General features: G+C 41.3%; 1 protein-coding gene across 1 annotated transcript; it reads left to right on the top strand.

The window, feature by feature from the left end:
- The first annotated feature begins 36,797 nt into the window (after positions 1-36,797).
- LOC148008621 (uncharacterized) lies at positions 36,798-60,140 on the top strand. The gene is made up of 2 exons (XM_087674153.1): positions 36,798-37,748; positions 59,712-60,140. The coding sequence occupies exons 1-2, from the start codon at positions 37,092-37,094 to the stop codon at positions 59,781-59,783; spliced, it is 729 nt and encodes a 242-aa protein (XP_087530279.1). The 5' UTR covers positions 36,798-37,091; the 3' UTR covers positions 59,784-60,140.
- The last annotated feature ends 11,949 nt before the right edge of the window (positions 60,141-72,089 follow it).

Raw genomic sequence — 72,089 nt, 5'->3', positions numbered from 1 at the left:
CTTTGCTACCAATCTAGCCTTGTATGCCGGCTTGGGGTGTCCAGGGGTACTTTTCAGCTTGTACACCCACTTGCATGGCAAAGCCTTCTTGCCCTTAGGCAAGGCAACCAAATCCCAAGTCTCATTCTTATGCAGGGAGTCTATCTCAGACTGCATAGCCCTCTCCCAGGAGTGACTGTCACCCCTGCACATAGCCTCATCATAAGTGAAAGGCTCTCCTGCATCTGTAACCAAAACATAATGCATAGAGGGCTGAAATCTGTCAGGTGGACGTCTATCTCTAGCAGACCGTCTCACCGCAGGCTCTGCTGCATGTCTAACTACCTGTCCAACATCCTGGCCCTGTGGAGGAACTGCTGCAGGCTGTACTACTGGCTGTGCTGGAGCTTTAGGCTCCTCCTGAAAGATCACTCTGCAGATCTCAACCACCTTCTCAGGCTGCCTGTGCATCTTGTCTTCATGGAAGACGACATCATGGCTGCGTACTATTTTCCGCGCCTGCGGATCCCATAAGCGATAGCCCATCTCTCCTGACTCACCATAGCCAAGGAATATGCATTTAATGCTCTTTGGATCCAATTTACTCCTCTTGTCCTTGGGCACATGGCAGAATGCCTCACATCCAAAGACACGGAGATGCACATAAGAGGGTGGCTTACCAGCCCAAACTTCCTCTGCAACCTGGAAATCCAATCCACTGGAAGGCGATCGGTTTATGACATGCACTGACGTACTAACTGCCTCAGCCCAAAAACTCGGGGGTAGGCCTGCATGGCTAAGCATAGAGCGCACACGCTCCTGAATAGTCCTGTTCATGCGCTCAGCCAAACCATTCTGGGGTGGGTTGTAAGGGGCGGTCAACTGACGCTTAATACCCCTGTCATCACAAAACTGCTCAAAAGCATGCGAGACATATTCTCCCCCATTATCTGTCCTAAGGCATTTCAGCCTATACCCAGTCTGGTTCTCAACAAGAGCAAGCCATCTCTGAAAAACTGCCAAGACATCGGACTTCTGCTTTATGGGATAAGCCCACACTTTCCTAGAAAAATCATCAATGAAGGTAACGAAGTACTTCGCGCCACCCATAGACATGCAAGGCATAGGCCCACAAACATCGGAATGCACCAATGCCAAGGGCTCACTCATGCGTGGCCTACCCGATTTCTTATGCGTAGACCTATTCTGCTTACCATAAAGACAATGATCACACGAGTCAAAACATGCATAATCCAAAGGCGGAAGATACTGCAAACCAGATAACATTTTCATTCCTTTCAAAGACATATGCCCCAAACGGGCATGCCAAAGTGATACATGTGGGATAGAGCCCACTGCCAAAACATGGTCTACAGAAGACCCAGATACAACAAGAGGATAGAGGCTGCCAGCCTTGGCGCCTCTAGCAAGCACAAGTCTGCCTTTGGTAATCTTCCAGGTAGAATCCCCAAAACAGACATGAAATCCTGCATCATCCAACTGTCCTGCAGACATAAGACTACACGTAAGCGCAGGTACATGACGTACATCCCTGAGCAAAAAGGAACTGCCAGTGGAAAACTGCAACTGAATATCTCCACAGCCCACAATATCAAGAGACCTGTCATCTCCAAGTTTGACTGATCCAGATACAGTACGGTAAGAGTGAAACCACTCATGGTAAGGCGTCACATGGAAGGACGCACCTGAATCCAATAACCAGCACTGTGCATACATACTAGGTGTCTCAGTCAAGTGTGAAGCATCAGAAGAACTAGTTGCAAGTATAAACTCATCACCACCATCGGACTCTTCAGTCTGTGTGACATTAATTTCCTCAATCTTGACGTTGGACTTCGCAGGTACTATGCTGCGATCAGAGGACTTCTCCTGCACTTTATCTTTCCCCTTATCCTTGCGCTTCTCATTGCGCAACTCATGACACTGTGGTCTAATATGGCCCTTTTTCCCACAATGATGACAAGTGACATTTGCATTGCGTCCACGCGACTTACTACGCGACTTGCCACCACGAGATTTAGACCGACCCTTTTGCGAGTCACGGCCTCGGCCATTACCACGGTCATACCTGTCATTCCTGCCTCTAACTGTCAAAGCATGACTACCACGAGAGGCATCCAAGTTTTTGCGATTCACCTCTTCCTGAAGAAGAGCACTCTCAACATCTGCCAATTTTAGAGTAGCACTAGAGGCACAAAGAGCAGTGCGGAATACATCCCATGACTCATTCAGAGTTCCAAGCAAGAAAAGAGGAGTTACTTCCTCTCCAAAGGTGATATCCTGCGAAGTCAGGTTCTTCAGTATAGCATGGAACTGGCTCAAGTGAGCAGACATAGTCGCATTATCCTTCATGCGCAGATCCATAAGCTGCTTCAACCAGTACATCTGACTCGCCGGACTTTTCTTATCATAAAGATTCTTGATCTTATTCCATAGATCCCATGCACTCTGTGCTTCCTCAAATACATTATAATGTACCTGTTCAGTGAGAGACAATACAATCATGGACTTGCATAGCTCATCAAGTTCAAGCCAGTCGTCAATGTCCATAGTTTCAGGCTGCTCCCCACTCAACCGAAGTGGCTTAATCTGAGATTTCTGCACCAAAACCTGCCATATTTGACTCTTCCAGTAAGAGTAGTTGGTACCATCCAACTTTGTAATGTTAAAGATGGCACTATCATGCGAAGATGACGCCATTATGCAGGCTGGAAATGCCCAAACAGTCCAAAACTGCTTGCTGTTTTACTGCAGAAACTGCCCAAAAATGACCAAAAACGGGGTCCAAAGGGTGAGCAAAGTGTGCCAAAAGTTGCTGCCCACTTAGTACTAGGTGCGGTACACCAAATCAGGATATTTCAGCATGAAAAGTACACCTCAGTCCACCAATAACTGCTTGCTGTAATAAATTGCAGGTATGCAGTCTAGAGAGCAAACTGTTCCAAAATAGGATCCAATGTCAAGCAAACAATGCTAGGTCCAAAGCCGGCATGAAACGGACATAAGCAAGGCCAATGACAGTGAAAAGAACATGAGCTCAACACCAAGCATGTCAAAATAACATCTGCCAGTGAAAGGCACACCCCCAGACACTCTAGGCAAAGTGTTCCTGTAACTGCCAAAACCTGACACAAATAGGTATCTGCTCAAAGAGAAAGATCCAAATATGAGACTCAGCTCATAAGCATCCTGTGAACCAAGAGTACATCAATGCATATCCATAAAGATCGGAGTATGATCCCAAAGTCTCAATGTGTATGTAGCTGCTCAAGACATAAACTGCTTCAAATACATGTAAGTGCTCCAATAGCATGCAACTGTCAAAGGTCAAGAAAGCATGTAAAATGCTCCCACTGGCACAAAAGGCGTACAAAGCGAGCTCAGAAGCTCAAACAACCCAAGAGAAAGCACCAGTGATAAGTGACCCTGTCAATGCATCAAGCGCATCCGAGAGAGCATGACATACATGAAGCACCGGTCGTATTAACCATGAAGCAATACATAAGCCCAAATAAGCTCTCGGTCAACTCAATGACATCCAAATAGCAACCAAGATCAGTGATCAAGTAAGCCAGGAATGCTCAAATACATCCAAATCCAAGCTCCAAATGTCGGTATGGCATACACGAACCAAATAGCATATGTCACGAACCAAAGCATGTAATGCAAAAGCCTAACTGTCAAGCAGAGACATGAGGCATAGGCGGTCCACGAGCATGCCGAGTCGGTCCAAATGCCAGTGAAGACGGAGCTAATGCGAAGCTCAAAAGCATCCCATAATCTCATACATATGCTCCAAGTCGTCCCCAAATGTCAGAGATATCATGCCAAAGCTCAAAGCATACATCCGGTATCGGTAGGTAAGTGCCAAAGCATGTAAAGTACCTTCAGCCCACTATTATTCCAGCATGTATTTACTGTTCTAAACAGTAGATTTCAGCCCCAAATTCAAGCCAAAATCATGGTCAAACCAAATGCATACATCCCCAATACATCCGGGTAGGAAGTAGACCGCATACGGGCATCAAACAAGGTAACCGGAGTAGAGTATAAGCATTAAATGCCAATGCCAAGTGTGGCTGCCCTGTTTCCAGCACTGTATAACAGTAAATAACAATCCCAAATCAGCCAATATTTCAAGCCAAAATCATGACATAATCATGTGCATACATTCCCAAGGCACTAGGCATCATGTAGACCGCATACGGGCATCAAATAGCACAACCGGAATGGAGTATAAGCAACAAATGCTAATGCCAATGGTGCTGCCCTGTTTTCAGCCTGTTATGACAGTTTATGACAGTCCCAAATCTGAAGAAATCAGCCCCGAAAGATCAAGACCAATACCCAAAGCTTGAATGACATCAAACATGAAGTCTATAGCCCTCTTGATCAAGGTAGAGAGCAAGAAGCAATGGCCAAGTGTGGAGCTGAAGTAGATGAGTGCTCACAGCCTGGAAAAAATGATGCAATCTGCCCTGTTGGTGCTGAACTTGCTGTTGCTCCACATGGGCTGAAAAGGGGGTAATGGGGGGCTCAATGATGGCCCAAGGTAGGCACATACCAAGCCATGAAGGCCCAATGCAAAGGGGAGGGAAGATATGAGCTATGGAGCTCAAGAAGAGTGGCTACCCTTTGTTCCTGCCCTGTTTCAATCTGAGAATACACTCAAATGCCTGCAAATGCTGAAGCAATACCTCAAGGGCAAGGCCCTGATGAAGCTCAAGAAGGCCAGGATGGAGCTCGGGAAGCCGGGGAGAGTCGGGAGCTCAAGAGGTCGGCTATGGCTGCCGGGATGGAGACCCAATGCGTGAAGCGAGTCGATGCGAAGGTCGGGAAGCACCGAGTCGAGCTCGAGCAAGAGAATGCCAAGCTCTGATACCAGTTGAAAGGTGAGAAGGATCGAAGCTTGCACACAAGCTATGGCGGGAGAGCAAGAGCAAGAAAGAGAGAGACAAGAAATGGGAACTCCAACAGTCACAATGTGTGACCGGGCCTTCCTTTATTCAAACTGTCACTAAAAGAATAAAGAATAAAGTGACGTGACGGGCGCCCGCCACCTGCAGTGTGCAGTGGCGGGTACTGTCAGTGTAGTAATACACGGGGCGGCACGGCGGAGGCGCCTTTACCCCCAACACCTGTCAACAGGCGAATCCCAACATATTTCTGATCTGATGCTAGAGCCTGCACTAGTCAAAACAGTTAGCTGAATTTTTCCCTTGTTTGCAGTCTCCATAGCATAAGTCCATAGTGCTGACTGAGTCTCTGATCCCTTCTCAATCTGGACTCCATATGCAGAAGCATCACCTCTAGATGTCACATAAGAAGTACGCGCAGCCATGTCATCCACTAACTTCTTCATTCCACCTTTACCAAAGTTGGTAGCAAGTGGAGCTCCTGTCTTAGTCAACTAAATCTTACCATCTTGGCCCCAATATACCAAATTCTTCCTCCTTGCATCTTGAAAGGATTCACAATCCCTGCAATGCTAATGGTCCGTACTATCACACCAAATACATCTCCGATCTCTCCTAGGTGCACTAGGAGCACTAGAAGAAGTAGTAGGTGCAGTCGAAGCAAACTGCTCTTTCAACTTTCCCACCAACTCCGCTTTGACTGACTCCAGTGTCAAATCTGTTATGCCTTTGATTATGTCATCAAGAGAGGTAGGCACCGATGGAGCGGATGGTTTTGGAGCAGAAGGTGTAGGCATTGGTCGTGGAACAGGAGGAATAGGTGGAGTGGAAACAGTAGGCACTGGCATAGGCCAAGAAACTGACTGAGGAGAAGAAGCAATAACAGGAATAGAAGCAGGCATAGGAGTAGATGATGGTGTAGGTGTCATGGAACCATTTTGTAGGCGAGTCTTCCATATCCTCCTCTTGGTCAAAGTCGAGACTGCATCCTGAGCATCCTGCCAATCCGTTTTAAGACCCATAGGCTTCGTGCGATCCTCAAGAAGCTCACCCAATTCTTCTTGAAGAGCAGGATCTGCAGCTTGCAAGAAAAGCTCTTTTTTTCAACATCCAATGCTCTTTGTTCAATGGCATCAAGCTAACTATACCTCTCCTCAAATTCTCGAATCAACTCTGAAGCAGCTAGACCTTTGTTTGGCATGTAGACCCAGTCTCGGAATGACCACTGAGTAGCCATACCAAAGTCCTCAAGGAAATATTCTTCTTTCAAGGCCTTTTTAAAATCTTGCCAATGTGTATTTTGAATAAAAAGATCAGTCACTTTTGCCCTCAAAGCGGGTGTGACAAGACGAAGGAAGTATTTACTCATAAGTCCAGCTGGAACTCCAAAAAACCCCATCTTGATCTCATATGTCTTCAAATATGTTGAAACATTACGGCCATCAAATAGCTTCTTCTCATTCTCAACTGCTTCAATAGCCTTAGTCGCGTTGTTTGCATTCTCCTGCTCCGAATAGAGTTGCCTTTGCTGAGACAACTACTGTTGATGCAATTGTTGCTGTTGCTGCATATACAATTGTGTCTGCTAATTTTGGAGCTCCATATACATGGACATATTCTGCAAAATCTGCTTTAGATCCTCTGTTGAAGTACTTGACGTAGCAGTCATTGATGGAGCTGAAGTAGACGCAACTGGAATTGTAGAAGAGGCTGAAATAGAGGCTGAAGTATCTCCCATCCTGAAATTTCTGCGACGCTTTCACGTCGGGTTCACCAAAGATGTCGAAGGGTTTCGAAAGCAATGTCGCAACTTCAGAAGTCCTTGATAAATTTCAGGATAAAAGATCAATCAAGCATGACATTTACAACCCTATTCAACTTCAACAGCTTCAGCTTCATAAAGGAAACAAATTTGATTTATAAATTGGTTGCTCAAAAACTGAAGTCCTTCACATCCCTTTGATATGCCCTCAACTTTTTCTACAGTCTCCTTTGGTAGAACTCTTTTCAATTTCTTAACTAGAACAAAGTCTGATTAGCTACAGCACATCCTTCAAAGATTTGGTAAACATTTTGATGAGCAAGCAGCATGATAGAACATTTCTGTTTGCTAGTGGAGAGTATTAGGACTTCATGTGGTGCTGTGAACATCCTCAGACCTTGCAGACATGTTTAGATAAATGTAATGTCCATGTTGAAACATTGTTTGTTACAAAACATTCAGATCCTCTTAAGAATTGTCTTTTAATGTGACTGAAATCAGTGGCCTCTGTTTATACAAGAACTGAAGTCTCAAAATGTTGTTTTTTATATTAATTCTTCAATAGCACTCTTGATGAGTTTAAAGAAAAGATACAAAGAGCACTTGATAGAAAGTCTGGACTGTTTCTGAGCAATAATCATCAATCAAAATCTCTCATTTTCTCTTATCGTGATGTCATTCACAAGAGAAAAATTTTGTGTCTTCGGATTCCAGAAAGAGGTGTAGAAATTTGTGTTGGTTCTCTGTCTTCTGCGACTCCAATCCTCTGTCAAAAATTGTATGGGGAAGAAAGAGCACATCTCCAATGCATGTAATGACATGCTTATCTGGGACTTCTTGTGCATAGTCCAGTACGGCACCCACAGACCAGCCTATAGAGCCATATCAAACACAGGCAATCCTTCTTTTCTACTTCAGCAACAGCAATGACATCAATTAATTCCTCTTCTGTAGGTTGGGAGCCAAAATTTTCTGTCCTTTCTGCGGTTAGGGGCACCTCTTCTTTATCACTCCAGATGTAATGGCATTACCATTACTTAGATTATGTGATACTCCGTTGGACTTGAGTCCTTGATTAGAAAACCCAGATGTCGGCTGCTGCCATATCCCCGTTGTATGGCCAACAATCAACCTCATCTAATAAAAAAAACACGAGTTCTGAAGGCGAGGAATATAGCAGCAAAGCAGCTATATCTGAAAAAAAACGGGGATGAAAACCTAGAGGATTATTTGCAAGTTCAGATTGCTGATATCCCTCTTTAGGAACGCCAGAGATTACTTAGCGATGGCCGCTCTGTTCTGAGCCAAAGGAAAGAGCCATTCCCAAGCACGCAAATAAGAACAGGCCTGTGGAGATGAGAAGCAAAAAGTCTGTTCCCAGATAGAGGGAAGGAATTCAAGCACCCAAACCGGTTTACAAGGGTCCAAGGTTTGAACACCTGTGTGGCAGGTAGACGTCGAGCTCCGAATTAGGCCTCCAGTTCAAACAGGTATAACATCAGTCTTTGTTACCACAGCTGCTGCCGGACCATTCTTCGTTTTCCCACAGGATCGATTGTTCCTCTCTTGTCGACTAAGAAAAAACATTCCCCTTCTCTCCGTTCAATTCGCGTCGTTTCCATCCTCCCCCTAATTAGCTCTTGAATTAGCTAATTAGCCTCCTCCATTTCGAGATTCCCTGCGCCCCCTTTTTGATTCTCCTCCTCATTTCACATTAAAAAAATCGATATATATCTCTGTCTCCTTTTTTAACTCTTGTTCCACAGGCTTGCTACCAAATGTGTATACCAAAAATACAAATATGACCAGCACCACATGAACAATAACCGAATGTATATATCTCACAAGAAAAGTAGTTTTCAAGCCTCCAGCAAGAGTGTACACAACCACTCCAAAGGGAATAAGAAAACTAGCGGTGTAAATGTCAACTCTAGTCAAAGCATTTACAACAGCAGAACCCCCCAGAAGCAGCATAGCGGTCACAATTATGTTAGTGGCAAAGCAAAACACCAGAAAAACAATGTGCGCCGAAAAACCCCACCTCACACGCACAATCTCACAAACTGTGTGTGCTAATGGTGCCTTCCGTTTGATTTCAATGTCAAGTACTCCAAAAAAGAGCACCTAAATTGTCACCCCACTCACATACCAGAAAGGGCCACTGACACCATACTCCCATGCAACATTAGAACTTTGCAAAATAGTAGCTGCCCAAGTCCACTGTGATACAATGACACTCACAATCAAGCTTGTCTTGATGCTCCTACCAGCTGTATTGAACCATTCTGAGGTGTGCCGAACATCAAGCAAGCTTCCACATTTGGCATACATATCCACCAATGTACTTCGATTTGCATCTCTTGGAAATAGTTTAGTACTTCCTCACAAAGCCCATAATCGGCATATCCTGAAATAAGTGTAGCCTATGAGATTGCATCTCGAGTTACCAATCTACCAAAAACTCCCTGTTCTTCTACAAGCATGTCACATTTTGCATACATGTCAACCAGAGCATTGTTGATTAATTCCTCTTTCTCCAAACCCTCTTCACTATATTTCCCGCATAGAATGAAAGAGCAAACATAACTACTAAGTATGTACAAAGTACCAAATCACACACACAACTTTCGGGTGGTTTTCAGACCTCGAATGCGCAGCAATACGACAGCGGGGGCGGCGGTGAGAAGCTTTCCTTCTCCCTCTTTCTCTCTTTCTCTCCATCTCCCTCTCAAATGCAAGATGTTCAATCTTCCTTTCTCTCTCTCTTTTGTGTATGCACGCAAAATAACACGCTCAGGTTTTGGCCCGCATTTTTTTCATCTAGGTACCGTCGCTATTTGCGTCGCTATTAGCATTGTAAATGCGACGCTAATAGCGACATAAATAGCGACGCCGCTATTTTGCGTCGAAATATACCTCCATATCCTTGTAGTGATGGCTAAGATTATGAGAGAAGTAAAGGAGCTAGTAGACTTGGAAGAAGCACTTGTGGATCGAGTATGGAGTGTAGCTATACAAGCTAAGTATGATATCATCATGAAGAATGATACTTGGGAGCTAGTGGATTGGCCCCAGAAAAGAGAAAGATTATTGGTACCACACGGGTCTGGAAGGTAAAGGACAAGGCTAATGGTAGCTTAAATAAGTACAAATCCATATTAGTTGCATAGGGATTTTCAGAGATTCAAGGATTTCATTTTCAAGAATCATTTTCTCCAATTGCTAGAATGACCACTATTCGCACAATACTTGTAGTGGCCACTCATAAGAAGTAGCCAGTTTACCAAATGGATTAAATCAATGTTCTTGAATGGTGACCTCAAGGAGAAGGTGTATATGGCTCAACCACTAGGGTTTGAGGCCTCCATTCTGAAAACAAAGTTTATAAGTTGAAGAAGGAATTGTATGGGCTAAAGCAAGCTCCTGGAGCATGGTACTAGGGAATAGATAAATTATTTTTAGGCTTGAATTTCAAAATATGTACATAAGATACTAACTTGTTTGTTTACAAGGATGGTAAAAAGTCTATAGTGATCATCCTATGATTGGATAACCTTCTTATTACATGTGACTATGAAGATATGTTCCATCACACTCGAAAGGCATTGAGCTCTAAGTTTGAAATGATAGACTTGGGCTTGTTGCACTATTGTTTGGGGATTGCAAGAGTCGGGAAAATTATTCCTCTCAAAAGAAGTATGCATGGAAGATCTTAAAAGCATTTGGCATGACCAAGTGTAAAGAGATAACTACATCTATGGAGGTCAATGTGAAGCTATCCATTGAGGATACATTTGCACTAGCAAACATTGGAAAGTATAGGAAGTTGGTTGGCAATCTTGTCTACATATGTAACACTAGGCCAAATATCAGTTTTACTATTGGCGTTTTGAGAAGGTTCTCAAACAAACCATGAGAAAGTCATTGGAAAGCTAGGATATAGATGCTCAAATACTTAAAGGGAACTCTTGACTATGGTATCACATATAGTTTTAGAAGTACTCTTATGGAAAACTATAATTTAGATTGGGTAGGTGATAGTTTCTCTTTAGGTTCATGAATATTTTATTCGATTAGTAAGAATCAACCAACTATGGCATTGTCTTCTATGGAAGCAGAGTACAAGGTAGCTTGCTTTGCTATATGTGAAGTAGTATGCTTAAGGAGGATCTTATGGCACATGGGAGTACCTAATGAAGATCCAATTATGCTAAGATGTGACACTCAAAAGTTGCATTGCCATTGCCAAAAATCAAGTTTTTCATGCACGCACAATACACATCAAGATCCGGTATCACTATGTGTGTGACTTGATTTGAGGATGACTTTGATATAGTTTTAGAAGTATTCTTAGGAGATCCTTCATAAGATCTTTGGTGGAGGAGAATGGAGTAGATATCTTCACCAAAGATCTTATGAAGGATCTCCTTTGAATTCATCTTCAAAGGCTTGGCGTTGGGCAAGGATATAGCTCACTTGTGGTGGGTGGACATTGAGGGGGGTGCTAGATATGCTCAATGCCCCACCCATGTAAGGTGCTACCAATTATTCATGGTACTGTAAGTTCTAAGGTCCCCATTATGAGGAGAAGCCATATGTGAGCACGAACATTGATTGGGTCTTGACTTGTATGTCAGATGAGGTCTAAGTGATTGGATGGCAAACATGCACATACACAATTAATGGAGACTTGAGAACACAGAGAGATAGGGCTAATATCTTCTTCTTCTTTCACACAAAAGAACTAAATCCACAACATGATAAAAGACAAATAAAAAAGTGCCACAATATATGCAGTCACTAAGTGTGAACATGCTAAGAAGGAAAAGGTGGCATAATAAATGTGCCACAACCAAGAATGGACTATGTGGGTGTTGTCCAGTTGTAGAATCACCAGCATATCCTCATGTTGGTCACCTAACATGCTAGTAAAATAATATTGTACCACATCACCGAGGCACGTAGTGGATGCTAGCTCATGGAGAGCTCAACATCTCAATGCTCCCCCTCGAGCTTAGCCTAAGCTTGTGAACTCCAAGTATAGTCTTGAAGCACCGAAGCTTTTCAACTCCTAAGGCCTTGATAAAAATGCCAGCAACTTGATCCTCTGTGCTGACATAAACCAAGTCAATATCACCTACTAGAACCCCCTCTCGAAGGAAATGGTAATGGGCCACTATGTGTCTAGTATGCGCATGATAGACTAGGTTCCTAACCAATTGAATGTTGCTAAGGTTATCACAATAGATGATAACCTACTTATCTACTTGCATCCTCTTGTGCCTTCTGCACACCAAGTGTTTTAATAATTGGAATTCCAAACTCCTCATCCAAGCTCTACTCAGAGTCATCTGAATTAGCATCAACATGAGAGAAACTTGATGATACATCTATCATGCTAGGTGAGTCCCCAAGCTTCTCTCTATAAGCACTCAAGAGCACACACACACACAATCAATGGAGACTTGAGAATACAAAGAGATAAGGTTGAAATCTTCTTCTTCTTCTTTTCTTCTTCTTTCACAAAAGAACTAAATCTACAACATGATAAAAGACTAATATGAAAGTACCACAATGTATGTACATGCAGTCACTAAGTGTGAACATGCTTGGAAAGAAGAGGTGGCACAATAAATGTCCAATAAGCAAGGATGAACTATGTGGGTGTGGTCGAGCTATAGAATCATTTTGGTATATCCTCATGTTGATCACCTAACATGCCAGTGAATAATATTGTGCCAATTCACCAAGGCATGTAGTTGATGCTAGCTCATGTAGAGCTCAACACTCATTTTCTACTCCTTGCTCAAATTCTATCTGCTATGCCTTGTGATTTTCTACACCACCTCTACCAACTTGCAAGGCATAGGTCCACAAACATTAGAATGAACAAAAGCCAAGGGCTCACCCATGTGCGTAATGCCATACTTCTTATGTGAATTATGAGTCTTTTTACTATAAAGATAATGATCACAATAATAAAATATAGTCAAGGAATAGAAGATATTGCAAATGAGTAAGCATTTTCATTCCCTCTAATGACATGTGTCAAAGACGACAATGCCATAACGATACATGTGATATTGCAACCACCACTGCCAAAGTATGGTCGATAGACCCAAATACAAGGGATAAAGAGTGCTAGACTTAGCACCTCATACCAAGTCAATATTCCCATAAGTAAGCTTCCATGAGGAATCACCAAAGGATACAACATAATCTACATCATCCAACTACCCAACCAAAATTAAGCTTTTAGTCAAAGTTAGAACATGGTGTATATCATGCAAAGTAAACATACTACTTGAAGGAAACAATAATTAGACATCTCGGGTTGATATGAAATGAAACTCGTGAATTAATCATTCAATACTAAGCATAGGTGGAGGATGCATCAATCAACTACAAAACATTAAGAGAAGAATAAGCAAGTATGTATTCATCATCATAATAAGTTTGCACAATATTAATCTCTTCAATCTTGATGCTAGACTTGCTAGGGACAATGTTGCAATCATCATTCTTTTCTTGCACTTTGCTCTTTCTCTTTTCCTTATGCTTGTCATCGCACATTTTATGGCACTATGGCCAAATATGAACATGCTTTCCACAATATCATTACTAATCCTACCATTATAATCTCTAATTGTCAAAGCATGAGAGGTTTAGGAAGCATCTACATCCTTTCTATTAACCTCTTCATTCAAGAGCACACCCTATACATCAATAGGCATATTTACATACATTGTAGTACAGATGGTGTTCCATGACTCATGCAATGTAACTAGTAAGAACAAGAAAGAAAGATTGTCCTTGAATTCAATCCCCTACGAAGACAAGCAATTGAAAATAGAACAAAAATCATTTAAGTGTGCAGACATGGAAATTCCCTTCTACATATGAAGATCCATGAGTTGCTTCAACTAATATATCAGAGAGATACGGTTCTGCTTATCATACACATTATGAATCTTATCCCATAACTAGCAAAGAGGTTTGCCCTCTAGAAACAATATTATAGTAATATTATAGTAGACCTACTTAGAGAGTGACAAAATGATTCTACATTTACATAATTCATCTAGCTCAACCCAATCCTCAGCATTAATGCATTCAAGATTGACACCCTCATGTCTCAATGGCTTAATTTGCAATTTCTACACTAGAATTTGCCAAATTTGTGCCTTTTAATAGCTATAGTTAGTGCCATCCAACTTTTTAATGTTAAAGATAGGATTGTCATTCAACCCTCCAACTATAATCTAGTAAAGAAAAGCATAATCCAAGATAAACATGCTATTGTAAATGACATCAAAACAATCCCAAAATCATAGCCAAATCTCAAATCAAAGGCTAAGCAAGAGAAATTACCAAAATGGTGAGCCGTCTATAAATTGTAATCAAGTAACTATCAAATCCAAGTGATTATCCTTAATAAATAGAATGCATAAAACTAAAATGACAAGCTGCTGTAATAAACTACAAAATTATGCCAACAACCAATTATGAGAAACTAAGAAAGAAATACTAGGAACAACTAGCACTAAAAGCTATCGCAACTGCAATGTGTTAGTAACCATACATGTAGTAGGCATAGATATCACACACATAGAAGATCTCAAGGTAAAGAGAAGAGAACTGCCAAATGCATAATCCACTTAGAAAAGCTCAATACATAACCTAGAAGTGTCTAAATATCTAAAGAAGCTCAATATGTTAGAGGTGTAGCATCCAAGATACATGCGGCATACATTTGGAAGCAGAAGACCCAATATCTTGTTCAAGGTCTTACTATGGTATCAAAAGGGAGCATCCAATAGTATGTAATCACACCCAAGGTCAATGTAACTAAGCCCAAATCTCAGCTCAAAAGCATGCCATAACATATTGAGAAGTATACATAACAATCATAATTGTGCATCCATCGAGTATCCCGCAAAGCATCAAAGAGCATTAAGCATATGTTGTCTTAGATAAAACCTTGTTGTCTAGAGTAAACCAAAGTGATATCGTAGTAAAAAAATGAGCTAATGCAAGCTCAAAATCATCCCAATACAATTTTCTAGTAATCGACCATTATAACCTAGTGCTAGAGCGTCATTGAAGCACGGTATTGAAGCACAGTAGAATGAGTGATAGGTTGTCCTAAGTGTGACTAGTAGTGAATATCTTTGCATAACCTGACCTATTTTAGCTTAAATCAATCCCAAAACATTCCAAAAAATCAACATAACATCCCCAATGATTATGGCTATCCATGTGTATATTACAACAAACTAGCCTACATATAGAGACAATGGTTGAAGCTTAGATGCTTATAATTAGTGCTCAAGGTTACAAAACCACTTTCAAGAGTGATGCCAAGTATAAGCAAGGTTGCCAAGAGGTCATAGTGTAGAGGAGTGCTCAGCAAGATAGGGTAGTAACAACACGCAAAATTCACGTTGTTATTGCTATTGGTCTTGCTACTACTGATGGTGTTGAGGGTAGCTCTTGAAGCTCAAGGGTAGCTCAATGGGGCTTGGACAATGCCCCATTGGGCTCAATGGGGAGCTCAAGGGGGCGTAGACAATGCTTGGAATAGGACTTGCTCACCCAAAAGGAAGTGAAAAACCAACGTATACCTTGAGGAAGGAAGCCATGGCTGCCTTGAAAAATCAAATGCATACCTTGAGGAAGGAAGCCATGGCTTCCTTGAAAAATGGCATGATGTAGGTATTAATACAAGCTAAAACAAGCTGAAGAGAAGCTCCTTGAACTCCACTCCTTCGATACTAGTTGAAGGGGTAAGCCTTAAGTGGAAGCAAGAGCTATGGTGGAACGAACAAGAAAGCAAGAGAAAGAGAGACAAGATGTGGAAACTCCAACAATCACAATGTGTGGTCGGCCTTCTCTTATTCAAATGTCATTGAAAACATTAGGAATGAAGTGATAGGGATGGGCATCCACTAGGTGTGTAGATATTGTCAGTGTAGTGAATACAGAGGTGGTCAAGCATAGACACTACCCCCAAAACTTATGTATTATGGAATATTTTGCAACATTGGGGTTAGCTGGAATCTCATGGATTACTATGGGGAGGGTTTGTGTTAATCCCACTCACTATGGTAGGCTAGCAATGATTGGACATGTGGCACAAGTTCATTAATTGCTTTTTACCAATGTGGTTTCTAGGTCATCTACTCTCCAATAATTGTAGTTGTTTGTTGGTTGTTATTGAGCTTTCTGATTCACCATGGTAGGTTTTGGAAACCACGTTGACTCATCACCATAATAGTTCATGTGTGTGACCTATGAAAAACAATATTGTACATAGGCTAATTATGCTTTATCTTATTCATGATTTGCTTCAAAAAACCTCTCAATCCTAGCAAGTCTATATTTCTAGACAAGTCTCCTAATTGGCATGGATTCCATCTTGGACCAATCCCAAATGTCCTCCTAATAGTAGTGAAGGGGATGAAATGGCAGTGGAGAAGGAGAAGAGGAAGATGCGGGAGAGAAGAGCACACACAATGTAGGTGCTGTCCAACTGAATCGACAGTCTTATTGCACTATCATATTATATATGAATAAAGAATGGGCGATCATAGTATACACGGGTAGGCCCAAAGGCCTTTTACCCCAACAACCTCCCACTAAAAGGCCAATGTGGCTAGGGAGTGAAAACAAAGAAAAGAAAAAAAAAAGACAAGGTGAGGAATCATAACATCTCACCCAACGCCCAATCATAAGGCGAGCTGTGCAAGAAGTGTCAGGAACCTTTGTAGAAGAAGAGTCAAGCATCCCCGAGTCCATGACATCCAGGAGATAAGCGATCCCGCAACTCCATACAACGGAGCAATCCAAGAATGCTTCTCATGAAGCGAGCACAACTCATCAGTGCACGGCTCTAAAGCATTAGAGTCGCGCATAGCATCAGCGTGGCGCATATAAGACAACGGAGAGCAGTCAAACTCTCCAGAGTCAATCACTAAAAGAGGGCCAACATCCCGGGGCGTCCAACGGGGTCTCAAGACTACATGTGGCCTCAGCGAAGCGGAAGATTGACATATGGCTGGCTGTCTAGCCTACAAAACTACAAGAAAACGGCTCTCATGAGCCTGCGAGGGGTCTAGCACTGACCGCCAACATCTTGACCCTGACTGCTATGCATAGCTATGTCATCTAGGCCAATAAGTGCCTCATTTTCAGCATAAACAGTTTGCTATAATGGCACTGTAGCTACTGTAAAATCAGCCATAAAGCATACTGAACACTCATCAAGAGTGCTAAGAGGTGTCTGCATCTCATAGAAGACAGCATGATGGCTGCGTATGACATGTTGGGCATCCAAATCCCATAATCTATCGGGCTTAAAATCACCATCTCCATAACCAAGGAGGATACATCTACGTGACATAGGCTCATGTGGCATGCGTATAGATGCTTGGCAGCCAAACATCCTCAAGTAATCATAGGAGGTTGCATGCCACTCCATGCCTCATGGGGTGTAATACCATCCAAGGTCAAGCACGGCATCCTGTTAACCAAATAGACTGCTGCCATAAGGGCCTCACCCCAAAATCCATAAGACAACCCAGCTGTGGTAAGCATAGAAGCAACCTTTTCCTGTAAGGTCAGACACATGCCATGAGTAATCCCATAATACCACGTGCACAAGAAATCAATGCAATATTGCTGACAAGAGGTCCGAAAGCTGGGAGAGAGAGCATGACTCTCATAATCCATCTACAAGTACCTAGGGTTGCTACCAGCAGAATCCATAAACTTGTCAAGCATAACTGCAGCATCCTCAATTTGCACCAAGGGAAAAGCCCAAATACGATGGGTAGCATGATCAACAAAGGTCACAAAGTATGACGCTCCACCAAGTGACTAGGAAGGCATAGGTCCATATACTGCACAATTGACAAGATCTAGAGGAGCATGCCTCATACGATCACCATAAGCCAAGGGGGCTCTGCAAGGACCAAGAGTACAATCAGGGCAAGCATCAAGATCTGTAAGTGACATAGGTGGCAGCAATGAGTCTGAACTAGACAAGATCTCCATCTCTCTATGGTGCATATGGCCCAGGCGATAATGCCATAACAATGCGTGTGGTATCCGAATAACTGCAACCATAGAATCTCCCACATGAGAGACATGCACTGGGTAATGAGAACCAACAACCTCTGGCCAAAACCAAGCAACCATGACAGATCTTCCATGACCTATCCTGAAGAGAAACAGAGTAACCTACATCATGCAACTGACTGATAGAAATCGGGCTCTTACTAAGCATGGGAACATGTAGAATATCCCTCAGCATAAGAGAAGTCCCATTAGGCAAAGCTAGGCGTATGTTCCCTGTACCAACAATAGCGTAAGTCTGCTCAAGGCCCAGATCAATACATCCATCAACCTCCCTGTAAGAAGAGAACCATGCTCTATGAGGGGTAACATGACAAGATGCCATAGAGTCGAAAAGCCAATCAAAGGCATGGGCCTAATCATTGAGCAAGTAAGCTGTAGGGAAATTAGATGACAGGAGGACATGCTTAACTGCATCATCATGGGTAACTGCATGTACCTCACCACTAGAAAGAGTGGTAATACCTGTTGTATCGCTGACTCTCTGCTCATGTCGAGTCCATCTCTATCTCTTCTACTCTTTAAACATCTAAAGCATTTTCTTTGAACATGCCCAAGCTTCCCACAATGGAAGCAAACAATATCTGAAGTAGAAGAACCTGTACATATCAAATGCAAACAAGCAATCACAGCTCAGTAGGCAACTGCCAAAACAAGGGAGCAGTTCACTACTCAATACCTGTAAGTGCATCCAAGTAATAGCCATAATCCATAATCAAAGCATCAAATCCCATATAGCATCCAAGGTCGTAACAGAAAAATCCAAGTCAATGTCCAACTGCTCAAGGGAATACTCAAATGAATGTCGAGACGAGCTCAAATAACAGCCATCCACAGCCAAAGCATAAAGCATTCACCAAGACATCATAACCTGTACTGGGTAGCCTAGGCATAAACCATGTCATAGATGAAATGCCAACTACAAAGAAGTGACAGTCAAACCCAAATAGAGCTCTAATCTCAGCTCAAAAGCATTCTAGAGCATAAACAAGACATGTGGCATAGTCCAAATACATCATGACATCATACCGAGTAGCCGGGAGCACCCGTAACCAATAGGCATAACCCAACTGTAGCATAAATAGCTTCAGCCCTAAAGTTTCCAGCAGCATATAACCTCTGTAAACTGATCAAATCAGTGCTCAATCCAAGATCAAATCCATAGGCATACATTCCCGTATGTATAGGCACCAACCGGGCATAATCGGGCATCAAGTGCTAAGACCTGTAAGCATAAAATTGAAGTAACAGGTGGCTACCCTGTTTTGGACAGATCTGGGATTGTTCAAAATAATCAATGGTGGCTGAGATAAATTAGCTCCAAATGCATCTCATATAAGAGGCATAACATCCACAAGTGATCCGGTATCAATAGACATTAGTAGAAGCATCACATAAGCCATAGGCATACAAATACATGATGTCTCAGACCTGAAATCTGTTGCATAATATTTTGTCATCAGAATTTGGCAAATCCGACATCGCCATCGCGTCCAGAGCGTGCTAAAACCCCAACTTAGACTCTTACCTTGCATGAATCAGGTTCCGAATGCCCGAGATATGACAAAAATAGTGATTTTTGGGCCAAATTTTGAAACATGCGCAAAAAAAAAACGTGAGCTGGCTGGGGGGTTTGTTGTCCCACGTGTCAACAATGGGACCCAAAGGGGGCACAAATGGGGGCCAAAGAAGGCTTATACCAAGCCTCAGTAAGCCTTGATAGACTGGAAGCAAGATCCACGTGAAGGAAGCTCCAAGAGGTGTGAGTTATGGCTGCCCACAACCTGTGAAAACCCTGTTGAGCTGAAAACTGAGTGAGAATGAAGATATCATACCTTGTGTGGAAGATCGGGATGAGCTCTTGAAGACCCACCACTCTGATACCAGTTGAAGGGGATACAATGGCAGTGGAGAAGGAGAAGAGGAAGATGCGGGAGAAAAGAGCACACACAATGTAGGTGTTGTCCAATTGAACTGATAGCCTTATTGCACTATCATATTATATATGAATAAAGAATGGGCGGTCACAATATACACGGGTAGGCCCAGAGGCCTTTTACCCCAACAAGTAGATCTCTTTGCCTACAGTCAACCTAGCTAATTGTGGATCTTCCTAACGTGGACTACAAGGGAGATCATAAACCTCCTTGAATAGCTCACAAGTAGCTTTGAACCATGAGTTGCCTTCAAGAAGATACATCCATAGCTTACGATCATAAGCTAGTCTACTTCTTAGAGCCCACCTTCAATAAGAATTGCCATAAGCTCCCATAGGCTTTTCTTGACCAAAGAATCACCACAATTATAGGTACGTTGGCTTTTCCATAACTATCCTCCCTTGTACAAAACAACACTAATCATTGTAGCTTCTATGCCATTGAACCTAATGGATCCACACTATAGCCACCTTCTAGTCTTTCACTATTGGAATTACCATCTTCAATGATCGTGGGCATAAGCAGAATCAAGATGGCCATCCTTGCTTTCATAACAGTTGCTGGATAATAGTTGTTGGATACTAGTGAGGGCTCTTGTTCATGATGTCCTCTTCCAAATGGACAATAGCACTCCAATTACGATTAGAAAGATCATCCCCCCAATTTGTGTTGGCAGGTCATCCTACTTACTAGACACATGCTTTCTAGTCTTATGTTGTAGCCCCTAAAAGACACAAACAGTCCTTCGGCAATAACACTATAGCTCTAGGAACACACCAGCAAGTCTCCACAAACCAAGCTGATAGAGCCACCTTGCAACTTGCAAGTCTTTCTCACCCTCGCTCCTCACTTCAAGAATGTCTCCCCTTTCTCTAGTTTCACATGCTCACCATGACCAATCCCAAGAACAATAGCACCGCTCCTTTTCAACACCACAACTATGTCCCCCCCGCACATGCATGCATGCACACGCACGCACGCTGTCAGAGGGGTTTTTGTCGAAAGGTCGAATCCACCGGGGATCAGAAGTAGAAAGAAGTAGAGATAGGAGATGGAAGAGAAGATAGAGAATACCCAAGTGGTAAACATGACAAAAACAAATCACAATGAATTGAATCAATATGTATTGAAAGAATCTAGAATCTTTGCACTACTTAGAAGCAAACTCCAGGCATTAGCTCTCCTGGAGCTCCTTCGTAGACCAAAAATGTAGATCAGAAAAACCAGCTCTTTCTCTACTGCCCGAAACCCAAACTCTGATGGCTCTGTTGGCTCCGAAAGGGGGGGTAAAACCCCATGACACAGACACCTGGTCACGGATCTCCCAGATCACTCCTTCTTCTTCTTTCAGTTCAATTTGCAGTTTTCAACTTGTTTACAACGATCGAGACACGCACGATTTCGTCAATTTGTCTTTTTTTGAAAAATCTCCTAATTCTCTGAAAAAGTAACTAGCTTTTTACATGCCATCCTAATCTAGAAGCTTTTTCTAACTTTTTTGGATTTTTACAATAAATAATATAAAAATAGACTAAAATTATCCAAAAATCTAGTATTTTTGGATAATCCATGCAACTCACACTAGTACTAATGGCTCAGATCACATTGACTCTCTAGATCAATAGAGAAATCGGATGATGATGCATTCCATACTTTTTCACACTGTGTCCTCATAACATCACGACATCGACCCCCCTCTAAACCTGCACATCCTCCGGTATGTGCCAAAATCCTAGTTGTCACCGGATTTTGAGTCCTCCTCATCCTCTGCAACCATATCCTTTACTTCTTCATTTTCCATATCTTCCTGGCTAGCCCCTATATCATGGCCACTATTTTCTTCCAATTCTGGCAACTCATAGGCAGTAGATTCCCACCTTTTGAATAATTTGATTATTTTCCCTGCTATCGGAAGTTTTATGGTTGTCCCATCCAGCTCATTTAATGCATAAGTAGCATTATCAAACACATGTCTTACCACATAGGGTCCAAACCATCTTTTGGAAACTTTATGCATGGCACAATGCTGGTTATCTAAACTGCTATCATAAACCAATACCCAATCCCCATCTTGTATGGTTCTTGGTCTCAGTTTATGTCTTTTGTCAAACCGTTTCTTGTTCTATATCCTTGCTGCCCTTAACTTTGCAGTTGCTGCCTCTATGTCTTCTGACTTTCTTTCCAACTGTCTAATGCGTAAGGCCAACAACTCCTCTCTATTCAACTCCTCCTCCCAAGGTAACACACTCCATGTGACTGTCATCTCTTCTATCGGCATGATAGGTTTTTGACCATACATCAATTCTACAGGCATATATCCTGTAATAGCACTATGAGTTGTTCTGTCAGCCCACAAAGCATAAGGGAGCAATCATGGCCACTCTTTTATCTTCTCTCCATATGCTTTTGCCAATGCCTTCACAATAGGTGGATGACCTCTTTCATTTTTTTCATTTCCTTTAAGGTTATAGGCTAAAGTTAAAGCAAGCTTTATCCCCAACCGTGCAAAGAAATCATGAGCTTCATCTGCATCCAATTCACCCCTATCTGCTGTAATTTTTCCCATACAACCATATTGACAAAAGATCTCTTCTATGAGAAAAGTGCATATGGCATTTTTCGTCTTAGTACGTAGAGCTCTCCCTTCCACTTGATTAGTCAAGTCTTTACGAGCAAGCACAAGATACCTCATTTGCCAAAGACCTATAGGCATTGTGACCAAATCCACCACCCACTTAAAATGAAGAGACAATGGATATGTGGGTTGCAATCCATCATGATGTCTCACAGTTGAATACATTTGATATGTCGTACATGTTTCCACAAAGTGAGGAACATCCTTATACATACCCTGCCACCAATATCTTTCTTTGATTTTTGTAAAAGTACCCTAAACACCTCTATGACCATCCCATAAGCTTTCATGAAATTCTTGCATTACTTTTACTTGTGAAGCTCCTGTCACCCAAAACTCACAATGGCATACCCTGTTTCTTTTTAGCATATTTCCATAAGTATCCATCTTTTAAGAAAAATCCATAGGCTTTCCTCTTGATCTTCTTAAACTCCTCATCTGACCATTCATCTGTCTTTGTTAATGTACTGAGATATTGACCAATTCTCAGCCACTCTCCTACATATTTGTCTTCCAAAAACACTTCTGCACAAGATGTAAAACATCTAAAGTGTCTTCTCTTTGTTTTCCAAGCTTCTGTTAATGCTATAACAACACCTTGCATAGCTAAATTCACTCTTGTAACATCATTTTCAGCCATAAGAAAGTCATCTTCTTCCTCCTCATCCATCATCCCATCTTCATTCTCATAGCATGTTCAAGATAACATGTCTGCCACTAGGTTATCTCTTCCTGCAATATGCTAAAATTCAGGGTTCAAAGATTTGATGTATGCAATCCATCGAAGCATAGCAATGTCTGGGGTAGCACAACTAGTAATCATACCCAATACCGGCAAACAATCAGTCTCAATGACTACACGAGCACCCATAAAATACTCCTTATCATATTTAAGGGTTGTCACAATTCTCCATAATTCTCTTTTTACCTGTGGATATCTTCTCTGTCATTCAATCAATACTTTTGCACCAAGGCGTATTGCATATCTTTGCCCTTCCTCATCATCTTTCCCAATTGCCCATCCAATCCCAATTGTGCTTATATCAACAGTAATAATGATAGGCTTTCCATGTGAATAGTCAGCCTTTCTCAACGTAGGAGCAGATTTTAAGAGTTACTTCAATTTCTTCATTGCTTTCTGATGCTTCCTTTCCCAATGAAATTTTTTACCTTTTCTTAGAAGCTGATAAAGAGCATCGGCTACATGTGCAAAGTGAGGAATCCATATCAAATAGAACACACATGTACCCAAGAATCTATGCACCTTTGATACATTCATGCATACATCTCGCATTCTATCAATCCCATCTATTTTTGTTGGTGATGGCCTTCGCCCATAAGGCCCACACATATGCCCAACAATCAAAACCTCTTCAACTCCAAAGATAGACTTTTGTCCAGAAAGGGTTAAATGCACCTCTTCTAGACGTGTCAAAATCCTCTCACAATCCACTAAATGGTCTGCAACAAATTGTCTGCATCCATGAGCATCCATCTCTTCATTCTTTTCATCCATTGCACACCCTTTGATTGGAACATCATCCAAGAAGGGCATAGTCAATTGTGGTATAAAATCCTTGAGTACCCTATTCATGGCATTTGTCATGTGTGCCACTGAGTTTGTTGCACCTTGTGGGAGAGTACACATCCGTACTAACCCTAAAGGAGCCTTCATGGTTGTGATCTCCTTGCTTTCAATTGCAAGCTGAAACTGATCATAACCCAAGTAAAGATCACCCAAAGAATAGATCGCTCTGCCTGCAAAAGCCTCTGCAAATTCATCAACCACAGGACCTGCACCCACATTTCTTATGGTCACTTTATTGACCAGTTGCATGTCCTGAATAAATCTCAAAGCCCCATTCTTTTTGGGCACAGTAAACCAACGATTTGAGTACGGGGCTGAAGAAGGCTCCAAGATCTTCATGCAAATCTTTTCATTTAGCAAATCATCCTTTGGCAAGTAAGCTTTAGGCACTGGAAAATGCCTCAAGTTCCATGGTACATGTGCCACATTAAATATGACCATAGGAGAGACAACATTTGGATCCACACAACCTATTTCACTTGGTTGAAATGCAAATGCCTTCCCATGTCTAGCCAACATCTGCATAAAACAGTTTCTCTTAGCAGGCAAAAGAAACCCTTTTGCACCAACTTTCAATTCTTGTAATGTTTCAAATGTAAACTGATGACCTATATCTTTAGGATCCCATAAGCTTGGCTGCCTTGACACTTTTTCATACATATCCTCACTCTCTGGTGGAAGTGGCAAAGCAATTGGTTTCACCTTTTTGTCAACTATCTTATACTTTGTCTCCACAAAGTGCTTCAGCCCATTGTAATCCTTCCTGTTGAGCAAACAATGCTATAACATCATAGATATCCAAAGAACATACTAACAACATTCTGTTTTCAGCCTCATTTTCTGCATGTATAGTTGCTGAAATTTCAGCCATAGTGTCAATAATATTCAGCCCATAAAAGATGCCTGAAATGCCATCATTTTCAGCTAATAGCCCCAATGCTCTTAGTTTCTTAAAAACCTGTTTCATAGATATGCGTTCAGCCCTACACACAACTTCCATAGGCTTAAACCAACATGAATTGTTTGCTATAAACTAAGAAGTACCAACAGTAAATACATGCTTCATTTCATAAAGAGGCGAGTACATCCTCTGAACAGCACTACTATAGCCTCGCATTATAGTAGTGCTTAATGAAAATCTAGGTCTTTGAATTCCCTTGCATTTGGAACCAAAGGAGACTCTCGAAGAATATCACGATTTCTAGGATGATTAACACAAACAGTAAGAAATTGGACTGCTTTTCTCCCATCCTTGCTTCTGACTCTTGCATAAGCAGAACCATCATCAAGCACCTTTGTTTCCATACGCACACATGTAATGTAGAGCTGTCCCAAAATCACTGCATATGAGGAATTATATTGCACAAAGAAGTGTTGCTCTTCCTGTACATCACCAATTGTCACTTTTACATTAGGACATGCAGCATAGAGCTCCCTTGAAGAATTATTTGTAGCCCTCATATGCCAACCATGATTAGTGTCCATAGTCCATGCACCATTTTCATACAATCCCTGCTCAATGATATTTATCTCAGACCCATGGTCAAGTAAAGCAACACAAGGAGTTTCACGCTCCCCTATTTTCACTACCTCGGTGGTAGCTCTAGCCCAATGATTTCTTGTGTACTGACTTCAAGGAATAAATCCTAGAGTCTCTTTTCCATATTGTTGCATTTGCCTTACTCCACCATGCATATTGCTACAAGACAATGCATTTTCAGCCACTTTCTTCTCTTTTTCACATGCTATCCACTAATTAGTAGCATCCTGCATAGATAATCCACTACTTACTTCATGCTCATATTCAGCCCGAATACCTAACAAAACAGTTTCTTCTTCAAATTGCAGCAATGCACTAGTGGTATCACTAAGAAACTGACGCTTCCTTTTAATTATGTCAATGATCTCATCATGAAATTCTCGCTTGGCAATGCCAAGCACCTCTCCCAAGGTAAATTCCACCCAACTGTTTAAGATCCATTATTCAAGAACCTTCTTAAGATCTGTGGCTGTCTCAATGTCAAATTGCAACTTATATCCTAGCTGCTTGCCCTTCTTTTTGCCCTCTTGTTTGTTATCCTGTTTTTGCTCTCGATTGACCTCTTCCATAACATGCTCGGGAGATGGCTGATTTGTAGCTTTAGGCTGATCCACACTTCTTCTTATCATTCTTTTAGATGTTCCTGCAATATCTTCATCTCTTTTTCGTTTTTCTTCCACAAGTACATCTGTTTTTTGTACCTTTGCTAAATATGCATACACTGAATATGCATCTACCGGTGATTCCCAACCAGTTATGCCACGAATGTCTTGCCCTGCATGAGACATTTCACTATCAGTGACCTTTCTCTTTTCAGCTGCATGTAAAGCATGTGTCCATATTTTAGCCTTTGGACCAATCATCACTTGGACATGCATTCTATCCAACTGTAGACCAAAAGTAGAAGCATGTACCGCCGCATAAGCATTTCGGACAACCAAGTCTTCCAACAACTTTTGCATACCTCCCTTTCCAAAATTCAAAGCAAGAGGCAACCCCGTTTCTTATGCATGGATCTTGCCATCTTTCCAAAAGATAAGCTGTCGTGCCAAGGCCTCCTGATAGGCAGCACAATCCTTTCTCTCATGCTGCAAACTGTCACACCACATACATCTTTTTCCAGGCTTAGGGGTTGTTGCCTGTCCCCTTTCCTCTCGTCCTTTTTCATTCAATTTTGCAACCTTCAATTGAAGATCCCCCATCCCTTTGACCAATTCATCTAAGGCATCTTCCTTAACAAAGGGAAAAATAGCAGGTACAGCCATAGGGTTAGCCATAGAAGTGGGTGGCTTACTGGATACTTCAACCGTCTTACCCGTAACAATGGGCAAGCTAGAGACATGAAATCTTTCTTTTCTTCTATGCTTCTTCACAAGTGCAGTAACAGCTTCCTTGACATGTCTCCACTCTGTTTTCGAACCTGTCTCTGTAGTCTGATCCTCTAGCAAATCATCAAGCTTCTCTTGAAGCTCAGGATCAGCTACCTGTAGAAACAATTCAATTTTCTGACGTGCAAGAGCTTACTGTTCTGCAAGATCCAACTTCTCAAATCTACTTTCAAATTCTCTTACAATTCTGTAGCCACAAGACCCTTATTGGGTTTTATAACCCACTCCTGAAAAGTCTTGCGCGTAATCAAACTAGTGTCCTCAATGTAAAATTCTTCCCTAAGTGTCTTCTTGAAGGCTATCCAGTTTGCATCCTGCAAGTATAATTCAGTAATCCGTGCTTTCAGTTCATGAACAGTAACACGTATAAAATACTAGCTCCATGCAGATTGAGCCACTCCAAAGAATTCCATCTTCTGAGCATAGGTATGTACATATGCAGATACATTCTTGCCATTGAATAACTTCACCTCACGCTCAACTGCTTGCAAAGCGTTCATCACAACACTTTTTGTTTGAGCTGAAGCTTGCATCACCTGTTGTTGTTGTTGTACTTGCATAAGCATATTCATATTTTGCACCAACTGTTGCAAAACATCATTGGAGAATATATTCGAAGATTCTCCCATCTTGTCTTTCCTTCTTCTGTGAGGACAACCTTTCATATTGGGTTCACCAATGTCGGAGGGGTTTTTGTCAAAAGGTCGAATCCATCGGGGATCAAAAGTAGTAGGAAGTAGAGATAGGAGATGGAAGAGAAGATAGAGAATACCCAAGTGGTAAACACGACAAAAACAAATCACAATGAATTGAATCAATATGTATTGAAAGAACCTGGAATCTTTGCACTACTTAGAAGCAATCTCCATGCATTAGTTCTCCTGGAGCTCCTTCGTAGACCAAAAACGTAGATTAAAAAAATCAGCTCTTTCTTTGCTGCCCGGAACCCAAATCTGATGGCTCCGTTGGCTCTGAAAGAGGGGTAAAACCCCCAGGACGCTTGATCACGGATCTCCCAAATCACTCTTTCTTCTTCTTTCAGTTTAATCTACAGTTTTTAGCCTGTTTACAGCGATCACGACGCGCATGATTTCGTCAATCTGTCTTTTTTATGAAAAATTTTCTAATTGGCTAAAAAAGCAACTAGCTTTTTGCATGCCATCCTAATCTAGAAGCTTTTTCTAACTTTTTCGGATTTTGACAATAAATAATATAAAAAATAGACTAAAATTATCCAAAAATCTAGTATTTTTGGATAATCCATGCAACTCACACTAGTACTAATGGCTCAGATCACATTGACTCTCTAGATCAATAGAGAAGTCAAATGATGATGCATTCCATACTTTTTCACACTGTGTCCTCATAACATCATGACAACACACACACACACACACACACATTTTAGCCCTCCTATCACGCCATCACCACATCAAAAAATGTCAAGTAGGAAATTATAGCCTACAACCTTCCTTTTAGGCTACAATAGTCTTAGATTTCTTTAAAGCTAAAGTATTTCTTATGGCCTTTGCACATTTGTGCCCAACAACCCTCAACTCCTTGGAGCATGCATTTTTTGAGATCATCCTTTGAGAAATTTTATGCCGAAACCCTTGTCATGTCTTCTAGGCTTTGCTCACTTCACTTTGGAGCCAATCCATGCCAAGCCACATTGCCAATCACAATGTAATGAATTGTGGAAGAGAAAATCTCATCCTAGGCTATCTACAAGCCTTCAAAAACACATATTCAGCGTCTTTTGTACTTGTTTGTGTGATTCTCCCTACTAGAAAATCGTGCTTTGATATGAATATTATGCTCATGCAATCATCGTTTCAAGGAAATGCAAAGTGAAATAATGCCATGCAATCACATAAGCGATGCAACACACAAAGAGATGAATGCACCGAAAGGATTTGTGCCTATCATGGCTATGAGTGCCCATGCATTATGCAATATACAAGCATAGTTTCTTAATTAGTTTAGGATTCTTATTCTCACCCCTTATCTCATCATGAGAAGAAGAAATTGAAGTACTCCACTCCACCTGCCTACAACTCACAATTGCTCAAGAAAAGAAAAAGGGTCCTCATAAAGTTGACCAAGGAAAACAACCCATCTCACAACTGAAGAATTCCTACACGACCCTCAAACTCACCAAACTACCCTTCCCTCTCATTTTGGGGTTCCTAATTTAGTGAAGAATATCTCAACTCTCATGTGTGCAAAGAATGGTGCAGGCACAATAATAGGTGCTCTCTCAAGTGTGTGTGCAACTAAAATTTATTGCATATAGCTGTAGTGGACCTCATGTCATGAAATGCTTAATAATAGTACAATAAGTGTATCGACCTATTCCATGGCATTGAATTAAATAAAAAAGAACATGAGAAGACCTTGAGTGTAGTCTATCAGATAAGTGAACATAAAATGCTCATGAGCACATAATCCTAATGATGTGCAAAGATATCAGCAAGAAGATATACTTGATTTAGGATGTCCGTAGCTATAATCAAAATCCAGCATCAATCTATCCAAGCAAAGACCATTCTTGACCAAGAAGATCAAGTACTCAAGCACGACGAATCCAAAATGATGACAAAAATAATCATAGTCTAAGTAGACACAAAATTTTTAAGGTAGAAAGCAACAAAACAAACGTCACACAAACAACCAAGCACACAAAATCCTACTTACGAGATGCAATACTAGGGGGTTTCAATTAGTGCAAAAATGCACGACAATGCATGATTTTCATTGTTGAGGATTGTGCTCATCTTCATTGAGGCTCTACATCAAATCTGGTTATGGCAACCACAAGACCCAGCTTACACCTAATCCGTGATTAATGAGAGAGATAGAGAACCACTTGACTATACAAAGAACTTATTGAAATGCGAAAGTGTAGAATTAGGGCCACATTAATCAAACTAGTCATTACGACAACCATAAGGCCCTTCATTTCATCCCTGATATGAGAGAGAGAGAGAGAGAGAGAGAGAGAGAGAGAGAGAGAGAGAGAGAGAGAGAGAGAGAGAGAGAGAGAGAGAGAGAGAGAGAGAGAGAGAGAGAGAGAGAGAGAGAGAGAGAGATGGGGGGAAGAGTTTCAATTTATAGTTGTTTTTATTTGATTTTAGATGCTAAATAAAATTGTGGGTCAAGGTGATCATCGCAATGAGCATAGGGTATGCCCAAAAATTCCAAATTGAGAGCATGACAAAAAAAAGAGAACTTTTGGGGGTGTTTGCATCACTACACGACCCCCCCTAAAACCTTGTCTTAAAACACAAACAATAATCAGAGAAGGTGAAAATTTCTTCCACGAAGCAGTATTGTAGGAATGAGCAAACGGGGTATGGTGAGAAAGACAAAGAAAGGGGTCCGACGTCCGAATCATTGACGGAGGTCCGACGTCCGAATCATTTACGGAGGTCCGACATCCAAATGCGGAACTTTGTATAGGTCCGATGTTCGAATGAGGATCACGTCAGAATCAAGCTGAGGTTCGACGTTCGAATCAAGGAAAAGCCTTTAACTCTAGTCTCATTCGACGCGTGTGACTGTTTTCCCACTATCTTTGGGCAGGAACTGTAGTTCCTGCCTCTAGGTGGAGGGCATGCAACCCTTCCTGCAGCCTTTGGACACTTCAGCCAACACGTTTAGGGGTGTGGTTGAGGTGCTGCCTCCTCCCGCAGGGATTCTCCCTTCACTTACTGCTCCTCTGGTGATGACTTCGATCAATCATGGCCCATCAGCTCAACTTTTCATGAATGAAGATTTGCTACTAACTGGAATCCATCCCACACTTGAGCTAGGACGAATATCATCATAGGGGCCATCCCATCTGCAACAAATGTTGCATGCCTCACCCCACTTCTCTTTGCCATTTGCGCATGTTAACCCGCTATTTGACATCTCTCAACATGTTAGTTCTAGACTGCCCCCCAGGGTCTCACCTTTGGCTCACATCTTGCAGCTACTTCGACATTGGCCAACCATGAAATACCCCATTTCTCTGGCATGCAAGGAAGCTCTTCTATGCAGACGGGAATGCATAACGCAGGCTCTACCGGTGAAATGGTACACTCCCACCCTGAAGCGGTGCAGTCCAAAATGAGATATGAAGAGGAAACACCCAGGTCACAAATTGAATGTAAGAACTCCTTCCCAAACCAAGAAGAGGAAGGTATGTGCTTCGTTACCTTGGAAGATGAAGCAATAGATCGTGTTTTTTTCCTGTACTACTACCGTGCCCTTATTGGCCTCTGCCATGGCCCGCGACCTCCAATCGAGGTCCTGAGATCGTGGATTAGAGAGCACTGGGGGAACCTGGGATATAAGGTTGTATCTACCAAACATCTGCCCAATAACAATTTCATTTTTCTGTTTGAGACCAAAGACATGGCGGTCTCAATTCTGTCTCATGGTCAATGGATGTTGCATAATGCTTCGCTAACCTTATTCAAATGGTCCCAAGCCTACAAAAGTGCCTGTCTGGATTGAGCTCCCGAATTTGCCTAACCCCTTCCACTCCATATTAGGCTCGATAGCAGCCCCACTAGATAAAGTACTAGAGTAGAGACCTTCCTCTGATATCAATCCGAGGTGGCATCCCTAGATTTTAGTGGAAGTGGATATTAGTAAGAAGCTTAAGGACAAGATAATAATCAGAAATTCGAAGGGTCAAACCATTTGTACGCAACCAATCATTTATAAAATCTCCCTAATTCTTGCTTCAAATGCATGAAATAGAGACACTTTATTAGGGACTGCCCTGAATGGTTCAAAGAACATAAGAAAGAGGAGGTGAAGGACCCCCCTCCCCCCAACACATGGGGATGAGGAGGGATTTCAGAGAGTGTAGAACATGAAACATGTTAATAAGAATAAGAATCAAAAGGCTAAAATAGGGAAAAAGATTAATAACACTAAGTTTAACTCTCTAAATAGATTCATGGCCTTGCTTGAAAATTGTGATGATATAGTCCACAATGCTAATGGGATAGGGAGAACCATCGAGATAGAATCTGACCATGAGGACGGCTTTGTTTACGGAATGCAATTTTTTCAGGATACACTCATGTAGGTAGATGAATTTGAAAAAGAAATTAATGACTTAGATGCAACTAAAACGAAGGAAACATTGGATGAGGGGGGTTCAGATAATGAGAAGTCAGTGGGAGAGGAGGAGTCCCTCCCCACCTGCCCTCAACCTACAGACATGGGTCATCAGCACTCTGCCCCCCCATCCAATCCAAACTCTGGAAGTGCTGGAATCAATAAAAGAAGACCATCTACCATGAATGTAGGAAACACCAGCCCCTTGCTAGTAGGTAAGGGTCCCAAGGCTAAAGGCTCCAACTCTAAAAATAACAAGAATTAATGATAGACAAGCTCAAGATAATTGACTTCAACTGTAAAGGGCTTACAGACCCCAATCGGACTCGAATCACCAAGATCTGGCTCTTTCAAGACAATATCAAACCAGACGTAGTATGCCTATAGGAAGTAAAGGTGACTGGTCCCCATCTTGCTAAAAATCTAGAGATTCTTTCACGCCAATTTCATTGGATATTTACAAACCATCCGAGTGGAGGTGATGGCACAACCATAGGGATTTTAGGAGAATTATCCCATCTCATTAAAGCGATACTCAAGGACATTGCCCATGCTTGGGTATCAATAGTCTTCCAAGGACAAGAAGACTGGGCAGTCACGTCAATCTATGCCCCCTCCTCTCCCAGAGATAGGATCACCAACTAGAAATCCCTACAATCCATCCCCTTCCCCATGATACTTGCAGGGGATTTCAACATTGTGGAACATATTCAAGATCACTCTGAAAGTAAATGTAACATAATAGGGAGTGCTGAGTTACTAGAATGGAATGGACTAGTGGAGTTTCACGGTCTTGTAGATATTGGCCAAACAGGGGTCCTCACATCCTTTGTTGACTATGCCTAAACCGCTTGACACACCATAGCAATGTTGGATCATAAGCCAGTGATCTTGTCCTTCTCACTAGCATCATCTACCTCAAGTAGAGCGGGTTGGTTCCTCACGGACCCATAAATCTTTAAATACTATCATGTTTGTAAGGGAATCAAAACCATATGGGCCAATCATTTCCCATCAATAGGCAGCCCATCCCAAGCCTGGGCAACTGCCATCAAAGAAAGCCATAACTTTTTAGTAGGGTGCAACAAACACAAACAAGGGTAAGGCGAGTGCGGCGGGCAAATTTGTATCAGGAAATTTGTTGCATAGAAGATAGAATAACTAATGGGGAACCCCACCTTCAAGATCTGCTTCTATCTAGAAGGCTGGCCCTTAGACAGGGAGAGGCTTTAGAAGCTAAGAGATTACACCTTTTTTTTAGAGATTGGTGGTTAGACCACAAGGATAGATCGACTAAAATAAATTTTAGTATCTTGAAGGCCAAGCAGGCCAATGAGAGGCTTCCCTTGCTTGAAAAACCCAATGGTGCCCTTGCCTCTCAGACCAAGCAGAAAACCTAATGGTCACTTTTAACCATTTTTTGACCTTTTTGGGAAATCAAACAAACCTACATTAGAGTAGACAGCCGCCAAAGCCATGATTTCTCGGTACAAAAAGAGGGTTGTCCCACCCGAATTAATTCCAATATTGGACACACTTTTAACCATTTTTTGACCTTTTTGGGAAATCAAACAAACCTACATTAGAGCAGACAGCCGCCAAAGCCATGATTTCTTGGTACGGAAAGAGGGTTGTCCCACCCAAATTAATTCCAATATTGGACATGGACCTTTCAACGGTTGAGATAGCAAACTCGATTGATTCTTTAGCTAAGGGGAAATCCCCAGGCCTTGATGGACTTCCCAAGGAATTCTTTCAAGAATTCAAAAACCTCTTGGTCATGCCCCTTATGGAGATATGGGCTGAAGCAGTACATTATGGGGCACTTCCTATTACAATTAACCAAGGGGTGGTTAAGCTAATTCATAAGAAGGGAGCTAAGGAGCAACTAAGCAATTGGCGGCCCATAACTTGTCTCAACTCCGTATACAAGGTCTTTGCCAAGGCCTTAGCAAGGAGATCAGTACACCACCTACAAGGTTGCTTGGATACGAAAGGAGCAAAAAGGCTTTATTAAGGGTCACTACATATTGGATGCTATCATCAGCTTGTGGGAAGGGATGGAATATGTAGAGAAACAACATCAAGACTTTGTGTTTCTCAAGATAGATTTCAATAAGACCTATGATAGGCTAGAGTGGGATTATACACTCCAATCCTTCATAGACATGGGCTTAGGCAAGAAGTATGTCAATATCTCTACTCTACTTGGGAATGCTACCATAGCCATTTCAGTCAATGGTGTATTAACGGAGTCATTCCATTTGCAAAGGTCAATCCGGCAAGGATGCCCTCTAGCACCTCTCCTCTTTGCCATAGTAGCAAACGGATTAGGCTGGCTCTTAGAGCACTTTAGACTTCAGGGTAAAATTAGGGGCATCAAACTACCCAATAAAAAAGAAATGATACTTAACCTATTTGCAGATGACACTAATGTCACACTCAACAAGGATGCAGAGTCCATCCTCACCTTTTCGAACTGCCTGGACATATTCTGTTTAGCCTCAGGCTCCAAAATCAATCATACCAGAATGAGAGTCAAGACTCTTATCCAGGCCCCTCCTCAATGGATCTTGGACGCGCTGATTGCCAAATAATCCTGGAACGAGAAGTTTTTTGGCTATTAGGTATCCCTATGGGCTTTGGAGTGACACTAAAACAAAGATGGCGATGGGTAATGAACAAAATCCATTCTAAGCTAGAACGATGGAAAGGATTTCTACAAGGAATTTCTTCACGCAGCGTCATTCTCAAGCATATCCTGACTCCTACCTATGTCTACTTCCTGGCATGCTGGGTCCCTCAAACAACTCGAATCCTTATTTAGGAACTTTCTTTGGGGTGGAGACCCTTATAAATATAAATGTCCCAAAGTTGCTTGGAACACGTATACCCTCTCAAAAGATAAAGGTGGATCAGGGCTCACAGACCTCTTCTCTCTGTTCGAGAAATTAGCTGCAAAATGGGTTATGAGATGCATGCTTAACCAGGAGGAGGACTGGGCAATCCTTTTGCTCAGTCAGGTCCAAGGTTTCAATGTCGATCAACACCCCGTTTTAAAGACCTACCAATCCACACCATAGTATTCTCCCCAGACAAGTTTAAACCCCGCAATGCATCCCCACTGGTCAAACATATATGGGAAGCATGGCAACAATATAAAAGGCTGGTGACCATCCCGGAGGCCCAGAAGTTCAGGATATGGAGTGGACAAGACTCCAATTGGCTAAGCCTCACCCTTCCCCCCATTGACCTCATCAGTAAGGGATAGCCTCCAAACTTAACAGGAAAGGAATCAAAATTTGGATGGATCTTTGGAACCTGGAGGGATCTGGAAGAGCTCAAAAGGCAGACATGCTAAACAAAGAAGAATCAAGGTTCATCCAAGACCGAAAAAGAATATGGCAAGGCTTTAACCCAATGCTTATTCAATGTAATATGTAGGTTAAGATGATGGATTTCGGATGGAACACCAAGTCCTTTCTGCTCCCTCTGCCCAACTTACCCAAGGACAACAACAAATTGATCGCTGCCTCAATCAGAGATGGCTTCTTAACTGGAATAACTGTCAATGGGAATACTGTTTTCAACAAATATGGATCCCCTATCTCCCCTCGAAGATCTCTCATATGTTATGGCTCATACTCCATAAGGCGGTTTGGTAGAGTAGAATGTATTAGGATAGGCAATGGCCTTTGTCCAGGGTGCAAGAGGGATAAACAAACCATCGTACACCTCTTTATTTTATGCCTAGGTAAGAGGTCTTATGTCAACTGGTTACAAGAGTTCATCTCCCCCAACCATCCATATAAACTGACATGGAAAGAAATCCTCCTGGGGGAAACAAATGGCCTCTCCCCCTCCTTGTGGACCTTGATTCGTGGAATGTTTCTTTGGTCCATATGGCTTGTATGCAATGAAAAAGTATTTAATGGTAAAAATGTTGATTGGTTCCCTCAATTTAAAGTGGATATTTGTTGGCAGGTTCAAAGAAATGCCCGGAAACTAGCGACACATGACGTGTAGACCTCTATTAAACGTTCTGGTACCAGATACTCGAAAGAGGAAAGAGAAGCTAAAATCAAGAGAAAGATTGCTGAACTGTTCCAGAGGATTATGAATACAACTACGACTAGGGAATGCACCATCAAGATTCCTGCCGATGTCTACTCTACCTCACTTGATTGGGGTTCATCATCAACAATTTCGCGGGCCACTGGGAACCCCTCTATAATGGATAACACAACGGGGCAAATGGCTAGTAACCCTTACGCCACCCAGGCCATGCTGGTTACTGATAATGGATCTCATGCTGCGCCGCAAACAAACGAACAAACGAGATCACCTCGTTTCATCCAAGTAGAATAGCTCCACCAAGTTATGTTGTATAAGTTTTTGGCTTGTAAGTCGGGGTAGCCTTGTAAGGCTTGTAAGTCATGTGGTTGATAGATAGGGGCAGCGCAGGATCCCCAATTGTACATTCTTACCTTTTTAATATTTCACGTCTTCATCAAAAAATAAAACCTCATCTTAATAAATAGGCCTTAATAAATAAATGAAAGCATGTCAAAAAAGAAGAAGAGAACTTTTGGGATGGGAGTGAGTGCAACGTGACCACCCCTTAAAAACTCTTCTTAATAAATAAATAGATAGATAGATAGATAGAAGAGAGAGATATTCTCTCTCTCTCTCAAAAAAAAAACAACATTCCCTCCTTCCCTTCATCGTTATTAGGCCTTCAATTCCCTCCTTTTCTCACACACGCGAGTCACGCGCACGTTCTCTCGCTCATCGTGGGGCCGTGACTCTTTAGTCTTGAGCAGCTTGTGTTTAAAGCGTAAGCCTGTAAGGCGGGAATGACAACCTCGTGAAAACAGGAGGTGTGGCAGGAGCAAACGACGAGGAAGGCGCAATTCGTGGCCGATCCTGACATTTAGACAGATTCGAAAACCGGAGGAGAAGCAGCAGCAGCAGCAACAGAAGGGCAGCAGCAGCAGCAACAGAAGGGCAGCAGCAAATCTTGCTATTCTGACAGATCTCTCTCCTTCATTAGTCAGGATCGCTCAGAGTCATGCACAAGAGCTCTTCTTCTGCCATCGCGTACCCTACTCCGACCGTGCCTGCATACAGGCCTGTTCCGGATGAGGAAGCCGAACCTACCATTGGCTATCCTGCGCCTGTGGACGGCCAGCCCTGCTACGCCTACCTCCCCCCCGCCCCACCCCACCGTCGCCGCTCACGTTTGCGGAGATGCTGCGCATCCTGCTGCCTTTGCTGTGGCCTGCTGGTCCTCGCCCTCGTAGTTGTCGCCGCCTTCTTTGTCTGGCCGCGCTCACTTCAAGTCGATGTCACCGACATCAAGCTCGCCAACATCAGCTTCAGTGTGCACCGCACTGGTGACTCCATCATCCCACGACTCTTCCTCAACATCACCTTAAATCTGCGTGTCCTGGTCGAGAATCCTAATTACTTTTCAGTCACATATGAGACCGTTGTAGTGAGTATTCTGTATGAAGGGGATGAGGTTGGGGAGGTTGTATCTAATGGTGGAGATCTCAAGGCAAGAAGCACCTCCTTTGAGGATGCCACGCTGGAGCTGAACAGTTATGAAATTACTAGCAATGTTTTGTCGCTCATTGCTGACATTGCTAGTGGGGCATTGCCAATTAGAGCTGTTACCGAGTTTGATGGGCACCTGAACGTATTGTGGTTTCAAATCCCTCTCGAGGTAAGAGTGATCTTCATGACCTGTTGTTTTGTGGTCCATTGTCTTGTGTGGTGATGTTTTAATATTCAAGAAAGCAAGAAAATATGAACTTATCATGTACTGGTGCAAGTGAACATGCTGCTTTTATGCCTAGAATCTCTAAACAATAGGCTTGAACTTAGGCTGAGAGACGTTTCTATTACCTTTTCAATGAGTTTTCGGGAAATGTCATAGCACTCTTACCTACATACTGCTAGTGGGTATAATAAACTGATGATGAATTAATGACTGTATTTTAAGGGCTCATTGGTGTTGTACCAACAATTTTCTGCTAGATATGCAGAAACTGTACTGATTGAAAGAGTCGTGCTGTAGAAGACCAGTTGAAGTCAGCTTGTGCAACATCCATATCTTTGAGATAAACATACTTTAAAGCATTGTTGTAACCATTGTATATGGGATTGTTCAAGCAGCCACTACCTCATCTTAGAACAATGATATGATCACATATATATCTTGCACTGTAGTATTTAAGTACTGTATATATCCACACATATACTTGGCACCATGTTTCGTAGATACTATATATACCTACATGCTTGGCATGATGGTATGTATATATCATTCTACAATAATGATATGCCAAGGACTATTGTATGTAGGTACTTGAAAATACTTTTTACCTTAGGAAACACTTTTACTTCATCAAGTACGAAGCATGTAGTCAAATGTGAAACATTACTAAAATCGATTTATCTTGAACATCTTGCTTCAAATGTTGGGATATAGTCTCAACAGTAGAGAAGATACAATCTCATGAAACAAAGTAAAGACGCCTGAGCAACATATTGACCTAGAATGATCGTGTTCTTGTAAATTCCATTGAGAGCAGCACGACTCTCATTCCAATATGGTAATTGTAGTTAAATTAGACAATCTAGAGTTCCTTTGTTCCACAAGCTCATTGGTCAATTGTAAGTGGATAGTCCAACCAAGTAGCAATGTTAGTCTATAATACCATGCCTTCCAAACAACAAGCACGCACATGTGCAAGAAACATAAGGGGGTGCAAGCATGACTCCTAATGCAACCATGATAGTCATCAGCAAAGCTTGATGTCCCCATTGTCTTCAACTAAGCATTGAGTTAAGCTATTAAGATAATCTTTTGATAAGCTTGATTGTCATCCCATATAAATCCATACCATCGAAGACCATCATCTTGACCCAAGTTTGCTATTAGGCTATGCTGCAAGTAGCAAATGTGGTTTGCGCTAGATCTAGGTTTACTTAACCAAGAGCTCTCCCCTAAATTGTAGGACTCTATGGAGGCTCAAATTGTGCCTTTATCCTCGTAAATATATACCCTAATATACCAAAGTTCAAATACAATTGTCTTAAAAGTGTTAAGTGATCCTAGACCTCGCGTAGGTCTACTTGGGCTAGTCTTGTCTATTGAGCTTGTTAGTCTTGTGTACACGTCAGCTATCATCATTAGGATGACATATTTATTAGAGGATCATCCATCCCTTCGATGAATAGTGGGTAGATGGAGGGCTGTTGGGCAATTGAGTAAGGGCAACAACATAGCTACCAAGAATGGGGAATGACAAATGACAAGGGAAATGGGTAATGACATAGGAATAGGTAGGCTCCATTTTGAGAATGGGGAGGGAATGAGACATTAAAAAAATATGTTAAATTTGAGCACTTTCATAATTCTAAGGTAAACACTAAAAAAGTATTCATATACACTCTTAAATCATCACTTTTAAATTTGTATTACACTAATAAAACATATTTAGTAGTGCACTATATATTAAGATTCCTTGATATTGAAAAATGAATACATATTACATAAGAAAGAGCTAAATAATTTAAAGTTAAAGCCATAGGTGTAGATAAAGCTTGAAGTACAAATGAAGAAAGGGCTAAGACCAATACAACAGTCAACGACTTTTGAGACGCACTTTGAGAGAGAGAGAGAGAGAGAGAGAGAGAGAGAGAGAGAGAGAGAGAGAGAGAGTAATGGTGTAGGAAAATCGAGCCATAAGTATCAATATGCAAAAAAGATCCAATCTAAGGCAAAATAAGATGATTAAAAAGTCTTTCTTGTGTTCCCCCTCCAACTTGTTCTCGCATTCCCTACAATCGAAATGGGATTGGAGTGTTCCAACATGGGAACGGGGTTTGGAACGACTCCCCTTCTTGGAATGCATTCCTTGTTTCTCATTGTCAAGGAATGACATTCCCCCATTGCAAGGCAACATTTTGTCTATTCCATGTTGCGATGGGCAATGGGCAAGTGAAAATAGTCGAGCAATATGGGCAACATGCAGGTAGTCGAGTAGATCAATTGCAATTAGATAGGTAGGTAGACATGTGGTAGCATATTTGCTATAGGTCGGCTAGTTTCAGCTTGGTTGACTTGCTTGTTGTTTTCCTTTTCTTTGGCCCATTGATTGGTTGCTTGACCCATGTGGTCTTTGTACTTCTTTGTTAGTCAAACTTTGACATATTCACTATGTACATATATTGCTTTTAGATATTAGTCTTTAGCATTTACTCTTTTTTGAGCTCTCTCTCTATCATGTTTTGCTCTTTCTCTTAGCCCATGCATCTACTTTTGTGATGTAGCACTTTGATTGGTATCAAAGTAGAGAAGGGCTTTATTTACTATTGAGGTGGACAAATCTTAGAAGGAGAATTCAATACATCAATGAAGCTGTGCTTTAGTGTATGGGCGTGAGTGGGAAGGTTGTGTGTTAAGCTATAGGTGGAGTGAGTTGAGGAGTGTGCAAAGGAAGGAAGATTTGTTATGTTTGTTAATCGAGACTCAACAAGGCAGCTGCTTGGACTTGTGTGGTATTAAGAGAAAGTGCGCACTCTTGATTTTTGTGAAGAAACTAGATGGAGAAGTGTTGAAAAAGTTGTGTTTTCAGCTTTTGAAGTAAATTTTGTGCTCATTGCCTTTGGTAATGAAGCAACCTTAGTTATCGGGCAAAGGAAGTTCTAGTAGGTTGTGCATTTAGATTCAAAGGGGAACTATTGAAATTAGCCTTTCTCCTTGGATAGGGTGGTAATTAACTTGATTTAACAGCAATTACAGCAATCAATAAATTCAAAATCTAAAATAAACACTCTACGACTTAGATATTGGATACTTGACACCCAATTTTTCCAAAATTGGTGCCCCTTGCAATATTTCTTTAACTTGTATTGATTCAACCTTGTAGTACATTTTAATGTAGATTGATCTCTCTCTACAAATTTAAACTCTTTGGGTTGTCATAAATTGAATCGAGAACACTTGCATGCGGGCTTAATTGTGGATGTGCAATTTCCTTTAGATTTGATGTAGTTTTTTGAATTCTAATACTTGCTTTAATCATCAAGCTTTCGATTTTAAAAATGGTTGAGAAACCTTGAACTCAACAAAAAGCCTTAGATTTGCTATTGCTTGTTGTCAAATATCATGTAATGTTGTCACTTGCTGCTCTAGGGGCCAAATCTATTGTCCCTTGTCGTTTTTTAGTCCTAGAATGTTGTCTCTTGCATGATGTTTTTTCCCCTAGCCTTATTACCTCGAGAGCATGCTAGACTCTTCTTTGGGAGATGCTAGCCCTGCTTGTCTTGGAGTAGGATGAGTGTCTCAAAGAGATAGGAGTCAATACATTTGGCTCTATCAAAGCTCTTACCATTGGTGTAGGAGAAGGAATAAGTAGGAAACCAAGAATGTAAACTACAACAAGAAACAGAATGAGAAGAAGGATGAGGAGGAGCAAAATAAGTCAAAGCCCAAGTTTCCACATAGTGGAAAGTGTACTCATTTGAATAAGTTTTGGTAGAAGTATCTCCATTTGAAGCCTAAGGAAGGTTCAAAGAACTCAACAGCTACCCTTGCTACTCTCAAGTTTGTCTTTGTGCATTAATTTGAGATTGAGGATACAATTGTTGCTTCCTCCATTGAAGAGAAGTCATGGCTTGTTGATAGTGGGGCCTCTTCACATATGACCTATTGAGAAGATTGGATTTAGGTTCTTTGATTAGGGGGGAGTTTTGTCACCATTGGTGACAACTCTTTTGTCCTAGTTCATGGAGTGGGGACTATTTTCCTTTTGCTAGATAGACAAGCTTCAATGGCCATAGTTATACATGTGCTTGATTGAGGTTTTAATCTTCTTTCTATCTATAGTTTGACTTAGTTAGGTACTCTCATGACCTTTATCTAGGATGTTGTGATTATTGAGGATGCTTCTATAGGATCTATTTCTTAGACATGGCATAAGAGGGTGGGCTTTACAAGCTCACTGTCCTAGTTGTGTGGATTTTTCATGAGCTTGGGCTGCTTTGGTATGCTTGTTATGGGCACTTGAATTTTGACTACATCGGACAAGGTTCATGGAAGAACTTAGTGTAGGGACTTCCATATTTTTCTATTGTTCACACTTTATACCCTAGTTGCTTATGATACAAGCAACACATGTAGCCTCATCCACAGGTGGCTTCTCGAAGGGCTACTACTTTGCTTGACTTGGTATGGTCTCCATTGAGAAGGCCAAATAGTTGTTGCTTATTATTGTAGCTACTTGTGGCCCTATTTTTTGGAGTACAAGAGTGAGACATACTCCAACCCTTGTGATTGGGAGATGTTTGTGGAAACACAAATTTGTCAAAGATCATGGTGTAAGAGTGGATTATGGAGGAGAGTTTGGCTTCAAAGCTTTTGACAAGTTTTGCAAAGAGCATGGGATTTAGATGGAGTATTATTATTTGAATGCAACATTTAAGAATGGTGTGGTGGAGCGTGCCAACATGACCATGTTGGAGATGGCTCTTTTGATGTTGAAGCATTGTACTCTTTCCAATTTCCTTTGTGGCGAGGCAATTTCTACAACAATTTATATTTGTAAGAGATCTTTTACTTTGGCTTTGAAGAACATGACTCAATACGAGGCTTTCTTTGGGAAGAAGCCTTGTGTATCTCATTTTTGCAACTTTTTATATGATGCTTATATCCATGTAGATAAGAAGAGAAGTGTGGCAAGCTCGATTCGAAGTTGAAAAAGCTATATATTTGTTGGTTATGTGATGATCACGAATGGCTATAGGCTATGACTCAAAGAAACAAAAGATTGAGGTGAGTGGGATGTGGTATTTTATGAGGTTGCGGCCTTGGATGACTCAATTGATGGTACATCTATTGCATGTGGTTCTTTGTCATTGAGATTGATTGCTCTATCTCATTTCCCACTCCCTACAATCAATCCTTCCCCTTCCAAGTTACTCATTGACAACCCTTTGTCTTTGACTCCTCCCCTTTCATGATCCATCTTCTCCTTCTCTTTCTTTAGCTCTCCTTTCACCCTTGATATCTCCTTTTATTCATTCGTCATTGAGTACTTCTACTCCTATTCCATTCCCTCAGGTGTCTTTTTGGGCTATTTAGCTTCTTGAGGGAGAGCCTTTTTCATTTGATGAGGGGGAGCCTTCTCCATGTAATCAGGGGGATTTACCTTTATCCCATGAGGGGGAGTCCCTATCCAAGACATGGGCATTACAAGTATCAGAGGTCTCTCGGTCTTCATCATAGAAGGATAAGCTTGTTATTCCTCGATGGTATAGACAACTTATGCAAGATGTAGATGTTTTTCATTTTTTCACTACGTTGATAGGTCTGATACGGGTCTGATAAGGTAGGTCACTCTATGTAGATGTAGATGTAGATGTTTTTCATTTTTTCACTACGTTGATATGGGTCTGATAAGGTAGGTCACTCTATGTGAACTATGTCCTTATGTCTCACATATTTGTTAGAAGTGTAGCAATGAAAGCATAGACAAGTGTTGAAATAAATTGCTAGATCTATGACAGAAGAGAAAGAAAACAAAAGAACATTGCAAAGAAAGAGAACTCAAAGATGTGCTTGGAAAATAGAATCCATATACCAAATACATGAATGATGCGTACAATAGTGAGTCACTGGTTGTGTGGCGTTTAACACTGACTCCTCTCTCTAATAGGAAGACCACTTGAAGAATGATGATGATTGAAATGGGCAGGAGTCCTTGAATAAATATGCCCAAAATATGCCAAATATGGTAGTTGGTCAATCGACATTTAATGTTGGTGGATTGGTAAAAAATGCTAATCTATATAGAAAATGCTCATAGAAAAATGCCTAAAATACAAACTAGTGTGTCTAGTCCAATTGTTATGCACAAACACACACGAGTTGGCAATCCTTCTAACACTCTCTTAGATTATGGGTGATTTGATACAATACAATGATACAATGATAATGACCCATCACAGTCCATACAACATAGAACCACCAAAGCAGAACCATGGATATCCAAGTAGTGGGTGATCAAGCCACCACCAAGGTGCCTTGGAGAGAACTTGATGTTGATCTCGATCATACTAGTTTTTGAAAATAGAGAAGAGTCATGATAGTTTTTTGTTTGTTAACAATGTCTTGTAGTAGTATATAAGATCTTTTTGTCAAAATGTCTTTGAACATATGTGACCATGGATTCCTCACCTTTGTCTAAGATTGCCAAAGGGTCCCCTCATGTGAGCTCAAACTAGGAGCCAATTTCACTCTGTCAAAGGACAGTCCATCATGAACTTGGATGGTAATCCCAACTCCAGGATTTACATTGGCCAAACTTTGATCAATGTGTAAGGGACATCCCTCTGGAACCTGTGCACTTGTATACTTGTATAGATGAGGCTTGTTTGCTCCATCTCAGTGCCCTCATACTCTCTCTTTGGTGTTGGAGAGTTGTGAGGGATGATTGCATTACATGGACTAGAAAGTAACAGAGAAAGGGGCAATCAAGCCCTTCCCTCGGTTTGAAGAAGTGGATCTTGGTCGCGGCTTTGGACTTTCCCTTGGCTAGAGGATCAGAGTTAGAGTTGGAGGAAGAGGATGACTTGTGGAGGAGTTTGCATTTTGTTTTTTTTTTCCTCATTTTTTTGTGAGGTTGTTAACTCCTTGTAATTCTTCCATAAGTGTCCCTTCTTATTACAGTGATAACATTGGGCCTTCGACTTCTTGTCACCCCTCTTTGAAGGTGTAAAGGCCTCATTGGAACCTTCATAATGAGACGGAAGCCTTCATTGTAAACTCAAGGATGCATCATGCTCAAGCAACATCGAGGACATATGTGTAAAGCTCACATGTGTAGATGATGTTTACATCCACAAAGCATTCACCACTCCATCAAACTTCGGGGGAAGCTTGTAGAGTATCGTTTCCACAAGATGTGTCTTAAGAAGGGTAGTGTGCATGTGTCGAATGGTTTTGTACTTGTGTAAAACAAAGTAAAAATGATTGAATGGTGTCCTTTAGCCATGGTAATCGTGAAATGTGTTTCGTTGGTAGTGAAACGTGAATGGCTGAAATGTTTCACTGAAATGAAAAACGCCCAAAGTGAAACGGTTGATTGAAACAAGATTTTGAAATAAAAAATAATTGTTTTTGTGTGCTTTTTTGAGAGTTTTGAAACATTTCATAAATGATAGACATCATTTATCGACATAAAAGGGTTTGTATGGTATAAATATGTAAGTTGTATTTCATTATTTATAAAGAAAATTATATCACATATATTGTTCAATTGTTTCACTTGGCGTTTTGCTTGGGACTTGCCCAAAGGTGATATGTTTCGGGATGAAATGCAACGTTTCAAGGGCAAATCATTGTGGAGGTGAAACGTTTCTTGGTTACCTTGCCTTCGGCTCAAATCTCATCTGTTGAAGTTATCCATAAAGAATCATAGTACGCATGGGGGAAGGTGTCTCGTACAACATTTAAAGTTTTAACCATATTTTTGGTGATGTCACGCAAGAGGTACTTGCCAATAGAACTTTTTTAGAAATACATTGAAGTAGCATAGGATATGTATGTGTATCGTTCAAATCCCATGTAAGCATAGCTTCCTATGGTTGTCCTCATCAAAATCGTTGAGAAGAAGGAAAGGACACTAATGCCAATTGACAATGTGCCAAATTGGCTTTTGCACAAACCAGGCTTTTATTACAATAGTCCATGTAAGATAGTTAGGTCCATGTAACTTATCATTTGTAGAAGTGCACAAAGGAGCCATTTGGAGAGGAGAAGAGAAGATAGAGAATAGAAGGTATACAGAGAGGGAATATAGTTGACCAATAGCAAAGACTTCACAAAATGAGAGTTCACATGCAATGTAACAAAAAATATAATAAAAAATGAAGGCTAATTGTTGTAAAATGAAAAAAAAAGCGAGTTAAAAACTGTAAGAAATAGTAAAAATAGTGTGTATAAATAGTCACTCGGTCATTTTAGGGGTAAAAAAAATGCAGGTTGCTTGAGCATTTAATGTAATAAATTGATGATTGTAGGCTAGAATCTAGGTGTATGTTGAAAATGCAGGTTGGTGCTTTGAAAAATGCAAGGTTGATCAATAGGGGGAAAGACTTGTAATCGACAGAAAATTGCAACAAGAACCTAGATCTTGCAATTTGTTATCATGTTAGAAATGGTGCAGGAATGGAAGCATCGACAAGTGTTGAAATAAATTGTTAAATACAAGACAAAAGAGAGAGAAAACAAAAGAACACTACAAAGGAAGGAAACTTAGAGATGTACTCGAGAAATGGAATCCATACACCAAACACAAGAATGGCATGTATAACATTGAGTCATTGGTTGTGTGGGCCTTGACATTAGCTCCTCTCTCCAATAGGAAGACCACTTGAAGAATTTTGATGACTAAAGTGGGGAAGAGGAGTCCTTAAATAAATAGGGCCAAAATATTTCAAATATGGTAGTTGGTCGGTCAACATTTAATGTTGCTCGATTGGCATAAATTGCCAATCTGTATGGAAAATGCCCATAGAAAGTGTCTAAAATACAGACTAGTGTGCCTAGCCTACCAATTGGCATGTATGGACTCACACATGAGTTGACAATCTTGCTAATAATATTTTATAAAACTATGAGACTACTACTATTGACGAGGCTTTTTAAAACTAGTCTTCTTTTCTTGGATAGGGTGGTTAACAACGTGATTTAACACTAATTGCAACAAGTGTAAAATTCACATAAACTAAAAACGATAATGCTATCATTTAACCTTGGACATTGGATAGCTTGTTGGCCCCAATACTTGTTGCCTCTCATTGTATTTCTTTAGCTTGTATTGCAAATGGATGGAGTACAACTAAGATTCTTCAACCTTCTCTATTAATCCAAGCGTCTCTTGTTGTCATAAATGACCAATAAACTTTCAAATTAATTTGCCCTTTGATTTGCTAGGGGATTTGACCTTCACTTGTGTTCCTTGGGAAATAAATTAGCTCCAAATTCAATGTTGTTTGGTCGATCTCTTGAACCCTATTGAAATACATTGATTTTACCTTTAAAAATTCAAGTTTGAAGCCTTCAAATTTGAGCATGCTTTCGGAGGTTGTTGTCAAATCTTAATTTTTGTTGTAAATTAGGGTTTATAGTAGAGATTTACCAAAATTTGTACTTCCAATGGTTGGATTGTTGTAAAACTTGAAGTAAGTTTGGAAAATGATTGGAGAAAGCGAGAGGATGCTATAGAGAGATTTGTTGCAAGAATTTGGTGAAATTGAGCTATTGACTTGGTTTTTTAGTCCTAAATGGATTTACTCTTAGCAAAGGGAGCATCAAAGGTTGTAATCTTTAGGAGAAAGTGCATTAGCCACGATCACCAGCTCCCCTTGGTGAGGAATATGCAACCGCCTTCACCAAAATGGTCTATTGAGAAATGGTTCTAAAAGCAGACAACAACAGTCCAATCTCTCTTTCCAATAGCTCCAAAAATGCAAGAATAAGATTTCTCTCTCCCATCAATCTCAATTTAACTTTCCCAAACTTGCACGGGCAAGTTTTGCTAAGTGGCAGCCTTTTAAACTGAATTTCTAGCGTTATCTAGCCCATTAAATGAATTTTTAGAATATAAATTTTAAAAATTAATTTTATGTTCATTTTTTTTTCAAATCAGCTAATAATTAAATTGTTAAGGTCAACTTATTATCTAAGTGATCTTGAGTGCAGCTTGGAACTATTATTAATTAATTAATTAATGTCAATTCCCTAGTATCACCATTGATACTAATGGCTAGTTAAATGTTCTAGGCCAAGTTTTAACATCTGATACCACCTAGTACTTGTCAGGTCTAACTTATTACAGCTTTTGCCTTTGATACCAATTGATATCTTGGGGTTTGGATCATAAGCTTTTAATCAAATGCTAAGCAAAGCAATAAAGTTTTCAATTCTTGTAACACTCTTGCATGGGATGTTTGGTGTTGTGCTATGCAAGAGGAGCTTGATTTCATCGAACGTAATTAGACTTGGGGAGTTGGTTCCAAGAAGATGATAGGTGTAAAGTGAGCCTACAAGACCAAATATCAAGCTAATAGCACTTTGGACAAGCACAAAGCTAGGCTTGTTGCCAAGGGATTGATAGGTTTGGGCTACTTTGAGACATGTACATCTATAGCTTGTATGTCTACTATTTGGGTTGTTTTGGTTCTAGCGGCTCATCACTAGTGGTTGGTTTATTAGGTGGATATAAAGTTTACCTTCTTGAATAATGTTCTTGAGAAGGAGCTTATGTTAATTAGTCTCTTGGTTTTTGTATGCAAGGGAAGAAGGATCATGTGTATAGATTGTAGAAGACTCTCTATGGTATAAAGCAAGCTCCTAGGGCTTGATACTAGTGGATTGATTGGTTCTTTTTATAGAGTGGCTTTTATCGTTCCGATTATGATTTCAACCTTCACTACAAGCTTGAGGGTGACAGGTGCACTTTGGTCATCTTCTATGTGGATCACTTGATTATTATACGGAGGGACTCAGATGGTGGATTGAATGCGAGAGATCTTGTGACAACCTATAGGAGTTTGTGGGATCCTCTACTTTTTCTTGGTCTTGAGATTTATCAGATGATGTATGGCCTTTTCATTTTCCAGCACATATGTATCTTGTTAACTTCTTTTGGAGTTTGGTATGATTGATTGTAAGCATATTTCTTGCGCCATGGACCTTGAGTCCAAGATGGTTACTATTGGAGATCCCCTTCTAGATGCTATTTGTTACATGTGTCTTGTTGGATTGTTGATTTGGCTCATTTATACTTAGTTAGTGATCTCTTTTGTGGTGGCATTGTTTTGTTCTTTTATGAAGTTTTCTACTCAGACTCATTGGCGAGTTGCTTTGTGTGTGTTGTGCTATCTATAGGGGACTCGATCCTATGGGATCATGTATGGTCGAATGCAATGCTCATGTTGAGCCTTTGCAAGACTCTTAGTAAAAACATTTGCAGGGTTATCTTGTGTTTTAATCTTAGTCAGTGTGACTACACCATCATCCGAAACTTGTTTGATAAAGTGGTATCATACATCAATATGTTTGGTACGTGTATGAAACATGGCATTCTTAACTAAGCATATAGCACTTTGGCTATCACATCCAAGTTGAGGTGTTTTGGTGGGCAATTTGAAATCCTTGAATAAATGTCTAGGCTAAATAACTTCTTTCGAAACATCAATGGTTGAAATATATTCAGCCTTGGTGGTAGAGAGTGCTACTATCTTTTGCAATCCAAAGCACTATAAAACTATCCCACCAATCAAGATGAAAATGTATCCACTAGTAGACTTGCATGTATCCAAGTCACTTGCCATGTTTGCATTACAAATAGCTTTGTAGATCTAATGTATCCTCTCCATAGCATATACATCTTCTTTGTGTGCCCTTAAGGTACTGGAAGGTGCGTTTCATTGCCTTCTAATGGGCTTTGCCAAGGTTTGATATAAATCTCTCATGATTCCTATTGCATGAGTAATATTAGGTCTAGTGGCAACCATTGCATACACGAGTGATCCACAAGCTAAAGCATAGGGAACACCCTTCGTAGTATTGGTTGGTTTATCATCTTTTGGGCAATTTTCTTTGCTAAGCCTGGGCAATTTTCTTTGCTAAGCCTAGTGTACAGTGGTAATGATACATCAAGAGGCTTAGCATCAACCATAGAAAACTTGTCAAGTACTTTGTTAATGTACTTCTTAAAAAAAGAGAAATAAGAGTTGGTGCTCTCTATCTCTCATTACATGCATGTCCAAAATGTGTTTAGTTGCACCTAAATCCTTCATGGAGAAGGTTGAATTCAGTTGTCATTTCAATGCATTGACTTGGCTTTTATGCTTACTAGCAATAAACATATCATCCACATAAAGCACAAGAATAATAAGGCTTTCATCATCAACATTCTTTATATATAAGCAGTGATCTGCATTGCTTCTCTTGAACTCGTGTGAGAGCATGAAGGTATCAAAATTTTTATACCTTTGTCTAGGAGTTTGCTTTAGACCATACAAGCTTCTCTTAAGCTTGCACACCAAATGCTCCTTTCTTGGCATAACAAAGCCTTCTTACTTCTTCATGTATAGCTCGCCTTTTAAATCACCATGCAAGAATGTAGTTTTAACATCCATCTAATTAAGCTCTAGATCCATAGATGTTACAATGCCAAGCAATACCTGGAGAGTCGTTATCTTGACAACATGTGAAAACACTTTTTGAAAGTCAATCCTCTCTTTTTGTGTATAACCCTTAGCCACAAGCTTAGCTTGGTATTTGGATTTGCCATCTACACTTGATTTTATAGATCCATTTGTTAGGAATGGCTTTCTTATCTTTGGGCCCAAGTATTATTTTGATACAAAGATTTTATTTTTTCTTGAATAGTTAGCTCCCACTTTTTCTTTAATTGGCGAGATTGTGCCTTTTTCTATGTGAGAGGCTTACCCTTATTTGTGAGTAAAATGTAGTCCAAAGAGGGATCAAACCTTTGTATAAATCTTTTGACACATGTAGACTTTCTCACCCAACGATTTGTATTCTCAGGCAATGGGTCTATATCCAAAGGAATGTTAATAACTTCATTATTTGGTTGTTGAAATACATTTTTAGGTGGTTGTAATTCATTTTCAGCATGTTGATTATGTTGCCCAAGCTTATTTTTTAGAATCTCTTTGTTGCCCATTTTCATTTGGCTCAATAACGACATGTTGATCATCAAAACCAACATTAAACAGGGCTGAATTTTCAACGGTTGATGGTTTTTCAAGTGGTTGATTATGTTGAAATTTTATTTATTTTTTGTCTAAGTCACTAGATGTGGCATTTTTTAGAATATTCGATTCATTAAATACCACATCTTGGCTATGTATTATCTTTTTCATGCTTGGAATCCAAAGTCTATAATCCGTTTCACATCCATCTCCATAACCCATGAAGATGCCTTTAATGGATTACATGTCAAGTTTAGTTGTGCTATCAATAGGTATATGCACATAACATTTGTAGCCAAAGATCTGTAAATGGTCATATGAAGCAAATTTGCTAGACCAAATCTCTTTAGGGATGCCATTATCAAACACACGATGTGGAGGTTGGTTGCAAATACGCATTGTGGTTTTAAGTGCCTCCCCCAAAACGATTGCTAGAGATTAGATGTGGATAGCATGCACTAGATCTTCTCACGTAAAGTGCGATTCATCTGCTTAGCCACACCATTAGATGACGGATTATAAGGGGCAGTGAGCTTCTGTTTAATCTCACTTATATCACAAAATTGATTGAATTCTTTTGATACATACTCTCCCTCATTATTTGTACTTATGTACTTTAGTTTTGAACCCTTTTGAGTGCTAATAAACTCATAAAGCCTTTTAAAAACATCAAATGCCTTACTTTTTGGCTTAAGCTAGTGAATCCATGTTGGGTTTGACTCACTTCTACGCTCATAGAGGAGTGTCAGTGATTCATAGGACATTGGGGCACTTTTTATTTTCCTTGGGAGAGGTTTTTTTCCTAGTTACATTATCTTTTATTTTATGTGCTTATGTTACAGAGTTCGATCACTTATCGTATTTTACATTTTTTTGGGTGTGAATGCATATTAACAACCCTAAGGTTTAAGGGTTATACTCTGTACTGTCATTACACTCTTGGTAATTGTATTCGAAGTCGTGTTTTACACCTTTTGGACGTGAATGCACATTAACAATCCTAAGGTTTAAGGGTTGTACTTTGTACTCTCATTACACTCTTGGTAATTGCATTGGGAGTCATATCTTCACTCTCACTTACTCTCTATTATTAATTGTGTACTCTCAGTTGAGAGCTTCCATCTCTGCTCTCACAACCCATAGCTTTCTAAAGTGGTCATCAATAAAAGACACGGAATAATGGAAACCACTATGAGTTTTTATTGGCATGGTACATACATCTAAATGGACTAAATGCAAAAAATGTCTTTCTAGAGGCTCCATGAGAGTGTGAACTTTTCACATGTTTTTCCAAAATACAATCATTACAAAATTTAAGCTTTGAATCTTTCACATCAACTTTTTCGAGTGAAGAAAGTGCATGCAAACCCTTTTGGCTCATGTGTTCAAGATGCCTGTGTCATAGTTTCATGTGTGATTGTACTTTTGCAATTGCAACAAGCTTTTGAGGAAGTGCCTTGCAATGCAGATAATACAAAGTTCCTTTATTATTGCCTTAAGTGACAAGCATGGATTCTTTTTGCACCTTTCACATTCCACTACCAAAAGTAGTGAAGTAATCCTTGTTGTCTAATTACCCAATTGAAAGTAAACTATGCCAAATACATACCTAATATCACGAAGAATCAAATTTTTGCGGTTTTCAAGAGTCAAGTGTATGGTGCTAACTCCCTCTGTGACATGCATAGTTATTCCCTAGGTAAACTTTCCCAAGGTGACTTGCTGCATAAGAAGAGGAACACTCTCAAAGATGAAGTTACTGTCAGAAGTGGAGCAGCGGTGGAAGCATAAACATGTGTTGAAATAAACTGCTGAAACACAAGACAAAAAGAGAAAAGAAAAGAACACGATACAGATGAGAACTCAGATGTATGCACGGGAAATGGAATCCATATATCTGAACACGAGACAGTCGCATACAACAGTGAGTCATTGGCTGCGTGGGCACTGGCACTGGCTCCTCTCTCCACAGAGTCTGCAGATGGTGAAGATGAAGTAACTGATTGAGGAGGAGCCATTGAGTATAAATAGGCTGAAAAAGTGGGAAGCAATAATGCTGGTCGGACAGCATTAATGCTGGCCGACTGGTGCATAAAAATGCTCCACTGGCATAAAATGCCACACCAGAAAAATACCTAAAATACCTAATAAAAATGCCCAGCCCAGATCAAGCTCAGAGTCACACATGAGCTGACAAATACTCTGCTAACACCCTCTCTCAGATCATGAGTGATCTGATACAATACAATAGTATAATGAAAAGGGATCAGAAACTATATAACATAGAACTACCAAGTAGAACCATGGATACCCAAGCAGTGGGTGATCAAGCCACCACCAAGGTGCCTCGGAGAGAACCTGATGTCGATGTCGATCGTACCAAACACCTGAAAATAGAGAAGATCATAGCATGTCTCTGTGTCCATCACCAATGTCTCGCAGGAACATACAAGACTATCCTGTCAAAAATGCCCCTGAACATAGGTGACCATGGAGTCGCCGCCTTTGGCCAGACCGCCAAAGTGTCCCCTCATGTGAGCTCTAGACGAAAGCCTCCCGCCCTCTGTCAGAGAACCAGCTCATCATGAACCTGGATGTCAATCCCAGCTCCAGGATTTGATTCCGCCAGACTGAAGTCGATGCGTCAGGGACGTCCCTCTCTGGAACCTGTGCACCTGTATAAAAGTATAGATGAGGCGCGGTTGCCCCATCTGAACACCCGCTCACACTCCCTCTCTGACACAAGAGAGTCGTGAGGGATGACCTCATCACCACCACTAGAAAGCAGCCGAGGAAGGGACCACCAAGCCCTTCCCGCGATCCAAAGAAGAGGATCCCTTCTGCGCCTTGGACTTCACCTTGGTCGGAGGATCGGAGTCGGAGTCTGATGAAGGAGAGGACTCATCGGTAGAGTCAACATCCCGCTTCGTCGTCTGCTCCTTCTTCCTGGAAGCCGCTAACTTCTTGCAGTCCTTCCGCAAATGTCCCTTCTTGCCACAGTGGTAACACTGGGCCTTCGACTTCTTCTTCCCGTCACCCCTCTCTGAAGCTACATAAGCCTCACCTCCATAATGTGCCGGAAGCCGCCCCTGTAATCTCAAGGATGCCTCATGCTCAAGAAGCATCGAGGTCATATGTAACTTATCATCAGGGGAAGTGCACGGAGGAGCCATATGGAGAGGATAAGAAGAGAAGTAGAGAAGACATGGAATTTAGAGAGGAAACACAGCCAAAACACAAGCACAGACTACAGAAAAAAAGAGTTCACATGCAATAGAACCCAAAATCTGATCGATAGAAGACAAAATCTGCTGCAGAAAGTCAAAAAATCAGTCAAAAACTGCCAAAAACAGCAAAAACGGCCTGAAGGAATAGTCACCCAGCCACAAGAGATGCTGAATCAGCAAAACGCAGGCTGGAAACTAGAGAAAAACAGGTAGAAAACTGTCGCCAGCAGCTGCAGATGAAAAACGCAGGCAGCAGAGGGTGCGTAGGCAGCAGAGGGTGCGGAGGCAGCAGGCGATGGCAAAACTGCAAAAAACGCAGGCTGAAAACAGCCCCAAAACAGGTCGCCTGGTTGCGACAGCAGTCGTCTGATCAGCAGGGGTACAAAACAGTCCTGAAATCAGCAAGAAAACACAGCAGAAACACAAATTCTGAAAACTGATACCATGTCAGAAGTGGAGCAGCGGTGGAAGCATAAACATGTGCTGAAATAAACTGCTGAAACACAAGACAAAAAGAGAAAAGAAAAGAACACGATACAGATGAGAACTCAGATGTATGCACGGGAAATGGAATCCATATATCTGAACACGAGACAGTCGCATACAACAGTGAGTCACTGGCTGCGTGGGCACTGGCACTGGCTCCTCTCTCCACAGAGTCTGCAGATGGTGAAGATGAAGTAACTGACTGAGGAGGAGCCACTGAGTATAAATAGGCTGAAAAAGTGGGGAGCAATAATGCTGGTCGGACAGCATTAATGCTGGCCGACTGGTGCATAAAAATGCTCCATTGGCATAAAATGCCACACCAGAAAAATACCTAAAATACCTAATAAAAATGCCCAGCCCAGATCAAGCTCAGAGTCACACATGAGCTGACAAATACTCTGCTAACAGTTACATGCAATGAAGCATCACTATCAACAATCCACAATGACAAACCATCATGAGTAGACAACAAGGCATCTATCGCATCCTTTTTAGTGATATACATGTCTTCTATTGTCATCGCATGGGGATTTGAAGATGCAACCAGTAAACTTGCAGTATCATTTTCTTCCATCTCTTCAATGATAATCCTAGATACCACACTTGCCTTTGTTTCTTTAGGGGCAAAGTTGCTATCTTTCTCATTCTTTTTACTTTTTGCGTTTATGTGGCTTTTTACGTTTTTGTTTCCTTTTAAAATACTTGCAATTGGGTTTTTTATGCCCTTTGCATCCACATTGGTAGCAAGTGACATCTTGTTGTTTTTCCTTGCTTTTGCTACGATTTTGTGTTTTTGACTTATTTTTAGTCCTTTCTCTTACATTATAGGTTGAACCATTGCTATCCCCACTTGCCTTGTGTCTAGTCTTCTCATCGAGAATAGAACCATGCACACCATTCAAAGTCAAGTTGGGGTTGTTGCTCAAAGAGAACCAATGCTTCCCATGGTAAAGTCATGAGCAAGAAGATAGTCTTCGATTCAACTTGGGATCAAAAGGTTGCAAGTTTGCATCTTGTAATTGACTCAAAATCCTAGTAAATGCATTTAAATGCTTTGAGGCGGGCTTGGACTTATCAAGCTCTCCAAGTTAACCAACTTTTGCATGAGATGGACCTGGTTGACAAGAGTTGTATTCTCATATGAAGCTTTGAGTTTCACCCAAACTTTGTGTAGTGGAGAGTTCCTTGATATCAACCGAGCAATCATTTGCGACTGCCATGATATAAGCAATAGCCTTCTTATTCATCTTAGCCCATTCCTCATTTGACAAAACAACAGGCTTTTCTTCTTCCAAAACATTATCACAATCCTTCAAAAACAGGATACCTTGCATATGATCTTTCCAAAGATTGAAGCTGTTGCCGTCAAATTTCCAAATCTCGAAAAGATTCTGTGTCAGAACTAGATGCATTGCCGGCCAATTTTAGCAATTAATCTCTGCAATAAAGTGCTGAATACTGTCAGCCAGTAACAAGGCTGCTAAATATAACAGCAAATAGACAAAATGCACTTCTGAAGGTGCTTAAGAAGCAAATAATTTGCTGCAATTTCAGTTTAAATAGTTTGATTACAACATAGACATACACAAAATGTGATAAGTATGCATAAAAGACTATTTCCACTTCAATAATACATCACCATAATGCCCACATGTAACAACCCAAGTGCTATATATACCACCCACTGCACAATGAGCATTCAGCAATACATGTACCAAAGGAAGTTGCCTTTCGACAACATTTGATACATCCCAAGTAAGATTTTCTCTCACTCAACAATGAATCTGTTGTTATTTTAGGGCCAAAGGATGAATTAGTGCAAAACACATCATCGATATGAACAGTCCCGAAATTCCTCTGATAGATTTGTCCCAATTGTATTAATATAGGTTCTCTATGCCAAACAAGGACAAATGTTGCAGAAATTTAACAAATTCTGCAAAAGCCCCAAATTTCTCAGGTCTAGATGTGCATCAATGTTAGTGAATTCAACTCAGCTGAGCAAAATTTTATTGATACATGAAAAGCCCCAAATGTTTCAAAGCCATTGTGCACAATGTTTGCTAATTATAGATTTGTTAGTGTTAGAGGGAAATGAGCTGGAGTCCCATGATATAGGTGCTCAAAAGTTCATAGTTATAGAATACAATCTGAAATGGCCCCTAAACAAGTGGGAAATGGGAAGCAATGTTGTAAAATTTTGAAACACTTTTTTTCTTTTGGGGGGGGGGGGTTGTAAACAAATACTTGGGCATAGAAGATAAACACAAGTGTACAACAAAACGCAATGATAAATAGTAGATTTCAAAGGTGAAGAGTAACTTAGAGACAAGTAAATGAACGAATGAGTGCAGTAAACGTATTATATGAGAGTGAATACAAAACCTTCAAACCTTTGTCTCTCAGAAAAGATTGGGAGAGAGATGAATTGGAGTGTGTTATACTCTAAATGCATTTTAAAATGCTCCAGGCAATCTCTCTAGGCAATGAGTTATTGCAAATGTAGATCAAATTTGGGAAATTGTTCGGATCAAGTTGATCAAAAGTAGTGGCAGCAAGGCAGGGTGCACAAGGGCAAAAACGCTAGGTGAGATAGCTTCGAGTAGCTGGTGGTACGGAGAAAGCAATTAGGATGATGTAGGCAATCTTTGTATGCAATGAGTTACTGCAAATGTAGATCAAGATTGAGAAATTGTTCGGATCAAGCTGATCAAAAGTAGTGGCAGCAAGGCGGGCTGCACAAGAGCAAAAACGCTAGGTGGGATTGCTTTGAGCAGTAGGTGGTATGGAGAAAATAGTTAGGATGATGTAGGCAGCTGCTGCAAATTGCAAACACAGCCTTTTGTTGCCCTTGGAGATGATGGTGATTGTTGCAATATGCATGGACAAGTTGGAGAAGAGTTGCCTATAGAGAACATCCACAGGTTGTTGGATGCTTGATTTGTGTTATGAGGCCTAGCATTCAATTTGCAGTCTCACATATGAGTAGGTTTATGCATAGCCCAAGCACTAAGCATTGGCACATAGTGAAGTGGTTCTTTTGCTACTTCAGTGATGCTCAACACCTTGGACTGTTTTATCCCAAGGGGGGATCCTTGTTGTCAGATTTACATGCTTTTTTAGTTTTTGATTGGGCTGATTGTTACGATCCCGTGTATCCACAAGCGGTTTTTATTTCAGCTTGGTAGCTCATGGATATTGTGGTTGAGCAAGAAATAGCTTGTCTAGTTGTGAAACTGAGTACAAGATATCTTTTACAACTATGGTTGAGTGTGTTTGGCTCAAATGCCTCTTGGTTGATTTGGGGGTTGAACAATCATTTACCACCATCTTCATTGATAGTTAGAGCACATTGGCGATTGCATGGAATCGAGTGTTTCATGCATGTACTAAGCACACTAAGGTGCAATATCATTATGTCAGGGAGAGATCGCTTGCAAGAGAGATCAGCTCGGTTTATGTACCACCACAGGACAGACTTGCAAATCTTTTTATAAAGGTTTTGCCTTGTGAGAAGTTTGAAGCTTTTTGCAATGCTTTGGGCTTACTCCCCTTTGTGGACTGATCTAGTCCATTGGGCATGGCACTTTCTTATACATGAGTGTCAGCTCTTGTTCACTCCATCACTTCCAAGGGGGATTTGTTACAATATTTTGGTAGTGATGTGTGTAAACACACTTAGGACCACCAGGCCACTTTTTTTCCCTTTCTATGAGTTTTTTTTGCCCTTGCCTTGTATATATGCCTATTCAATTTTAGGGCATATTTAGTCTAGTAAATCTTCTCTATTAATACCTCCCAATACACTTTTGAGTTGTGCTCTCTTAAGCTTCTTCTTCTCCAAGTTGTGTATTTGCATTCTTGCAACCCTGAATCTAACAAGCCCTACATTGAGTCAGTGACATTAAGTGCTTTGTCTAGTTTCAGTCATTTTGGTTGCTTTTTTGGTAATTTTACCATTTGTCATCTTTGGGCCTTGTCCGTCTTTTGGGCCTGGGATGCTGTCCTCGTGGGTTTGGCTGCTTTCCCAACGGATTTTAGGTCAGTCTTACCTATTTGTCGGCTCACTTGGTTGATTGAGAATTTGCTTATAGTCGTTGACTTTGTCTGTTTCCTGCCTTTCCTCTTTTGGCTTCCTCACTGCAGCTGCAACCTGTACCATGTGCAGGGGCTGAGTCTTGTATCAGCTTTCTTCCAGTATTCAGCCAAGTTTCTCTTCTTGCCTTCATTGTTCCTCATCTTGCTTGCATGCATCCTCTTCTACTGCCTCTCTCGCACAAATAGAGGCTGGCTTGGCTGTCTTACTGTATAACCAGCAGATAATCTGCAGTTATGTGGCACTGTTGAAGCATTGATTCCTAGTACCTTGGCAATGCACACCAGTTAGCTTTCTTTTCCAACTAAGGCTGATGACACTTTGTCAGACTAAGGCCGATGGCAAACTCTACCAGGTGCAATTTGACAATCACCAACCCTCCAGCCTTGCTTGACTTACTCGCCAGGTTCAGGAGGTATGTCCATGACATGGGAAATCAAGGTTAATCTTCAGACCACTAAGATTTCGGCACCTCTGGGTGCGTGTCTATGAGATGTGAGCTGGAATTGTTGAAAGGTGGGACGTTAGCCCTAGTTTGTCACAACATACAAGAATCTTGGTAGATGTGTAATTGTCCTTGTACAACCCGTATGCAATGCCCAAACCTACCATGAAAGCCACTTCATCAACAGAAACAATCAAACTCTATGATGCCCTCCCCGTCTTTTGTAGCCACATGAAACAAGATACCATCTCAAATCATGTGCTAACAATGTGGAAATAATCTCAAGCCACAGACCAGTTGTGTCCTGGATGATGACACAGACAGAGACCATGGAAGCTGGTTGTAAATTGTCACCACAAGGCAGTATCCCAACACCCATCGTTGACTAGCAGTCCTTGGTGATGTCAGAGATGTCCATACCATGGAATTCGGCCCCATGCTGACATGCCAGCTAATGTCTCCTCAGCTAACTATTAGGATGATGTCAGGGCCTTTGTGTGGATGCTGTTACTATTCCACTTGAATAGAGATAAATTGCAAATCAGGTGTTATGTTGTATTTCTTCAGCTCAAAGAGCTTTCAGATGTAAGTTAAAAGGTTTGCCATCATTAATCAATTTTATTTTGAATGCAGGGAAGGGTTTCATGCAATTTAGTGGTTGATCCCCAAGACCAAGTGCTACTTAGCCGAGAATGTGATAGCTGAGAGCATGCATATCAGAGAATTAAACCGACAATGAGTCTTTGAGGATGTTCCCTCTATTTGGTTGGAAGATAGACATTACCCATTAATTGCATTTATGTTTATATGTATATTCTGGTAGATTGACTGTCCTGTAAATTTATCACTGGTTGGAAACTCAACAGCAAAAGCATGATGCAAAATCATAGTCACATGAGGTTCAGGATGTTCACTGAGTTATGGGAATCCTGGTCTTTTCTGTGAGGACATTCTGTCACCTTTCATTTCCAGGGCTACTCATTTTGAAGAGTTCAAATATTTGAACTCGTCCTTTGCATTAGATACATAATGATATCCTACTTTTGGGATGTTCATACACAAGCTTTTGTCTTCAAGCCTTCACTTCCTGAGTTGTAATGTCTCTCTTCTCTCTGTGTGTGTGTTGGGGGGGGGGGGGGCGGGGGGGGTGATTCTATTGTCAATTTATCAGTGTTGTCCTCTCTGTACAGGACTGATATTCAGATATATGTGGTTCCATGATGCATAGGCCATTAATGGGCCCAAGCAGCCAGAGAAATTGCTAAATAAAGCTTAGACAGACTCTTGCTCCTAAATTTGTTAGAGTACTCTCCTCTGATGCAAAGAAAAAAGCTAGTGAAAATATGCCATATAGACAGGAGTGAAATAGAGCATCGGCTTCTTATGTTGCTTGATACCATATAAAGAGAAACATACTAAGCTCCCTGATATAGCCTCAACATCGTCATGTTTTTGTGATTTACTTGACATCTTCACTTATCAGAATGCTTATAAACATCGTCACCCCTTTACAACTTTGAAATTTTCCACATTGGCACTGTTGTGTTTCAAATCAATGCCACAAAAATTAAGAGTGGATATTTCATTTAAGTGCTTTGCCTTGATCAGGATGGAAGAGGAATGTATAATTAAGAGATGCAAAAAAAACCGGTAAATATCAATTTGATAATGTAATGATAGTCATTCCAAGACCATGCTCTTGAAAGCACAAGTAGAAGCCTTTATAAATTATGTAAAACAAGACTTTAAGTAGTTAGAAATTTGGTGTGCTCAGTACCTCTAGATCAAAATTAGTTGGTGGCAATTGGGTGGGGCCTTCTCTAGGATCATCAAATATGAGAAATGTCTCACTCTAGAGGTAGTCCTATCTCTTGATGGGCATGGTTTTGTGAGTGTGTGTTGCGGAAGAGGAAATACAAACACGGAGGGAGAGAGAGAGAGAGAGAGCAGAAAATAAGGAAGAGAAATCTGCACTGATTGAAATGAATGCTAAATACACTGAAATGGACTAATCAGTCCCCACACGCAGCCCACAGCGCCAGTGAGGGCACTAGATCAGACTGATGATGATGGCAGCACCACCATGAGGGAGGAGGAGTGTCGGAATCTGCAAGAAGACAAGTGATCAAGTGGGGAGGGGGGCTGCCTATAAATAGGCAACGGACAAACCCTAACCCTAACCCTAAAATGGGCGCAAACCCTAAAATGGGCGTAAATCCTAAAAATGCCCTAAAATGGGCGTTCCATATCAGTGACCAAAAAGTGGCCGGAGGGTGACTAGCCTTCCCCATCATAACACATGACAGACATGTCAGAGCTCCTAATGTCCTCGTTTGACTCAGATTGAGGCTCACAGGTAGGAGATGACAAGGCATGACAAACATGATTGCTAACACCCCCTCTCAAATCCTGGATGTGGCGGAAGGCCGAAAAGGAAATAGATCATGGGGTGGCAAGAGGAATGCCAATGTCGATGAAGTCCGTCAATGTAGACTGCCGTTGAAGGAGCTCCTCACGATCCTGGGAATCCCCCTCTAAAACACTAGGGGCCAAGGAATCCACATCTGCATCACCGAGATCGTCCCCCTCTGAAAGGAATGGGGGGTACGAGGAAACCACCGAAAGAGAGGGTGGGGGATGGGAAGGAACCTGTGGAATAGAAGGTGCACAAGCGGGAACGGGTGTAGCAATAGACTGCCTCGGAGGATCCTGCATCAAAGAAGAGGAATGGAGCCTGTAAAGCCCGCTCTCCTGCCAACCTGTAGATAAGACAGCTCCTGTAGAAGAATCCTCAATAACAATGGCTTGCTCGGTGAAGATCACTCGTGTGCCAAGCCTCGTAAGGCCATAAACTGAGAGGAGGAGAAGGCCCAAATCCGGAACATGTAGGGCCTGTGAAAAGGAGCTCGAAGGTCGATCGATAAACAAAAGCAATGTGCCAACACCACGAATAGGCACCGATAAAATGTCACCAACAGTGATTGAACCCTCTGATGGATGGAGATCCTGTAACAAATCATCTTGGGGAGTCATATGACTCGAAGCACCACTGTCCACTAACCAAGTATGACTCGAAGCACCACTGTCCACTAACCAAGGCTGCGCAGAAGACACTGCAGCCACGGAAGAAGGATCCTCCTCCAAAGCATGGATATGAAGGAACATTGACTCATGGGTAACAGCGGGTGTAGAGGTAGAAGAAGGCTTCGATGTAGATCCACCCTTCGCTCCCGGACGAAGGTGAGGGTACTTCTTCCAGTATTTCTCCTCGGGATGTGTCCCTTTCCCACAGTGTGGGCACTTTGGTCTCTCTGAATCTGAGTCAAAGCTTGAAGAACTGTCCTTCTGCTTAGCCTTTGACTTCTTCTTCTGTCCTCTCGAACCTGCAACAAAGGCTCTAGTGGAGTTGGATCCACTAGCACTGACCGCTCTGAGTCGCTCATCATGCTCAAAGACAAGCGGGGATAGCTCCTCCCATAGAAGCTTCTCACGGGTCCTCGATGTAAGAAGGCTGGTGTAGAAGACATCAAACCGAGGCGATGGCAGCTGAGTCAAAAGAATCATAGCCATGTCTTCAGAAGACATCGTCCGACCGAGGGATGCAAGCTCATCCTTCATATCCTGTAATCTGTTGATGTGGTCCTTCATGGAAGGACTATCATCAATAGCGAGCATCCGCAACTTCTTTTCAAGAAATATCCGGTGGGCAAACGTCTTCTGTTGATAGAGAGACGCGAGCTTTCTCCACACGTCCGCTGCAGTCTTCAACCTGTGAACATGAACAAGGGCAGAATCCTGCAAACTTAGAAAGAGGAAAGATCTGGCTCTAGAATTGAGTCGATCCCATAAGGCTGCACGATCCATAGATGTCCCATCTGCGGGATCCACCTGAGGCCGGGGAATAGGAACAGAAACAAGCTTCCAAAGATCGAAGCAGTCCAAGATACACTCCACCTTGCAGGACCATAGAGAAAAGTTGGAGCCATCCAACCGGTCCTCTTTGGGCAGCTGAGGAAGTACGGGTACCTGTACAGGGGGTACCAAAGGCTGCATCGTCGGCCCACTGGAAGAGGCTCGCTGAGATACATGAATAGAAGGGGGACGGGAAAGAGGAATAGACTCCGGACGACAGTCCTCATGATAGAAATCACACCTCCGTTCAGATGAGTGTCAAGACAAAAGCTCGTCATCTGAGTCATCAAAGCCCGTAAACTGATGAGAAGACATCTTCCAATCTGCAAGACACCAAAGAAAACTTTGCCGATGCCGAATAATGACCAGCAGTATGGTCATCAATCACCAAAACACAGGCGGGGGAGGCCTACAGACACTTGGAGCTGCAAAACGCAAGGTTGTTTGATGAATATCACCAAGATAGAAGCTGCCAACACCAAAACGTAGCCTGGGAATAGGTCGCCAGCAGGAAAAGAGCCGCTTGGAGATGGAACGATAGCCAGATCAGCAAAACGCAGACTGGAGGAGTGTCGCCCAGCTGGAGAAGTGGCCGCCCTGACTGAAAACGCAAGCATGAACTGGTTTGTGATGACGTGGTAGCCTCTGGAGGGGGGCGCCTGCAGCAAACGCAAGGCTGGTGACACGTGGCAGCTTCTGGAGGGGGCGCCTGCAGCAAACGCAAGGATGTTGACCTCCTAGAAGGGCCGCCTTGACTGTTGGGGATGAGGCCAGCAGCAAACACAAAGATTTGGGTGATCTCCCGCGTAAATCTCAGCTCCGTGTACTCTCCTTCGGCTCTGATACCATGTGAGAGTGCGCTACGGAAGAGGAAATACGAACACGGAGGGAGAGAGAGAGAAAGCAGAAAATAAGGAAGAGAAATCTGCACTGATTGAAATGAATGCTGAATACACTGAAATGGACTAATCAGTCCCCACACGCAGCCCACAGCGTCAGTGAGGGCACCAGATTAGGCTGATGATGATGGCAGCACCACCACGGGGGAGGAGTGTTGGAATCTGTAAGAAGACAAGTGATCAAGTGGGGAGGGGGGCTGCCTATAAATAGGCAACGGACAAACCCTAACCCTAACCCTAAAATGGGCGCAAACCCTAAAAATGCCCTAAAATGGGCGCCCCACATCAGTGACCAAAAAGTGGCCGGAGAGTGACTAGCCTCCCCCATCATAACACATGACGGACATGTCAGAGCTCCTAATGTCCTCGTCTGACTCAGACTGAGGCTCACAGGCAGGAGATGACAAGGCATGACAAACATGACTGCTAACAGGTTTCAGAAACTAATTTATTGGTTCACTGTACATGAGGTTTTTTTCAAAGGCCAACCTTATAAAGCCTTGCTTTCAGGTTTGCATAATGTTTGGAGTTTGGGTTGGTTTGCAACAGTCCATGTTGAACCTCTTTAAGATATCTTGTTGGCACTTTTGTTGAGAGCTATTTTATTTTCATCTTTGGTAACTTAAATACTTGAAAAGTAATAAAGTGCTCTGAGATTCTTCATATCATACTCAACCTTAAAAAGGCGTCTCATTTTTTGGATGAGGTCTACATTACTATCTATATAAAGGAGTATAATACCATTACCTTCATGCTTGATCTAGAGAGATTGTTTCAATCATATGGAGACTTCTTCAGACTTGGATACTTTTATTGGACAGTTTTGATCAATATAGCCATGGGATTGCTACATGTATACTTCTTTCTGTAGGGTTGCATTTAGATGAGCATTTATACATCCATTTGATAAAGGGGCCATTCATAATGGGTTGATATGGTAGTTAATTGATCTAATAGTAGGCATATTTGGGAATTGGGGAGAAAGTTTTATGATGGTCTTCACTTTTGGGAAAATACTTTAATGTATAACTTGGCCTTATACTCATCAATAGGTCCACATCTCTTTAGCTTCACTCTATTAGCACAGTTGCATCCTATACATTCTCCTCGTTTGAAAGATCTAATTATCAAGTACTTATCTTCATGACAATAGTGTGCTTCTTATCTAGAGATTTTTTTCAATAAATTCAACAACATTTTGCTTGACTTGCTTGCTTTGCAATATTTGTGTTCAAATTGTATAATCTCTATTTAAAAGAGGTATAAGGAGTAGCCAAGTTTCTAATTAAGCTAGATGAAAGTGTGATTGAATTGTCCAAAATTAGAAAGAGTCTATTGCTTCAATGAATAGAGCACTTTCATTAGGTCCATACAATGATTCAATATTCTTTAGTACATTGAAATACACCATTTTAGTAGTTAGGAAATTTTGAAGTGGGTACAAAGGATTTTAACTTATTGTATTGGGTTTTTCATTAGACTTCAATGTTTGATGTGGTCAAGAGCCAATAATATAAAGAAGAGCTCTTTGTTGAGGGGTTTGAAAACTACCAAGTAGAATGGTACATAACTAATGATTTAAAGACATTTAAATGCACGTATAATGTTGGAGCCCCGAGAGGAACACCAAGGAAAAGGGAATTCTCTTGCAAGAAAATCTATCTTGTAACATCAACAAGCTTGTTTATCATGTTTCATATTATCACAATGAAGAAAAGAACACCAGGCACAACAAATCTTCATGCAGCATCATGTAAATCTCCCACGGTTTTTAATAAAATCAACCATATTCTTCAACATCCTCATAAAATCCATCAATATCACAAAGAAAACAAAGAAGTACACCATCTTTGAATGGAAATACATCACATAGTATTCATCTTCAATATCTTCATAGTCTTCTCTCTCAATCTCTTATATACAATCACTCTGTTTGAGTAGAATTGGCTATCTCTGACTCTCTCTATCTCACTCCATTAATAATACATCATATCCTCACTACAATCTCTCAAAATCACTCTCAATAATCACTCTTAGGTCGTGGATACCCCTCCCAAGAGGTATGTCTGATATGAAGGGTCACCAGAGCCACTACAGTGTCTCTTCACAGCTTATTACTGTCACTTCACTCTAGTCTTCTCTTGAGTCTTCAACAGCTACTTCTTCCACTTCTTTCAGCTCTTTTGCACTTGTATTCACCTCTTTCCAAGGCTAGAAAACTTTCCTCAAAGTCACACATACATTCCACAGAACACTTACAGAAGCATACAGAACAGTACCAGAACAGTTACAGTACAGAGACAGAACAGAAACAGTACAGAAACAGAAGCTCTACAGAAGACCTACAGAAGGTTACAGAAGGTCATCAAAACCACATAACTCACTCTCAAACCATTCAAAACTCTCACAAACCATTCAATAAGCTTTCACAATATCTCATTCTTCATCAATCAATACTCCATCTCTCCTTACAGAAGACAATCAGAACAAAACAGACCAAAATAGAACAAAACAGAAGGTATACAGAACCTATCAGAACATCACAAAACTATCAACAAACATCATGAACTTTCAAAACACAATCAATATCATCTAAAACACTCTCAAATCACTTCCAAATCAATCAATCATCCCATAAAATCAACCATTCAGCTCTCAAAAACAACAAAAATCAGCCAAAAAACAAGTCATTTCAACACTCAACATATCTCCACACTTAATAAGGAAGCATCCTCGCGACCCAGGAAAAAGGAAATACAAGTTCATTTAAAAGCTTCACTTTGATCTTCATTAGCTTCTTACAAAGAATCCATCCACCACGACCCCATCTTATACCCTGTTTCTGATATAAAAATACAAAGAAAGGAAAACTCTTTTACACATTAACACCTCTTATCAAACAAAAAATCACCACAAATTTGTAAAGGATATAAGAGTTTGTTTCTTCTTCTTCATCTTCATCTGCTTCAACTCTCCAACCACGACCCCATCTCTACAAATCCCCAAAACAGAGCTCGTACACAAGATCCAACAGGAAACCACCACGTTCGTTTGACATACATGAACTCACAACACAAACACTAATACACAACCATCTGAATGACTTCTTCAAAAAGAGAAGAGTTTGGCAATAAAAAGCTTGCACCATACATTGGAAAGGTATCAATGAAGATGATCCCTCTTAAAAGATTGATGTTGTCTGAATCGATCCATAGATAAGGATTCATCTACAAAGTTTTTAGGAGGATTTTGGAAAAATTGGAGACAACACATCCTTTCCAACAGGACTAAGTATCTGCTAGGCAAACAGAGGGCATGAAAATACAGTATCTCCAACTGTTGGGAATCAATGCTAACATTGACATTCATGCACAACTTTGGGATAGGCTTTGAATCAGTATGAGAGTGCCTATGCATATACGCCAGGTACCAAGCAAAGTGAGCAGTTAATCTCACTGAGGGATCTGCAGACTGTGAATATTGTTGGGCAAAATGAACATAGTTTTGATAAGCTTGACTTGAAGCTGTCCATTCCCCTGGAATTACTGGCCAATTAATCTGCGGTCCTGTAAGGCAATCATCCGAACTCCATCCCTTTCTTCTGGAAATCTGAGTATCAAAACCGGCACAGTCACTAACCAACTGAGGTGGTTGAGATATGGAAGTGTTAGGAGAGGGTAGTGGAATAAGGGAAAGTGGATGTAGGGAAGGATAAGAAAAATCATAAAAGGAAGAAAAGGTTAAAGAAGGAGTGGCAGAAATTTGTAAGGAATCACTAAGGAACGGTGTTAACTGATAAATAGGAAATGTAGAGGGTACATTAATGAGGGGTGAAGGACAAGGTGGAGAAGGGGAAAATACCCTATCCTCAATAAAGGAACAGTAAGTGAAAATGGGAATTTGAGGGAAATTGGAAGGTTGGAAAAGAAGTGGTAAAATTACTGTGGAATTTGTTTGACAAAGGGAAAAATATATAGCATAACGGTGAGCCAATTGTTGGTAATATAGGAGGGTAGGAACAGAAGATCCTAAGAGAGATCGTCTATGATAGGCATTAAAGAAAGTAGCATCAAATGGATTATGTTTGGAAAGATAGGTTAAGAGATCCATCCTCAGTTGGTTAGTACTCTGTACAAAGGTAGGAGCTGTGTTTTGTCTTTGATTTAGGACCACTGACTCAATCATAGGATGCCACGAACTATCCTGACAATCAGCTACTTTGGAGGAATAACTCTGGAACATATCAGCTATGCGCAACTCCAAATGTTTGACATATAGAACAGCCTGTAAGACCACATCCCCCATATACCATGCCATATCTACCTCATCTGGAATTAACAAATCTCCTCGGAGATACATGTATGACATCAGCATGGTGTCTGGCGTGATAGAATCTTCAAAGACCATTCTGACTACCTCTGTCAACAACTCAGCAGACCAAGCCCCACTCCAGCCATCCTCTGGAAAAGGTAAATCCATCGTGGAAAGCTTCATATAGAAGACCAACTTCTGCAAGTGGTAGTGGACAAAGAAAGAATGGTCAGGTAAGACATTCCTGAAACTGTTCAAAGGTAGACCATAACAAGTCCATTCTGGACTGCAATCTTTCCACTTTGTCTTGGAATAGAGGGCACAAAGTAGCCTGTCTCTGTAGGGCAGCCAAGTCCTGCTGTGAAAGAGAGGGAATTAATGGAACATGAGGGCTTGGAGGAACAGAGCGGGACTTTGCAAGCTGATCTTGCAACTGCTGGATTTGGGAGGCTTGGTTGGCCATTGTGTCATTAGCCATCTGTAAAGTTGAAAGCTTGTCATCTAAAAGAATTTGGAATTCTTTCGCTTCACTGGACATCCTCTCCTTCTCTGCTGAAAGGCTAGTAACCTGTGACTGAGCCTCGAATAACTGGGTTTTCAATGAAGAAATCTCATCACTTTGAATGGCAACCAGTTGGGTTTGCTATTCCATTTGCTTAAATAGATCTGCTAGGGTATCCTTAGCAGAAGCTAACTCAGATGTTGCCTTATGCAATTGGTCTTTGGACTGCATAAGCTCCTCATAGAAAGACGCGTACAGCTGTTGGACACAGGCTGTCACTGACAACTCAATGGAACTTTGAATATCCTTGCAGAGGAAAGGAATGGCATCTCCTGAGACGAGACTGTTCAGGGAAGGAACTGAGATCTCCAAGGATCCTTCTCTATGTGCCCTGAATAGGTTATTGCAAGTGAGAAACCCAGGGAGTTCACTGCCAGAAGTAGCAGGGATAGGCACTGAGGGAAGTACAGCAGGGGCTTTGTCCGCTACCCGCTTCAAGCGTTTGCGCTGTATGACCAGGGGAGGCGGAGAATCATCATCCTCAATGTCAATAGGTGCTGACTCTTCTGAAGGTGGAGGAGGAGGTACTGGATCTGATGGAGGAGGTGGAGGCACAGTCTTCTGTAAACCCGAATAGGTCAAGAAGGCTGACAAATAGGATCCATAGGTAACATTGGTAACATTACCCCTCGTGACTTTAACAAAATGCTGATCCATCTTAGTAAGGAGGTATGTGCTCCAATCAATGGCAACTCCTTTTAGCACCATCCTGGAAGCTGTGAAAAGCTCTTTGGACAAATAGTGTGATGGCGTTTTGGCAGGCATGAACCTGTCCTGAAGGAACTGGCACATCGTCTTCCTACGGGATCAGTAATCATAGAAAACGAAACTCCTGAAGAGTTTATCACTTTCTTAACATCAAGGACTTCCCTTGTCTGCTTCTGCAACAGTTTGAGAATCTCTTCATTAGAGAAGAGCTGTCGAGTGGTCACAAAAGGTTCTCCTTTGAAGGGTAAGGACAGAGCCTTCCCTAAGCCTCGAGACGTCAATGTCATAGACATGCCTTGGACTACTCCTGTCTTCTTGCTGTAAGAGGCCAGTAACTCATCACATACGGACGGATCCTCTGGAAGTAATGGAAAAGGAGTGGCCACAAAAGCAGCAAGTCCTGCCTTTGTGAGAGGCTCAAAAGTAAGTAGGGACGAGTAATCCCTACTAACTAGTGGGACGTACTGGATAGAGGGAGGAGCATGAGAAGGCGCCATTCAGATGGTTACACACACACCACAAACACAGACAATCAAGGTGAATGCTTGCAAAGCAACAGACAAAAAAAACCAAGGATAAGAGAATAACCAATCAAACGTGACTCGACCTACTAACCCCAGGCAAACCACATCCTAGAAAAAATTTGACATGACCTCGAGACAAATGCGACCGAAAGCTTCATGCGATGCATCAGACAAACACCCTGAACCCCGTATCAGGCAACAAAATAAAAAAACTGCATACCATACCCGTAACCGTAACCGTAACTAAAACAGAAAACCAAAACCATACCATAGCAATATATCATCTGTACGACATCTGTGATAGAACCAAGACTGGACCATGGAAAATAACACTAATGACTGCGTATACCCATCCCACGAAACGGTTCATTGAAAAGGGGATTAAGTGCAGTGAGGGGGGAATTAATTTAATGAAGGGTTGATTTTAATCAATTATTAAAAATGGGTGAAGTTTTATTAGGTGATAAACCTTAATAAGAAAACGGCGGTTCCTTATTATAAATTTAATTACCAATTATTAGGTTAAACCGGTGCTTTTATTCGATTCCCGGACTTCGATTCCCGACTGGGTCTCTAAATGCAATTCATTGATTATAATTAAGGTGATGTGGAGCGCTTTTTTGCCAGCGCGTGCTCATGTGACGGCTGGTTTATTTTAATTAAAAATTTTAAAGTGCCTCTTTAGCGCACGTAGCGCGTGCGAAGTGAACGGCTGGTTTATTTTAATTAATTAAAAAAAATGTGTGTTTAGCGCGAATGCGCGTGCCATGGTGGGTGAAGGAAAGGGTTTATTTTAACAATTAATTTGTGATTAAGGGGGAAAATAAATAAATAAATAACATAACAGAAAATAAATACCTAGAAGGGTGTGTATGAAATGCAGGAATGCGCACGGAAGAGTCCCAGTAAAGGAAAAGCAAAAAGCACTGATGAAACAACAAACAACACCTGAGCAGATGTATTAATTTGATTGATGTTGGTTTTTTATTTTTATTTATTTTATTGTATTTTTAGTTGTGATTTTTTATGTTGGAATAAATGGAAAATGAGCAAGGGAGGTGAGGGAAATTTTTTAGAATATTTTCAGAATTTTTTAGAATTTTTAACAATTTTTTAAATGATTTTTCCATATTTTTTGTGCAATTTATGGGTAATTTTAGGAAAAATGGATTTTTCTAAAATTAGAGGAAAGACAATTCCTAGCAGACAATGGTCCAAAAATTGGCAACTGGCAGAATGAATTTTTAGAAATTTTTCTAAATTTTTTATGGAAAAATTAATGTTGTGATTAATTAAGTCACAGTAATCACATTAATCACATTAGTCACATTAGTCACAAGTCACTTAAGTTAGGTCAGTCATGTTAGTCAGGTAAATCTACCTAGGTTAGTTTGGTAAGTCAACCTAGGTTAGTTAAGTTAGGTCTACCTAAGTCAGTTAAGTCTAACTAAGTTAGTCAGGGTGTAACTAAGTTAGTCAAGTTCTAACTAAGTTAGTCAAGTTAGGTTTTAACTTAGGTTAGTTAGTTCAGTTACAACTTAGGTTAGTTAGTTAAGTTACTAACCTAAGGGAAGGTGGAGGTGGGCGAGCCGGCGGCGGCGGCCTGGCGGGCGACGGCGCTGTGGCGGCGAGGTGGCAGCGACGCGGCGAACCGGGCGGCGACGAGGCGAGGGCTAGGGAGGGCGAGGGAGGCGCAGGAGACAGGGCCGCGCTGCCTGTCGACGGGGAGGAGACGCACGCCACAGGCCATGCGGCGGGCGACTCGACCACCGGGTGGCGACAGCGGCTTCTGGCAGCGTGGCGGCTGCTGGCGGCGGCGGAATCGACGGCAGTCTCCAGCAGGATGGCCGAGGGAGGACAACGGCCACTGGAGGGAGGGGAAGGAGGGGACGGCGGGCTGGGGAGGAGACAGCGGTGGCGGGGGGAGGAAGGGAGGGAGGGAAGGCGCGGGAGAAGGAGGAGAAGAAGGGGCTAGGGGAAGAGAAGGAGTGGGGGGAGGAAGGAGGAGAGGGAAAGGAGGAGTGAGGGAGGGGAAGGAAGACAGCGGGAGGGAGAGGAGCAGGCCGTCGGGAGGGAGGAGAGAAGGAGGGAGAGG

This window comes from Lygodium microphyllum, unplaced genomic scaffold, assembly GCF_053477565.2.
Source record: "Lygodium microphyllum isolate KBCC unplaced genomic scaffold, Lygodium_microphyllum_v1.1.10 scaffold_113, whole genome shotgun sequence".
NCBI classification, from domain to species: domain Eukaryota; kingdom Viridiplantae; phylum Streptophyta; class Polypodiopsida; order Schizaeales; family Lygodiaceae; genus Lygodium; species Lygodium microphyllum.
This window is presented reverse-complemented; position numbering and strand designations above follow the sequence as displayed.

Bases quoted from the DNA above. Each gene is read 5' to 3' on its own strand.
- LOC148008621 (XM_087674153.1), top strand. From the start codon at position 37,092: ATGCACAAGAGCTCTTCTTCTGCCATCGCGTACCCTACTCCGACCGTG. The intron at 37,749-59,711 runs GTAAGAGTGATC...TTTTGAATGCAG, and splicing joins GGTTTCAAATCCCTCTCGAG to GGAAGGGTTTCATGCAATTT.